General features: G+C 33.1%; 8 protein-coding genes and 1 long non-coding RNA gene across 9 annotated transcripts; 3 read left to right on the top strand and 6 right to left on the bottom strand.

Moving 5' to 3' along the window:
- Positions 1-4,477: 4,477 nt before the first annotated feature.
- Positions 4,478-6,537, bottom strand: LOC18015946 (rac-like GTP-binding protein ARAC2). The gene is made up of 7 exons (XM_006398218.2): positions 6,367-6,537; positions 5,841-5,928; positions 5,642-5,751; positions 5,438-5,501; positions 4,888-4,952; positions 4,702-4,767; positions 4,478-4,591 (listed from the first exon to the last, which is right to left on the bottom strand). Exons 1-7 carry the CDS (start codon positions 6,463-6,465, stop codon positions 4,478-4,480), a joined length of 606 nt encoding a protein of 201 aa, XP_006398281.1. The 5' UTR covers positions 6,466-6,537.
- Positions 6,538-10,962: 4,425 nt separating this feature from the next.
- LOC112086396 lies at positions 10,963-12,140 on the bottom strand. Its single transcript, XR_002899520.1, has 2 exons — positions 11,507-12,140; positions 10,963-11,219 (listed from the first exon to the last, which is right to left on the bottom strand). It is a non-coding gene; the product is annotated as an uncharacterized LOC112086396 (long non-coding RNA).
- LOC18015945 (GDSL esterase/lipase At5g45960) lies at positions 11,106-15,129 on the top strand. Its single transcript, XM_006398217.2, has 5 exons — positions 11,106-11,420; positions 11,499-11,629; positions 12,340-12,573; positions 14,382-14,652; positions 14,900-15,129. Exons 1-5 carry the CDS (start codon positions 11,123-11,125, stop codon positions 15,094-15,096), a joined length of 1,131 nt encoding a protein of 376 aa, XP_006398280.1. The 5' UTR covers positions 11,106-11,122; the 3' UTR covers positions 15,097-15,129.
- Positions 15,130-15,530: 401 nt separating this feature from the next.
- Positions 15,531-18,194, bottom strand: LOC18015944 (GDSL esterase/lipase At5g45950). Its single transcript, XM_006398216.2, has 5 exons — positions 17,853-18,194; positions 17,587-17,714; positions 17,237-17,470; positions 15,980-16,226; positions 15,531-15,845 (listed from the first exon to the last, which is right to left on the bottom strand). Exons 1-5 carry the CDS (start codon positions 18,124-18,126, stop codon positions 15,655-15,657), a joined length of 1,074 nt encoding a protein of 357 aa, XP_006398279.1. The 5' UTR covers positions 18,127-18,194; the 3' UTR covers positions 15,531-15,654.
- A 12,914-nt stretch (positions 18,195-31,108) lies between these two features.
- LOC18015943 (nudix hydrolase 11) lies at positions 31,109-32,175 on the top strand. Its single transcript, XM_006398215.2, has 4 exons — positions 31,109-31,391; positions 31,481-31,623; positions 31,712-31,831; positions 31,969-32,175. The coding sequence occupies exons 1-4, from the start codon at positions 31,190-31,192 to the stop codon at positions 32,173-32,175; spliced, it is 672 nt and encodes a 223-aa protein (XP_006398278.1). The 5' UTR covers positions 31,109-31,189.
- Positions 32,176-32,197: 22 nt separating this feature from the next.
- Positions 32,198-34,316, bottom strand: LOC18016044 (magnesium-chelatase subunit ChlI-2, chloroplastic). Its single transcript, XM_024155220.1, has 3 exons — positions 34,120-34,316; positions 33,876-33,994; positions 32,198-33,325 (listed from the first exon to the last, which is right to left on the bottom strand). Exons 1-3 carry the CDS (start codon positions 34,220-34,222, stop codon positions 32,273-32,275), a joined length of 1,275 nt encoding a protein of 424 aa, XP_024010988.1. The 5' UTR covers positions 34,223-34,316; the 3' UTR covers positions 32,198-32,272.
- Positions 34,317-46,608: 12,292 nt separating this feature from the next.
- Positions 46,609-49,568, top strand: LOC112086434 (GDSL esterase/lipase At5g45910). The gene is made up of 5 exons (XM_024155353.1): positions 46,609-46,855; positions 47,607-47,837; positions 48,676-48,824; positions 48,936-49,212; positions 49,339-49,568. Exons 1-5 carry the CDS (start codon positions 46,609-46,611, stop codon positions 49,566-49,568), a joined length of 1,134 nt encoding a protein of 377 aa, XP_024011121.1.
- Positions 49,569-49,989: 421 nt separating this feature from the next.
- Positions 49,990-53,413, bottom strand: LOC18016043 (ubiquitin-like modifier-activating enzyme atg7). Its single transcript, XM_006398212.2, has 11 exons — positions 53,134-53,413; positions 52,592-52,806; positions 52,262-52,508; positions 52,086-52,180; positions 51,726-52,009; positions 51,503-51,647; positions 51,063-51,410; positions 50,804-50,968; positions 50,610-50,725; positions 50,364-50,526; positions 49,990-50,275 (listed from the first exon to the last, which is right to left on the bottom strand). Exons 1-11 carry the CDS (start codon positions 53,270-53,272, stop codon positions 50,099-50,101), a joined length of 2,094 nt encoding a protein of 697 aa, XP_006398275.1. The 5' UTR covers positions 53,273-53,413; the 3' UTR covers positions 49,990-50,098.
- A 2,378-nt stretch (positions 53,414-55,791) lies between these two features.
- Positions 55,792-58,229, bottom strand: LOC18016042 (senescence-specific cysteine protease SAG12). The gene is made up of 3 exons (XM_006398211.2): positions 57,740-58,229; positions 56,804-57,064; positions 55,792-56,297 (listed from the first exon to the last, which is right to left on the bottom strand). The coding sequence occupies exons 1-3, from the start codon at positions 58,194-58,196 to the stop codon at positions 55,972-55,974; spliced, it is 1,044 nt and encodes a 347-aa protein (XP_006398274.1). The 5' UTR covers positions 58,197-58,229; the 3' UTR covers positions 55,792-55,971.
- Between the last annotated feature and the right edge of the window lie 3,013 nt (positions 58,230-61,242).

Raw genomic sequence — 61,242 nt, 5'->3', positions numbered from 1 at the left:
CAAGCTTTGCAATGACCTGAGTGCCTGCTGCTCCGGAGCTAGAACGGTGACCAACCCAATCCGCAACAGCGTGAAGACCCTGCGGAGACCCATTCCACAATCTGCGCGAGAAGAACAACCATATCTCCGAGGAAAAAGGACAATGGAAAAATAGGTGATCATGATTTTCCAAAGCTGAGTTACAGAGGATGCAAGATCCGTCCACATTTACGCCCCACCGAAGTAAGCGATCCTTGGTAGGCAAGCGATGCAGCATTGCCAGCCAGGAGTTGAACGAGCATCGAGGAATTTGTTCCTTGAACCAGACGGTTTTATGCCAAGAAACCGTTGGAGAAGTGATCCTTATGTGATTCCAGGTAGCTCTCGATGAGAAATGGTTCACATAAGAGCCAGAAGCGCCACGCCAAAGATAAAAATCGGGTCCGTTATCAGGATTAGGCGGCGTGACGGTACTGAGAACAATCTGAAGAGTCTGGGCATCCTGGGATCTAGCATTTGGCAAATGCCAACCATCATTGCGGGTTGCACAAGCGACAGAGGCAGAGATGCGAAGGCGGAGCTGACGAGTACCAGTGGCTCCGAATATAGTGTGAAGCGGTCCCAAATCCGTCCAATAGTCAAACCAGAACGATGCAGTTTTTCCATCACGAACCACACACTTTAGAAAATCAACTAGCATAGTCTTGTGTTGAAGCATACTCCGAATAGTAGGAGAGAATCTATTAGCGTCCTCCACCTGCCAGAAACTCTTTCGGTGGAAAATGTAGTTTTTTAACCACGCCACCCACAGCGATCCGGAAGAAGAAAAGAAGTTCCATATCTGCTTAAGCCTGAAAACAAGCTCAAACTCCTCTAGAAGACGAATCCCAAGACCACCTTCCTCCTTTGGTTTACAAACATCTGACCAAGCGACTCTAGCGCCCACAGCAGAGGATGTTTTATTTTTCCATAAAAAAGCCGAGCATGTAGAAACTCTTAGGCAAGACGAAGACAGAACTCCAAAAGTTTATCATTCCGTATATAACTGAAGAGATTAGGCGGATTTTACCAGCAAAGGAGAGAAGTTTAACTGTCCAAGAGTGCAGTTTCCGGGTAATGCGTTCCAAAAACGCCTGCAGGGTAGCCAGGGAGATCCTAGAGGGGTTCAGCGGAAGCCCCAAGTACCGAGTGGGAAAAGATCCAAGCTTGAAACCAGAAAGGTTACTAAGCATATCCATAGTCGTATCATCGAATCCACCAAAGAAGATTTCCGTTTTTGAGACATTCATGTCCAGCCCGCATAATGATTTAAACTCAGCCATAACCTCTTTGATCCCAAGCAGCGACTGAATCGACCCATCAGAGAAAACAAGAAGGTCGTCGGCGAAAAGCAAATGAGTAATCCTAGGATTCTTACATTTAGGGTGCAACCTAATCTTATCATTATCCACAGAATTCTCAAAGAGTCTGGATAGGGCTTCCATTACCATAATGAAAAGATAAGGAGAAATGGAGTCACCTTGCCTTAAACTTTCCAGCGAAAAACCAGCGAGATCACCATTCACACATATAGAGAAGCGCGGCGAGGTGATGTATTCTCTGATCCATGTCGTGAAAATGGGGGGAAAATCCTGAGCCTGGAGGATTTTAAGTACGAAATCCCAACACACCGTATCGAAGGCCTTTCTGATGTCGACTTTAAGCATGCAGCTCTTCTGACAGGACACTTTATTGTAGTCCCGAATTAGTTCAGAGGATAAAAGCACATTCTCACCTAAGCTCCTCCCTTTGAGGAAAGCGGCCTGGTTAGGGCTGATACACTGCTGGAGCACTGGTTTTAGTCTGTTCGCTATCAGCTTAGAGATGATTTTGTAGACGATGTTACAACAGCTAATAGGTCGATAGTCACCTAGCTTGCATGCTTCAGGCGACTTTGGAATGAGAGTAATCGCGGTGTTGTTAAGATCTTTCAGCAACCGACCATTCCTAAAGAACTCCATTACAGCACCAGTGACATCTTTACCGACTATGTCCCAAGAAGCACGGATGAACTCAACAGAATAGCCATCCGGTCCTGGGCTTTTGCTTAGGGGCATGGAGAAGACAACAACTTTTACCTCCTCCAGAGCAACAGCCTTTTGAAGGGACTCTTTCTGCTCATCGGAACATCTGAAAGGTAAAAGAGCTTGGAGTTGACTAACTGAGCAAGGGGAGATAGGCAGATCTGTTTGCTCGATAATCCCTTTGAAGTATTCTGCAGAGTAGGTTTTGATCTCAGCGATCGATCCAATCACACGGTCATCAATGTCTTTTAGGAAATGGATGTGGTTTCTAGTGACCCTCTCAGCCACCATACGGTGAAAGAAGGATGTGTTTCTGTCCCCCGAGTGCAGCTATTGTACTCTTGATTTTTGCCTGTAAAACTTCTCCTCAGCCGTTTTCAATTTATTCCATATTTCCCTCGCCTCCTTCTCCTGAGCGGCAACCAGAGGGTCAGGAGCCATAAGAAGAGATCGCTGGAGGTCGGATAAGATAGATTCCTGCTCTTTGACTCTATTCGAGATACCACTATAGTGCTTTTTGTTCAAACTCTTCAGATTCCTCTTTAAGCACTTCATAACTCGCACAAGCTTGAACTGCGACGAACCAGTAACATTGTCACAGTCCCAGGCATCCTTGACAATATTAGCAAAAGATGGGTGGTCAATAACATGATGAAAGAACCTGAAAGGTTTACAAGAACGCTGCTGATGGGAGGGAATACGAAACAGGCAAACCGCATGATCAGACAACGACGGGTCCAAGGCACGTTTTGCGACATCTTATCTCTTGTAATTAATGACGATTACCACTAATTCATTCGTCTCCACCTTTTTTTTTCCACCGTCACTGTTCATCACTTATGAAAGAAAAGAAATGAACACATACTACGAGACATTATGCAGAGAAGAAAGGCCTTGAAGTTCATTTGGTTTTCTATCTCCTCTGTTTTTTTTGTTTGCATATCTTCCATTCAAAATGTATCAGGGAGCTTCCAGCTTTACATTGTTTTTAATTTTCTCTTTAAACCTTTGTAAATAATTTCGATACAATAAATCTAACATTGCAACAAAAAATACTCAAAAAAAAAATATAAATAACGGATTTGATTATACATCAACGAATAAAATTTATCAATAGAAAATATCGTATAATTTCAGTTTTTTTTTTCCGTTTTTACTGTCCTAGTAAACATATTCAACTGATTAAATTTCCTCTATTGGTTCCTCATTGCTATTCTTTTTTTTATATACAAGAGCTCCACCAATATCATCTGATGGGCTTTTATACAAGAGTTCCTTTTGTTTTTTTGGCTTTTAGGTTTAATATCTTCGGAGAGTGGATCAAGCTTGTTAATTGAATCTATTTTGTTAACCGTGACACTTTAACTCTTGATTTTTAGGCGCACGCCAATTATAGAAGTTTCCCTACTGCAAACCTTGAATTAGTGGTAGTCCATTTTTTATTTGATGTATTTTATTTGAACTTGCACAAAACTATACTCATTATGTGAAGAGGTTACATGCACTTGAATTACATTAGTAATCATATCAACTTTTGGGCTAATACGTCTAGAATTAAAAACTAGCTAGCTCCCTAGCTTCCTTCTCCAACTCTGTCCTCGTATACCATTCCCTTCACTTCCAAGCTGAATGGCATCTCCTTCTCTTAGGTTCAAAACTTCGAGTATTTTTATTTTTAATGTAATGTTTATCTTTCGTTTTGAGCTCTACTGTAAAAAACAAATATTATCGTATTCTTTTAAGGCATACGCGCAAAGTCACTCCATCTGTCTCCGGGATAGATTTGGTCGCTTTGGAAACATTAATCGGATAAATTTTTTTTTCATAAAAACCGTGTCCATCTGAAAACAGAAAATGACAAGATTAACACATCTGAAAAAAAAGAAAAGAAAAATAAGACCATTATAAAGTTGCTTTAACGAAAAAAAGACCATTATAAAGTTAAGAATTATATAGACATGAGTGTAAATGGTGTACTAGAGTAGGCTACTGGGCATTATACATAGGGAGACAAATATATTTATTTACTTATGACTTTGGCTTTCTAATTTTGTCAAATTTACCATTCCTACACGCTAGCTTCCTATCTTTTTCCCCAAGTCTTCTTCTTTCATGATCATAAAAATTGACACATTTTATTTTATTTATAAAGGTTTTTTTTGTTTTAACTATTTATAAAGTTTTAATCAATCATATCATCTTAGTCTCTTATTAACTCTTATACTTACAACTAAAAAGGTTAAACGATGGATTGTCGTTCTTACGGATCAATTGGCGATTAACTCTTTATTATTACTAAAATATCATCAACAACAAAAATCATTAGTCTCTCCGCTTCGGTCAAGACTAAGAGATCCTCTTTTGCCATTACAAATATATATATAAAAAAAAAACACATGTATATGTAAATGTTTTTTTATTCAAATGTTGAAATATTAGAGAAGAAGGCATGTTCTTGATCTCCTGGTCTTTAATGGCTTTATCTTCTTCTTTGCCTTTGGTGGCCTCAAAGCGACCCTGATCGCGGTATCAAACACTGCCTTCACATTCTGTTAAATATTGAGAAAGAAAAAACAAACTTATTTCAGCTTACTCAATTTATTATATTTTATTACAACTCAATGTGGATTATATAATTTCCTTATAAACAATTAAATACCTGTTGGGTTTTGGAGCTGCATTCTAAGTACCTAACGGCTCCAATCATCTTCCTTAGTTCTTCTCCCTGTTACTCAAATTCATCCATAATATTTCACTCACAGTTATGATTTTTTGTGTTTAACATATAGAAATCGATATATGTATGCATTTTAAATATTAAACATATTTTTCTTTATAACGGTACCTGCACAGTTGTTATAGAAGCTGCTCCTGGATGATCTTTTAAGAATTCCTTGTCATCCCTCAAATCTGTAATTTTTTTTTTTCGGGTAACATTATTTCACTAATGAAAATATAGTTTATTGATTAATAATTAATTGATAAAAGGAAAATGTAAGCTAAACTTGGCTACTGCTTGTAAGCCCATTAACGATCCAACCGGACTATATTTTGCTACATTTTTAGCCATTTTGCTACAATATCATCGGATTCAATTGTTTTAATATTGTTCTCTACTATAGAAACAAGAAAATGTCAGAAAATAAAGAATATGCAGAAAAATATATATACGAAAAACCGAACAAGTAAGTTAGATAACTTTAATTAAGTGCAAAATTATCAAATGATTAAATTTTTAAACGTACATTTCACTAAAATGTATAAAAATAAATAGATATAAAAATAAATCACAATTTCACAAATCAAAAAATAAATATTATGATATTGCAAAATATCAAATGTTTTCATTAACAGAATTCTATTTTACATATCCAATAAGAAAAAAAAATTCTTACCTAATTTGGTTCCGACGAGTACAATGGGAATACTAAGTGCAAAATGTTTCAGCTCCGGAAGCCACTATAAATCAAGAAATTAATTTAATTTTCTCAACAAAAATATTTTATTTTTTTCTAAATATTTTTTAACAAATTTAGACAACAAGTCTTTCAAAAAATGTTTCACCATTTTGAAAACAGATGTAAGTTGAAAAAAGTTACCTTTTTGTAAATATTCTCGTAACTGGCCTTGCTAATTAGGGAAAATGCCAATAAAAACACATCTGCCCCTCTGTAACTCAAAGGCCTTAGCCTGTTATAGTCTTCCTGCCCTGATAATTCCACATTAATTCTAATTATTAAAACTAATAGTTATATTGATCCATTTATCTGTTTATTGTTTTAGTAAAAAAAAAATTACCGGCAGTATCCCAGAGGCCGAGGTTGACAGTACTTCCATCGACCACCACATTTGCACTGAAATTGTCGAAAACTGTCGGAACATAATCCTGTAATTGCATTTTATATCATTTATATTCCAAACGTATAGAAAACAAAAAAGGTGGATAATGTCTCAAGTGAGCAAAGATAGAAATGTACAGTAGTTTAGCTTTGGTTTCGGATTTAGGTCCATAAGTATTAAATGAGATATTTTCGTTTCAAGTTCACGTAACAATTTTAAAATATTACTATACTATAAAACTTGAAGCTATATATCTATATTTTTTTCCGATATGAAACGTGAAAAAAACCCCCTAAATTAGTATGAGAGTAATTTCCATCAATATGTATCAATACTACACCAGGCCTTGTCGAAACGAATCCTAAAACCTAAACAACTTGAAATTATATAGAAGCCAACAAAATCTCCAAGTAACTAACATAGAAGGCTTAAAACATCAATTTGAAACATTTCAAAAAACAGAAAGATATGTTAAATATATTACCGTAGGAAAAGTGTTGCTGGTATATGAAATGAGCATACAAGTCTTCCCCACTGCTCCATCTCCGACAGTCACACACTTGATGAATCTTGCTGTGCTCATAATTTGCTTTTCTTCTATCTTCAGTTCCTTTTTCTGTTTATGAACAATTTGTGTATATGTGTTTGGGTTATATGTTCAGAAGAGAATAAAATTGGTGGAGGGTTCTTAAGAGACTTTTGTGATGATGATAATTGTTTATTGGTGAAGAGGATGATTCTGATGACACCTATTATTGTTAATTATTATTTGCTTAGTGGTAGGGGAAGCCATTTGCAACAATAAGTACCAGAGTAACGGTTAATCATTAACCGAACAAATACCGAATCAATGAACTTTATAGATAACTATGGTATTATGTATCCTCAGATGGAATAAACAAGCAAACCGAACAAACTCATTGAAACGGTGGAAATATTTTGAGCCAAATCGAGCAAAACTGAATCACAATGTTTTTTAATCGAATCAAACCGTATCAAACCGAAAAGTAAAACTATTCACCTTTTGCCTCTCTTATAGTCGTATTTATTGGTTAATGTTTATTTAATTTAATGAATTAAAATGATGAGGAATTGAGTATTTCTTTTACTTCAAGTGCAAGATCTTGTGGTCGGCGAAAGTGATCTTGTGGTTGTGAGTGGATTTATGAAGTGTTGGAGAAGGAACTCTCATCGTACTTCCTTTATTTTGTATTATTAAAATATTTTGTATCTATTGTCTTACTTGCTCACATACTAACAACCTTGGACATTGATAGGATCGACTAATATATTTCGATTTTTATTTTGTTTGAAATCGTGAGCTAATAACTTTATATTTTAACAAGATCTCGTGTGCTAATAATTACATTTTAACAAGATCTTGAGTGCTAATAATTTTACGTTCTTTTTTTTCTCCCTTACCTCGCAGATATAGTAAAAACTCTATAAATTAATAATGTTAGGTTTTTATCAAAAAAAAAAATTAATAATGTTAAAATTTGATAATTTATTAATTTATAGAGTTCTTAATTTATAAATTTTAAATAAAAATTATTTTTATTTTTCATTAATTTTGAAAGATTTTTTTAAATATTAGAATTAAAAATTATTTCTAAAATTAAAGATAAGTTCCAAAAAAACTTCAATTTAAAATAAATAAAAATTATTCAACTCATATTTTAGTAGATTATATCACTTATATATTTATACCAGAAATTTTTATGGTAATTATTAATTTATGATATTAATGGGACCATATATTTATATAAGAGTTTTGTTAAAATTGTTATCTTATTATCTTATCGAATTATATCATATTTTAAACTAATTCAATTTGGGACCATGAAAAATTATTAATTTATAGTGTTTATTAAATTATCAAATATTAATTTATAAAGTTTCTACTGTATATTTCATGAAAATTATAATTATTGGCATATATCCAAATATATTATTTATCTATGTCCTCATAGACATTAATTTTTGTTAAATCATTTTTTTCTCGACAGATATTTCTTATGTAACTTTCATGCAAATTTATGATGATCCAGATGACCCTTTTTGATATATGAATGATGAAACAATAAGGTTCATGCATCTAGGTACAACACTTCCGCCTGGGGTTATTAGCAGGAAGATTTTGCAGATCCTTAAAGACAAAGCAATGGCGCTAAAGAATCTAGACCACACGATGGGCCCTGAACTTGTTCGGATTTGGTTTCCAAGCTGAACCCAGTTGACTCTGGTCGAATCCAATCTCTCTCGTTCAGTGGCGAAGCTAGAAGTATTTTTATCGGGGCAAAAACAATTATGCTAAAACATTATCAAATGATGGGGGCAAATATATTTTGTGGTGTGGGGGCAATAATCATTTTCTTAACAATTTACACTAATTAAATTTTTTTTATTGGGGGCATCTGCCCCATCTTACTTCACCTGCCTCCTTCCTCTTCAGGTTTAGTCATTTAATTTGTGCTGTGCAAATGTACTCTCCCCTCCCTTTCTCTGGTTCGTTTTATCTTTAATGGTTGTAATGGTTCAGTTTGTTTCCTTGTAAGCTACTTTTTAGTTAATGAAGGCCTTTTAACCAAAAAAAAAACCTTCTCTGATACATTTTTGTCATATTTTCGTGTTTTGTTTTTACTTTATAGAAGTAGCTAGCACTACAAGAATTAAATGCCATTCCGACGGCCGTAATCGTTGGCGAGTCATCGCAAACATGTTACTTTGGCGACTTTCCTATGGACAGAAATCTGTAAGAACATGAGCCTCGAAACGTTTATATATATAAATCATACATCTTCCAACTCCATAGTAAGTATAGAATTCCAAAAGTTTTCGGACAATATTCATGGGAGACGTCAGAATCTGGTCAGAAATGGTCAGTTTCCGATGATATTCCACCACAAATGTGTTGGAAAAACCCTTGGAATCATTATTTGGTAACTATAATTTTTTATGTATTCAACGGATTTTTCAATGAATTACCTAGAAACATACTCTGTTAGTAATTTCTTACCCACTTTCGAATGATGTTTATAAGAAAATATCGTAAAATAACTTGGATGAAAATTTCCTATGAGTTTCTAAAAAAAACTATTTTCATCGGACGAGTTTTGCTCCTTCTTGGAGTTTTTCCGACGATTAGAGTGGTTAGACTACTTTGGTTGTATTACCAACTTTAGTGTCTTACTTAAATCACTTCAAACCATTCGAGGTATACTACGTAGAGGACATGTTTTTTTTTTCTTCTACCAGTAGAGTTATAGAGTAAACGATTTCTGTCTCTATCAAGTAAACAAAATTTTGAACAATATGTCAGACAGATTATGGTTTTACATTGAAAACATGGAGAAAAATTTTCTTTAAAAAAAACTTTGTTAACGGAGGTTGTAAACGCTGGCTAGTCAAGTGGATTTGTCGTTATTATTCTCTAACTTTGTCAATTTTCTTATAACTCTGTCAAGTGATTATCTGAAATGAAATGGAGACTTTTTCATACAGTAATATGCATTACATCGTCCTATATTCTAACATTATTCTCCGGCTAAGCATTAACCAACCGTCGTTGCATTGACGGTATTTCTACCGTGTCCATAAACTTTAAATTCTTTTTAAGAAAAGGAAATGAGCCTCATGAAAATTAGTCTAACCCATCTTGCGTGTAAGATCTTTCCTGGAGGTATGTAACCCCATCTATGGACCATTCATGAGCCATGCATATAATATCTATATTTAAATCAATACAATGCATATAATATATGTTTGAGTGGAATTACGGATTCTCTAGAACATTAAATTTGTTCTACGAAAGGCATTCCGCTTGCTTGGAATAACCGGTGAGCATAGGGTGAAAGACTCGTCCAGTGTAGAGGGACCTTGTGCTACGACTCAGAGAAGTACGCCTTCTGGTCCTTGTTTGGTGAGCTACATGTTATAAGATATGATTTGCAACACGAAAAATATTAAGACAATCTTCGGGGGAAACGAAAAGGGTCATAAGAAGTAACAAAAATCAATATATTTTGCCTTACAAACTGTAGTCATCATATAAAAATCAAAATATTTTGCATTACAAATTTTTTTTTGTAATGACCATTTCTAACCTTGTTTTTTTCTAAATCTTTCTTCAATTTTATACAAATATGATAGAGCAAATTAAGAAAAAGAGAGTTATAACTTATAACTACAAACAAAATTGAAAACATTTAACTTTAAAAAAAACATCTAACATTAGAAAATGCGAGAGTAATAATTAATTGAACAAACAAGTGCATATTTAGTTAGGAGTTAACTATCTGAAGAATTAAACAAATAAGGAGTAATGACTTTTATTTGTGTCACCAAATAATGGAGATATTTAATAATCAGCTCCGTAACTAATTATGAGCTATCTCATTAATGTGATGTACTTATACCAATAAGCTTGTTTGTCTTATTTACTTAAGAAATCGACTGGCTTGATCGATGTTTGGGTACTCATCATACTATTACTATTAGTAGCAATGCTATTACTAAAAAATAAACTATTTTAAAGCAAGTTCAGTATATAGCATAAGTTAATGAATACGTACAATTTATAGCACTCCAATATTTAAAGCTTCACCTAAATAATCCAGATGCAAGTTGTTGCATTAACTTGTCGGTCCACGTGATTATTCATCAAAAATAGATAGTTGCTAACTATTATCAGCAAATAAAACTTCCGTTTGTGGAATTTCTCGGTCGAATAAAAGAAAATAACTTGGAAGATGTATTCTTCGAACTTTACTTTATTTCCGATCGGTTACTGATTTTGTTTTACCTCCTTTCCTTTTGAAATACAGAAATCTTAAAAACGCATTTTGTGTTTGGTTTGGTTTGGCAGAGCTTCGGTTCAGAATTAGTTCATGATTTAAAGGATCTTAAATTTTAGTATATTTCATGATTGTTAGAAAGCATAAAATGGAGTATTTAACATGATGGAAGTTATGTTTTCTTTTATATCTATAAAAATCAATAAATTAATAAATGTACCGAGTTGCGGTCGAACTTGGTTAATCGACAAATTTATCAATATAATTTTCTTTATTGAACAAATTTTGAGATTTTTTTTATATAGAACTTTGATTTGGGTTGGTTGTTTAAACCAAAAATAGACACCTCTAATAAATATGATTGGATATTATATTATATTATGTGATTACATTAGAAGGTATCAACCAAGCTTCTCATTTGTCTCCACTCCAATCGTTCACAACATGAGAGGTCATTCTTTTTCTTTTTCCTTCATCTTCTTCATCTTCCTATTCTTCATACCCTTCTCTTTCTCTACACCAAAACCGGAACTTGTGAAACCTAAACCAATCGGATCATACCATCAAAGAAAACAACCAGTCTCAGCTATTCTAGTTTTTGGAGATTCAACAGTGGATCCAGGCAATAATAACTATGTCGACACAATATTCAAATGTAATTTTCCCCCTTATGGACTTGATTTCAAAAACAGCATTCCCACCGGTAGATTTTGCAACGGTCGACTTGTGACAGATTTCATCGGTTAGTACATTTTTATAAATGATTTTATTAAAAAAAATTCTAAATTTTATTAGTGAATCTCTATCATCATAAGTATAGGTTCATACATTGGAGTGAAGGAGAATGTGCCAGCATATTTGGACCCAAATCTTGGAATAACTGAGTTAATGAGTGGAGTTAGCTTTGCTTCAGCTGGTTCTGGATTTGATCCTCTCACTCCAACCATTGGTGTTAGTAAACCAGTCTTCTTCTCATCTCTCTCTTTTTGATTCGAGAAAAATATTAAAAACTTACAAAAAAAGAAGAAGAAGAAGATCGCTTATTACAGTAATTAAAGTTGAAAAAATTAATAAAATAAAAAACACTATCTCAAATCAATCATTACTTGACGACAAAAAGATAATGAGTTTTTATAACTTTATGTAAGGTGCGCATGTCTTTTTATTGCAAAGGGATTATCCAAAATTATCGCCGAGTTGACGACAAAATGAAGCGAGTTTTAATTTGGCATTTGGCCCTTTTGCTTTTTTTTTGGTTACCTTTTAGTCTTTTCATCTTCACATAGGAATACTATTATATCTATAGCTAAGGCCAGCTTGAGTTGTTATTTTGACTCACTAACCATTAGGGTAATAACTTGGGTAATCAAATTACAACTCATAAATTATATTGTTGTGCTGTTATCAAAAGAACAATTATATATGTTGTGGTCAATATTACTCAATCTGTTTCAAATTAACATTATGGTCATAATAATATATATATATATATATTTTTGTTACTTTTCTAAGTATTTTTACTCCATCTGTTTAAAAATAATGTTGTTGGATTTTTTTATTTTCACAAATATATATATATATATATGTTTATCTGTCAAGTTTTTGAGTGAATTTTATTAATTGTATTGTATGTTGTGTTGCTTTCATTGGTGGGAAGGTAGAACGTAATAGACATTCCGACTCAGCTAGAGTATTTCAGACAGTACAAGAGACAATTGGAGGATAAAATAGGAAAACAAAAAATGGAAAAACACATAGAAGAGGCTGTGTTCTGTGTAAGTGCAGGAACCAACGATTTCGTCATAAATTATTTCACAATTCCCACACGACGAGAGACCTTCTCTATCGAAGCTTACCAGCAGTTCGTTATTTCTAATCTCAAACAATTTATCCAGGTAAACTAGTATTTTCTTATTTTTAATAAAATGTTATTGATCGATTACAAATATACATATATATATATATACATAACTATATCTTCTTAGATTTTTAATCAAATTGACGTTCAATGTCGATTTGAGTTCAGTTTCAATAATGATTTTGTAGATTTTTGGTTAAACCAAAAAAATTGAGCCTAATTTTGTTTGGTGGGTTTGATATTTGTTGCAAAGTCAGATTTATAATAAAATGTAATATACCATTGATCTTAAAAAAAAAATCCACCACATTTATTTCATTATTTTCTCAGTTTTTTTTTTAGGATTTTTTTTTGTATAGTACCTTAAATTTATAAAACAAATTATACATTATATATAATAGATATATTCTCTAATACCACAAAAAAAAAATCCAGTTTTAGTTCCAAGAATAACACAATCTTGATAAAATTCTAAAATACTACATACATTTTATGAGAGATTCATTAAGATTTTGTAGGGTTCTTAAACAATTAGTATCCATTCCTAATTTTTCTGTTATGATTTTTTCCTAAACCTGAAATTTATGACACTCATTTGGTTTTGGCGGGGTTTAGGAAGAATATTACCATTTGGGACACTTTTTCAAAGTGTAATTGTCAAAATAACACTTTTTGGAGGTGAGACACTTATCTTATTTTGCTTATGTTTTTTTACTTTTTATCTTTTTTTTTCTTTTACTTTCTATTTACCTACAGAAAAATATTAAAACGTACGAGACTCATTTAAATTCATTTGTCAGCTTCCACACACTAAATCGCATGAGATCCATCTTAATTTATCAACTTCCACACACTAAATCACACAAAACTCACCTATATATATGCAATTATATAGATACACATGTAAATATGTATATATATGTATTTATATAGTTATATTCATCTATAATATATGCACGTGAATATGCATATAAATATACATGTATATTTATATAGTTATATCCATCTATACTTTATGTACATAGATATACATATATATATATATCTATATATTTTTGTTCACGTATACGCTACTATATGGATACGTATGTAGATACATATATATATTTTTATAATTGTATAGATATCCATATATTTGTGTCCACGTGGACGCTACTATATGGATACGTATGTGTTTATCACTAAACGGCAAAAGAATTTAAGTTAAAGATTACAAATGGGTATCAAAGTATTATGAAAAAATTATATAATTAGTGCACAAATAGTAAAAAAGTGTGATAATTAATAATAGATAAATATTAATATAATATTAAATAAAAAAGAATATAGATAAGTAATAGTGTGTTAATGAAATAAGTTTTTAAATCATTTTTAGTGCACAAATAGTAAAAAAGTGTGATAATTAAAATTTAAAAGTGTCTATTTTAGATATTATAAACTTAAAAATGTCTTACATGATAACACTCGGATTTAGAAGATAAGACAAAAAATTCGTTACCTTAAAAGTTGTTCTTTCTTATATGTGTTTTCTTTTTTTTTTTCTTAATTTTGCTCGAATTTACTTAACCACATACATATATTTATAGTTGAATGAGTAGATTGAATCTGACTATGGAATATTAAATTTGTAAAAAAGTTGGCTCCAACTTCGATCTTCTTGAGTCAGATTCTTGAAATCGATTTGTCTCCTCTAGCTCATATTCAAAATAGGCTGGTTTCAGTGATTCAATTTGGATTTGATCGGCTCCGTATTTATTTTGTTGTTTTAACATCAACCCGGTTTAGTTGTTTTAATATACTTTTTTATTTTATTTTTTCAATTAATATGGTTATATAAATGGTCAGGGTTTATGGAATGAAGGAGCGAGGAAAATAACGGTGGCAGGTTTGCCACCAATTGGGTGTTTACCAATTGTTATAACTTTATTCTCCAGCGAAACATTGACCAACCGTCGTTGCATTGACCGTTTCTCCACTGTGGCCGTAAACTACAACTTCTACTTACAAAAAGAATTGGACCTCATGCAAATGAATTTGGCCCATATTGGGTCCAAAATCTTTTACCTCGACGCGTATAATCCATTCTATGAGATCATTCATGACCATCAAAAATACGGTAAATACAAAAATTATTTGGATACAATATTGGGATAATTATAAGAAAATTCTATAGTAGAAAATATGCTTTTTAAAAAAAAATTAGAAAAATAGACTATATTGTTTACGTTTTAGGGTTAAGAGTTTTTTTTAACTACTTAAGGGTTAAGAGTTTTATGTTTTTGGACTTACATTCTGGTTTTTTGAATAGTCTCACAGTGAGTCCTAACTTTTTACTAAAATTTATATATACATGTATGTTATAGGGTTTGAAGAAGTAAGCAGTGGATGTTGTGGAAGTGGATACTTAGAGGCTTCGGTCTTGTGCAATCCGAAGTCATACGTGTGTCCTAATACATCTGCTTATGTGTTTTTTGATTCTATCCATCCAAGTGAGAAGGCTTACTTTATTCTCTTTGAAACTCTCCGACCAACTATTGATTCCATCCTCAGTTATTTCTGAGATCTTATTTAATTTAAGTAATATATCCGATTATCACTGTTAGCTAATCGATAAGTTAAATCTGATATATTGATAGATTTTCTTCGTCCATGATTGGTGATGAAATGTTGTGATGTTTTTTATAAAACAAAAATTATTGAACGTCTTCAAATGTAATGATGGTCTTTGTTTAATATTTCTAATAGAATTAATATTATCCTACATATGATGTTTCTTTTGTTTCTATTAGTCACAGACACTTATTTGAAAGAACCAAATCAAAAGTAACTAAAACAAAACTATACCATATCGATAAACAGATTGTTAGATACTCTTCTTTAGCAAAAGGTTTTGCTGTTATATAGTTAAAATTTTATAAAGGTTTATTAGTTCAAAGATACTTATATAAAACTATAAAACAACAGTTAATGTTTAAAAGCGAGATATTTCTCAAATTTTGCTCAATTATAATGTATTCTTCGTTTTGAAATATTAGATATAACATCTTTCGATTTTTTCAATTACATCCTCACGTTTTTCAGACATATATCATGATAGTATACGAACATATAACATATCCTAAACGAGAAAATCTTCACTAATAGATGCAATGGCCTTCTTGACAATGATTTGATACATTCTTTGTGTTGGATGGACCGCATCCCAAAATACGTATTTGGTAGGATCTTTGCATACTTCCATATCTTTGCATGTCTCTCCATATTCGTAAGTACCTGTTCCACAACATCCTTTCGAAGCCTCGATGAATCCTACAATTTAAAACCAAAAGGAACATAAATTAGATCCATATTGATCCCCTTAAAGTACTAAGTTTATGTTTTAAGTAATTAGATCCATTGGCCAAAAACCAAAAAAAAAAAAGTAATTAGATCCATGTTCTTACCAAATTTTCTTGGGGTTTTAATAGCTTCTTGGATGGTAGAATAGGCATCGACGTAGATAGTTTTTAAACCAATTTCAGATTGCAGAAGCTCGAGATTCTTGACGATTCTGGAGTTGAAGGAAAAAGCGATTTGGTTTAATTGATTAACGCAAGTCTTTTGGCCTCTTAGGTATTTTATTAGGGGCATGCAGCCCATGGGAGGAACTCCTACGACCACCAGTCTTCTAGCTCCAAGTCTATGCAACATCTATAAAATAACAAGAAGAAAACCAAAAAGATGATTCGAATCTTCTTTATATAAGAGTTAAAGTGCAATTCATATCCTTTAGTTTAATATGTACATGTTTTTATTAGAGTTATCTATTCCGGTTTGGTTTATCCAAATCAAACCAAGTAGATTTTAAAAAAAAATCATCAATATGAATTAAAATAATACAATTTTGAAAATTTAAATATATTTTTTCTTTGGCAAAATATAGAAACTGAACTAAATCTAAGTTAAATTTTTTTGTTTCATAAACTTTTTTTTTCAGTGAAACAATCTACTGGTCACTCTGACAAAAAATTCAATTGGACATTTCAAGTGGCTATATATTTATGTTTCCCAATAAATGGGAATTAAAAGTTACTGAGCTTAGTAGTTCAAGAAAGTAAATGCTAAAATCAATATATTTTCTTGCTGACAACTGCTAAAATCAATTTTACAAAAACAAAAAAAAAAGACAAAAACAAAAACAAAAACGAATTATATACGTGTGGATATGGTTTGTCCGTCGACATGTGTCAGACACCGGACATGAAAAATCAAAAATTCACGTCATTTTCTTTGAAATTAATTCTGTCAACAACCAGATACGATTCGTATTATTTTCTTTGTACTTGGTCTCTTTTCTTTCCCTATTTTCTCTTTTTGTTGTTGCTGTAATTTATGACTTTTTTTGGCTCGTATTTAATTATCAGGACCCTCATACATACACAAGGTATATGTCAAAGTTTTTAATTTCAATATAAACACATACGCATTTATTTCAGCAGCAAATAATTATTTCACACACAGAGACACGTTCTTCTTTTTTTTTAATAGTCGATTAGTTCAAGCCGTAGTGAAAACGTAATTGGTTTTCTTCACAAAAAGAAATATTTTTTTTTTTAATTCTTGCTACACGAACCCAATGAATAAAGTATACCTTATATGATTATTATCTAAGCATATATATAGAGCTATCGTATACGAGGTTTGTGGAGACGAATACATACCTTGATGTCGTAAATCATACGGGAGGAGAGAAAGTCGATGTATTGTTCAACTGTGAATTGCTTTTGTCGAGTAAAATCGACTAAGTAATTTTGAAGGAAGTCATTTGATCCCATACTTAGAAGAAATATCGCATTATTTATCATTTTCGAGCTCTCTAATGGACCGACCAATTTACTGAGGTGAATCTTGTAATGCAAAAAGTATCTGGCTTGCGTCGAGAAACTCCACACGTTCTGTTTCATCCCGAGAAAAAAAATCAATTTCAGTTCGATTTAATATGGAAAGAGAGTTTTCAACTTTAATTATGTTTTTTACTAGAAGTAGAAAAGGGAAACATGTTTAGGCTTACGGATATATTAGCTGTGAGATCGTCATAGCCAGAACCAGCTGAGGCAAAACTTGCACCACGAGGTAGATCGGCTTGGGTTAGGGTTGGATCAAGAAAAGCCGGTATGGGCGGGTGACCCATGGCTTCCGCTGAGAAAAACAAAAAAAAATTCAATGAAAAATATATATAAGTTTTACGTGAACATAATTTCATAAATTTAAAGTAAAACATTCAGTTAAGATACATAAGTATTAATACTAATATGAATACTATAATGTAAAGCTTACCGATAAAATCGGGTGCAAGTAATCCGTCACATAATCTTCCGGTAGATTTATGGTTCACGAAATTTCCACCATAAGGTGGGAAATTTCCTTTCAAATCAGTATTGAGGAAATTGTTGTTTCCTGGATCAACACTAGAATCTCCAAACACAATAACTGTTGTGACATTGTGCTTTGCGGCTAGCTGAGGAAGGAGGTGGACGTCCAGAGCCACAACCGAAGGCAACTGATGCAACGCCACAGTCGCAAAAAGAGTCACAATCATAACAATCAACATTTTTATAGATAGAGAGAATGCAAGACTTTTCTCTTAGTTAGAAATGTCCTTTCGAGATAATGTGAATATATCATATGGTTTGTGATAAGAGTTGTTATATATATATTGAGAGAGGGTTTTTTTTTGGGACAGCTTGGCGTTCAGTTGTTGGTTGAACAGAGATAATTCAATTTTGGTTCTTGAGTAAATTTTTTTTTGTTGAAGTATATCTTTATGATTTTGTTGTCTCTCACACCTATTTTTGGTATAATGGGCTCCATCATATTTAATTTATATTCGTTAAATAATACATTTTGGTGTTTTATATCCGTACTTCTCTTCAGATTTGAATCCGAACATAACAACTATCTCAAATTTAACTAAAACTAGATTTTAACCCCGTGCATCCGCACGTGAATATTTTTTTTTTCTAATATAAGTTGCATTTATCTTTTTGTTTAGATATAATTTATTTTTGTTATTTATTTTTTTAAAATCAAAAAATTGTAATCATATTTTAATTTTAAACAGTAAAATTTATATATTAGTAGAATAAGAGTATACGTTAATTAAGTATACATTGATCTAATGTTAATTATAAACTTTGTTATTATGTGAATTTAGATTTACACATAAACACTCTATATATCTATGAATTTGCTAATCCATCCGTTTAGTTGTCTTAAATTATTTTTAATATCTTACATATTTTGACAAACTAACACGTATAAGACTATAATTATAATTGTATAACCCTATAAATATTTATTAATATGGAATATTTGGACCAATTGATTATGAAAATATATAATAAGATATTTATTTACTATTTATGCTATTAAAAAAAAAATATTATATATATAAACGGGCTAACCTGTTAGTTTAACTGTCTCAAATCATCTTAATATCTTATATCTTTTAATAAATTAACTCATGGACCTTAAATATATATATACAGTAAAACCTCTATAAATTAATAATGTTGGGATCATGATAATTTATTAATTTATCGTGATATTAATTTAACTATAAATTAATAATTATTAATTTATAGAGAAAATTTACTTTTCGCATATAATTTTCTAAAACTTTCTTTGTATTAATGTTATATTTTGAAATTTTAACAAATCTCATTATATAAATTATGATTAAGAATCATAACTATCACAATAAAATAGTTTTTAACACCATATTGGATTGTCCATGTAAAAATATACATGTTCATAAGTTTAAAATTTATAAAAAAATCATGGCTGCTATCAATATTACTGATGATAAAATTGAAGATACACTACAATACATTTAAAAACATTTAAAGGTAAGAAAATCAATTATCACGTCAAAAAATCATCATAAATATTGAATATATATAGTAAAAGAGCAATAAAAGCTACTGATATAATAATTAGAGAGATAAGAACCAATGAGATTTCAAATTTAAGTAAAAATAAACACATTAGTCATATTTTAGAATATTGTATCAATATATAATTGCATAAATTTATATCATTATTAATTTATGTTTTTGTTGGGACCATAAGTTTATATAAGGGTTTCAAAAAAAATTATTATCTTATTATCTTATCGAATTTGATGGATTTTTACATTGGCCCGACTTGGGACCAGCAAAATTTATTAATTTATAGTGAATATTAATTTATCGAGTATTAATTTATAGAGGTTTTACTGTATATATATATAACTCTAATCAGCTCGATCATATTATTGTATAATATAAATATTTATTAATCTCAAATATTTGATATTTTAGACCGATAGTTTATGATAAAATACGATAAAATATTTATTTACTATGCATTTTTATAAAAAATATTATTTAAATTTAAAATTTTAAATTAAATCTTTCCTGTATTTAAGAAATTTTAAAGTATTAAAATTATTATCTAAATTTTCGTAATAAAATTTAATTATAATTTTTTTGAATGTTTTGAATTTAAATTAAATTGAATTCAAATTTTTGTAACTAAATTTAATTAAATTTCTAATAATTTGAAATTTAAATTAAAGATGACCTAGATTTTAGGAAATCTAAAAATATCTAAATTAATAACTAATTTTCAGAAATTAAATATAAAAATAAAATAAAATATTATAAAAAAAACTTTGGGAGTGTTTGGATACAACCACTAAATGTGTTTCTGTTTTAATAGAATAGATATACGGTAAATGAAATCATATCTTTAATTATTAGTTTGGCAAAATCACAATCATGTTGTAACACATATCATATATGGACTCTTATACCGGCTCATTAGGTCCATCAGGACATTGTACTTAACCTAGATTCTCTATGTATTCTATATATACATTCCAGTGATTAATAAAGTTTCTAAGTTTTCACAACACGTTATCAGCACGATAAGACTCTCTGAGCGAAAAACCCTAATAAATCCGGCCACCACCAAAACCCTAAAAGCAAGTCGAAACTTAAAAGACGCATATCTTCCAAACCGTGAGGAACCAGAAGACGATCTACATATCAAATCGAAGCCCTCGACGAGACGAATCTACTGGTGAAAACCGTTTGTCGATCCAACGTCGGACGCGCCCCCACGCACACTTACAGTACACGACGATCAACCGAAAAAAAAAAAAAAAAAAAAACCAGATCCGAGTTTTTCCTTCTTCAACCAGCAGCTTCTCCAGTTTGGTGATCAATCGGTCTATTAGCTCCCAGTTTCATTAGCCTGTCAGAAATCCAAAGGTGGAAAAGGTATCTTCTAAAACTGAGAGCCATAGAACCTGTTGTTTAAACACTTCAAAACCCTATAATAAAAAAAAAAAAAAAAAAAAAAAAAATCGATCTCTAATTGATTGAAAGTGTTTGATACTCTGATGATTGATTGATAACTTATTGATTGATTGTTTAAATTACAAGTTTATGCATGTTCAAAGGTTTTAAACTCGTTTTATAAAACCCTAATCTACAAAAACCTAACAACCGTTTTTGGCCATGTTTATGGCATAAACCTATTCGATTTTCTTCATGTTTAATAAGCTTGTTGCAGCTTATTTGATTGTTGATTCTCTTGCTTGAAACACTTGATTGAATAAACTAAGAAAATCAACCCTAAATCCTAAGCTTGATTCACGATTTTGTAATCTTCAAAATCGTAAGTCATAATGCTTAAACCCTAGTCCTTTTCACGTGATTTCTTTGTTGTCCTTGTGAAATTATTAAAACCATCGACCACAGATCCTATAGATCTCGAAATCACATACAAAATATGTTTTCCAAACCGTTAAAACCCTAGATAAAACCCTAATCATATTCGGCTCCCCTAGGGTTCCTCCTAAACCGCCTAAAACCGGCTAAACCTGGTTCTCATTAACCGAAATTATATTCGGCTTTAACCGATTAAATCACAGCTATTAAACCGACATCATGTTCGGGGTAACTAAAACCATAACCTTTAAAATTTACTATTTCCGAGAAAGTTCCCTCTAATAGAAAGTTTCCTCATATAAAAACTTTCCTCATATAGAAATTTTCCCGACATAGAAACTTTCCTCATTTAGAAAATTACCCAAATTAAAAACTTTCCAAATTTAGAAACTTTCCTAAAATAGAAATATTCTCAAAATAGAAAGTTTCATCATCAGCATTCAAAATTTTCTCAAAACAATCCCTAACAAAATCAATCTCATGTTTCAGATGTCAAACATTCAGAAATGTGAATTCGAGGCCCTTCACGTCTCCGGGGATAACTACCTCGAGTGGGCCCTAGACATGCGCTTGTTCCTTGCATCGAAAGAACTCGATGCATGTATTACCGACGGTAACACCGCATCCCGTAAGGGACAGTCTCAGGCGATATGTCACATACGCCATCATCTGGCCCCGAGCCTTAAGCAGCAATATCTCACTCTTGAGAATCCACTTGAATTGTGGCAAGCGCTGAAAAAACGATATGACCATCAGAAAATGGTCCAGTTGCCTCAGGCAGATTTCGACTGGAAGAACCTTCGGTTCCAGGACTACAAATCCGTAGATGATTACAACAACGAACTCTTTCGTATTGTTGCCATCCGGAAACTCTGTGGCGAGGATGTGACAGATAATGATCTCCTCGAGAAAACATTATCCACATTCAGCACAGAGAATGTTGTGCTCCAACAACAATACCGTGCAATGAAACACACATTGTACGAAGACTTGTTGTCCTGTCTTCTCCTCGCTGAGAAGAATAACCAGCTGTTTATGAGGAACAGCGCTATGAGGCCCCCGGGATCGGCTCCTGTCCCAGCTTCTCGTCAAGAGTCCTACCATGTTCAACCCGATAGATCCTCAGATCACCGCCGTGGACGTGGTAATGGACGTGGTAATGGCCGAGGACATGGACGTGGAAGACGTGGATGCGGACATGGTCGTGGCAACCGACCTAACCTCAGTTATGGTCCTGGTCGTGGTCGAGGCATCACCAAGCCGACCCGCCACACCAACCCCGATCACTCTGCTTGTACCAGATGTGGGATGTTCAACCACCCAACAAAGCAATATCGCACCCCCAAGATCCACTGCGATCTATACCAGAAGTACGGAAAAGCTTCTGCTGAAGCCAACATGACTCAGCCAGTCGATGCTGCTAACCTGGAAGGTGACGACCTCCTTGATGATGAGAACACCACAAACGAGCAGACCGACCCCATGGACTATGAAACAGCTGATCTCCTCGATTAATTCAATCATCTGAAACTCTGATACAATTTGATTTTGTTCTTTATTTTTTTTCATTTTGGGATTTGTTTCATTTTTTTTCCATTTGCCTTTATTCTCAGACACTGCTTTACTTTATGATTTATCACATTTTCTGAATTCCTCAATACTGAATTCTATCTTCTATTCATAATGAAGCACACCAGCAAATGGAAACCATAGTCGTAGATAGTGGATCCAGCCACACTATCTTAAGAAACAAAAGTTACTTCATAAACCTAACCTATCAAACCGCAAATATTAGCACCATCGCGGGCCCCTCAAACCTTATCGAAGGATATGGCCATGCCTATGTGTTGCTATCAAATGACACACAACTTGAAATACCAGATGCTCTATATTCTCCTAGTTCGAAGAGAAATCTTCTGAGCTTCAAGGATATAAGACAGAATGGTTTCCACATAGAAACCCAAGGTCAAGGGAACAAAGAATCCCTCCTAGTCACTAAAACCGTAGACGGCCATAAACAAATCCTCGAAACCATACCCGCGCTCTCTACTGGACTTTACCATGCTAAAGTCAGTATGATTGAAGCTAATACCACTCTCAAAGCCCGGTTTACTGATTATACTATTTGGCACAACCGGCTCGGTCATCCCGGTGCAAATATGATGCGTAAACTAATTCAAAACTCTCAAGGGCATACCCTCAAAGAAAACCGAGCTTATCCTCAACACCTCATGTGCACAGCTTGTTCTCAAGGCAAATTGATCACTCGGCCTTCACCAGTTAAAATCTCTAAACAAACACTTCATTTCCTAGAAAGAATCCAGGGCGATATCTGTGGACCTATACATCCATCTTCCGGACCATTCCGGTACTTCATGGTCCTTATAGACGCATCGACCCGTTGGTCATATGTTTGTCTCTTGTCCTCTCGGAACCAAGCCTTCGCTAGATTCTTGGCCCAAATCATCAAATTGCAGGCCCATTTCCCTGACTTCCCACTAAAGACTATCCGCCTTGACAATGCTGGTGAATTTACCTCACAAGCGTTTAATGACTACTGTATGGCCATGGGGGTAACCGTGGAACATCCTGTAGCACATGTCCATACTCAAAATGGATTGGCTGAATCATTCATTAAACGCATTCAATGGATAGCCCGACCATTACTCATGAGATCAAAGCTCCCGGCCTCAGCATGGGGACATGCAGTATTACATGCTGCTGAACTCATACGCATCCGGCCATCTAGTGAACACAAATATTCCCCATCCCAACTACTCTCGGGTCATGAGCCAGACATCTCCCATCTCAAAACATTTGGGTGTTCAGTATATGTACCCATTGCTCCACCACATCGAACCAAAATGGGACCTCAAAGAAGGATGGGAATATATGTTGGTTTTGACTCTCCCACCATCATAAGATATCTCGAGCCAACCACTGGAGATCTCTTCAAGGCCAGATATGCGGATTGCCAATTCGATGAATCGGTATATCCCTCTTTAGGTGGTGAGACAAACAAGCTGGTCAAAGATCTTTCATGGAATCAAACATCATTAAATTGGCAAGATCCTCGGACTCTAGAATGTGATTCAGAGATCCAAAAGATTATTCATTATCAAAAGCTAGCTAATCAATTGCCAGATTCCTTTGCTGACCCGACCAAAGTAACCAAATCGTACATCCCAGCTTGTAATGCACCAGTACGAATAGCTGTCCCAACGGGACAGACCCAAGTTGCTACAGAGTCTGCACCACGTCTCAAACTGGGCAGACCTCTCGGTTCTAAAGATAAGAATCCCCGGAAATCAAAGAAAGGTGCAATAACCGAAACCGGGATTCCTGCAATATCAGACATAGCCGCGGCTGAGACTCAATCTAATGAACCCTCAATAGAAGTTCGGGACGCCGAATCTCCAGGTTCAGAAGATAACAATGAGATCTCCATCAATTACAATATGTCCGGAATACAATGGAATCGAAAAGAAGTCGACTTAAATGCACTCTTTGCATACAAAGTAGCACTTGATGTTGCGCTCACGCAAGAGGATCTAGAACCCACGTCAATAACACAGTGTACACATCGAACAGATTGGCTAAAATGGAAAGAAGCCATAAACGTGGAGTTAAAGAGTCTCAAACTCAGAAGCGTGTTCGGTCCGATCATCCGGACCTCATCACACATCAAGCCAGTGGGCCACAAATGGGTCTTTGTGCGCAAAAGGAACGAACTCGGTGAAGTCGTTCGATACAAAGCACGGCTTGTAGCACAAGGATTCTCACAGAGACCCGGAATCGATTATGAGGAGACTTATTCTCCAGTGGTGGATGCAACAACATTCCGATTCCTCATAAGTCTGGCCATAAGAGAAAATCTTGATCTGCGGTTAATGGATGTTGTAACCGCATATCTCTATGGGCCCCTGGACAACGAAATATATATGAGACTCCCAGATGGCATTGAACTAAAAGACAAAAATGCATCTCGAGATCAATACTGCATCAGGCTGAACAAATCCTTGTATGGACTGAAACAAAGTGGGCGTATGTGGTACAACCGCCTCAGCGATTACCTCATCAAAGAAGGCTACAAAAATGACCCCATCAGTCCATGCATCTTCATCAAGAAGTACTCAAACAAAGGATTTGTAATCATAGCAGTATACGTGGATGATCTAAACATCCTCGGAACATCTGGTGAGATCTCCCAAACAGTCGACTGCTTAAAAGCAGAATTCGAAATGAAAGACCTAGGCAAAACAAAGTACTGTTTGGGATTACAACTTGAGTACATCAAAGGAGGAATCCTTGTGCATCAATCGGCTTATATCGAAAAGGTACTCAAGCGATTTAATATGGACCAAGCTCACCCATTGACCAGCCCAATGGTAGTTAGAAGCTTAAGTGATGACCCTCTTGGTCCCAAAAAGGATGATGAAGAAATCCTTGGTCCTGAAAAGCCATACCTCAGTGCTGTAGGGCGTTAATGTACCTGGCTAGTCACACTAGACCAGACATATGTTTCGCCGTGAACCTCCTCGCTCGATATAGTTCATCTCCAACTCAGAGGCACTGGAACGGTATAAAACATCTCCTAAGATACCTTCGAGGTACTCAAGACTTAGGACTCTTCTATACTAACCAAAATAAAGATGGGTTAGTCGGCTTCGCCGATGCAGGATATCTATCAGATCCGCACACTGCCAAGTCTCAAACTGGCTACGTTTTTACGCATGGAGGAACAGCCATCTCTTGGAGATCAATGAAGCAGACACTCACTGCCACTTCATCAAACCATGCTGAAATCCTAGCCATTCATGAGGCTAGTAGGGAATGCGTCTGGCTGCGCTCCATGACTCAGCACATCCGCAGAGATTGTGGTATGGACGAAGACACACAGCTCACGGTAATGTATGAAGACAACGCGGCATGCATAGCTCAGCTCAAGGAAGGATATATCAAAGGAGATCGGACGAAGCACATTCTACCGAAGTTCTTCTCAACCTCAGACTGGCAGAAGGACGGCACTCTCAGCGTTCAGCAGGTCCGATCCAGTGAGAATTCAGCTGACCTCTTCACCAAATCATTGCCTACTTCAACACACCGGAAGCTCGTCAAACAGATAGGAATGTATAGACTTAGAGATCTGCAGTGATGCTACAATCAGGGGGAGTAATGCGTGTTGTACTCTTTTTCCTTCACCATGATTTTGTCCCACTGGGTTTTTCCTGGTAAGGTTTTAATGAGGCAACATTCCCCAGCGCATTATCGAGATCCCGATTGAGTAGCTAGCCCGGTTCACTCGTCCAAGGGGGAGTGTTGTAACACATATCATATATGGATTCTTATACCGGCCCATTAGGCCCATCAGGGCATTGTACTTAACCTAGATTCCCTATGTATTCTATATATACATTCCAATGATTAATAAAGTTTCTAAGTTTTCACAACAAATCAAATTTTATTAAATTCTTGAAGAATTATTTGTCACCGAAAAAGCGAATAGTACATTCTCAACCAAACTTCATATTAATCATACAAACTTATAATCATCATTTAAGTTCCACAAACCGAAACATAAACCGGTCACCGCCTTTTCTAATACTAATACAGTGAAATGAAATCAGCGAGACTGTTTTATCATCAAAAAATAATTCTGACTACAACGTGAAGCATTCAGTTATTCTTAATTTGTTCCAAATTCGTTTTATCTATTTGGGTTGTATACAACGTATCCCATCATTTAAGTATTAGGTCTAAGTGTCGTTTATATGCGGTGGAGCAATTAACGCAGCCACTATTTGTCCTTTTTGTGGAATTTTATTAATTATAATATAGACCGATTCATTTATAGCTGATTGTTTTTGAGTTGATTACCAATTATTTTTGGGTTGAAAGTGTAAAAGTACTTAACAGAGTTACCAATTATTTTTGGAGTAATTGAGTATACTTAATGCATCCTAAAATACCAGTAGACTGAAATGCTCTTAATTACAATTGGATTTGTTTCTGTTTAGCCTGCAATCGTTTTGTTCACAAGAGAAAGAATTGATCAATGTTCTAAAAGTAGGTCTGGCAGCGGTTTAGGTGCCAAAGGATCGTTAAAGTATGATGAACTGTGACGATTTACTTTATATGGTGAAAAAATCAGTTCAAATGAGAGGAATTTCAAACTTCAGTTTTTTTTTTTAAAAAAATATATAAATAAATGGTGGATTTGTGTTATTCTGATTAATATCTGTGATAACTGACGGAAAAAGAAATTATTAAAAATTAAAATTAAAAACATAAAGATCTGACGGTGGTCGAGGTAAAAAAAAATGAATATGAGAGCATCTGAATTGTGGCCTTGGATTTCATTTCTTACTTAGAAGTTAAAAATCTGATATTTTAAATTTTAAATAATAATTAAAACATTTATGAGTTTTGGAACTTATTTCATGTCTTTACTACTGCCAAATTCCTCTTTGATTCATCAGTCAGAATTTCAATCGGATTTTAATGGCAAAATTTAAAACCGAGTTTTGAATTCACTAGGATTATACGAGTTTGTAAGTGAAAGAAGTAACTGTGGTCATGACTATGACTTCAAGAGGTGGTGATTGCTATCTTCAGATATTGGAGAAGATTTGAGAAGAATAAAAAGATATTGGAGAAGGAAGGTCACACGAAAATTCAGTTAGGAGTTTATGAAGGATTAAATGGCTTGATATTATTGGTAGAAAGTGGGTTTGCGTATCTAAATAACCTGAAACATTTTAACGAATTGTGTTCTCTCTAAAATGAGAAAATATAAAAAATGGTAAAGGCGAATGTTGATATCACTATGCATGTTTGTTGCCATTATGATGAATTAATGGTATGGTTTAACCTCTTTTTTTTTATTGCTTGGGTTACAACTTACAAATGTTATGGGGGAGACGTAATAAAGACAACAAAGAGGAGGTTATAGAGAAAGCAGAGAAGAATTTAGAAGGAGTGAGGGGACAAAAAGTTTTCTCGGGAAAGAATATCAAAAGAGTAATTTTTTAAAACTGTGATGACCATAAATGATCGATAAATTTGTTATGATCGGATGATTTCCCAGTCTGCATAATTTGTAATTGTTTTATCATCTTATATTCCTCATGAGTGTTAATTGGAGGTTGTTCAGCCGCTCTCATGGGAGACAAGACTTAGGAGTTAGGATCACAATATGATCACATTTTGTATTCATTATCTAAGTATTTTGTTATAACATAATTTAGGCAGTGTGTTATTAAACGATTTCATATTTAGACAGAAATAGAATGTAGTTCCCATAAAGCAATAATTCTTTTTACGCTCGATTCTTGGGGTGCAAAGTTTATGAAAGAATAATTGGTAAGACTAGATCCTTACGTAATTTTAGAAGTTATAGAAAAGTATTTGTACTTTCCTAAATGTGATATGGCGATGTGTAGCTTGCATGGATGTAAGTGTTTTTTTTGTGTGTGCTAACTGTTAACATATAAAAAAAGTCAAAAAGTTTCCTGCAATTTAAGCTGATAATCTAAATTTCATGTGCATAATATAAAACTTCCAATTAAGTGATCATATAACTTAAACTAGAAAACATTGATTATTTTGTTTTTAGTTTTTAATATGTGGTTGATTACAACCGAAACTAACTGGAAATTTAGAGTAAAAACTACAAAAATTTAAAAATGTGTTTATATTATAATAAAAATAAATACGAACAAATAATTTCAACATATATCAATTCATACATTTTATCAAATGATCGCTTCTATATCGAATTAGGTTGTATTTATACAAGTAAAATATTCCTAAAGTTTAAATAAAAAACCTATCATATTATACAACACAAATTATAAATTTATAAAGTATACAAGCCTGTGTGTACACACGGGTATTCACCTAATATTGATAAAAATAGAGAATTTCATAGAATACCTCTATTCATCCATTAGTCTCTACTCAAACTGTTTAGGTATTAGGCGTTTGTTCTGACAATTTCATAGCCGTTTTAGAATATTAAAATTAATATAACAATGTCTATTTTTTGCCAGTAATATAAATTAAACATTTTATACTTGTTAGGAGGAGACCAAGAATTAATAAATAGAGGTCTAAGATATAATTATATACTAATTTGTTAATCGGTGTTTAACACATAATCCATGGCTAATTTGTTCAACATGAATCTCAGAAGTCAGATGTATTTTCTTTTTAAGGTCAATTAGGCAGATAGCCATATTACGAGAGAAATAACATTCATTTTTGTGTTTTTTGCATATAAAAGTTCCATAATTAATCATTTATCTAATTGGAAAAAAATGATCATGCATGGTCACTTACTATAAGAATTTGTTGTCTATTTCAGATTATAAACAAGTTTCTTTGCGCTTCATTTATAAGTGTCTTAACTTTTTAGCTTTATTCTCTCCCTTTTTTTACCTGACATTTCATAGAAATTTTTTTTCTAGTCTTGAAAAGTTTAAACAACACGTTGTAAAATGATTCAAAAACTGACTCCTCAGGAAGGCAATATTTAATGAATGACTCAATCAAGAAGTACAAAAATGCTTGATAAAAATGATACGAAAATAAATATTATGGTTATTGATATTGATGCCTTTGTTAGTGACATGATAGTTTCCAAATAGTTTTAGGTCACCTAAATGTGTGGAACATAACAGTTAGAGAATGCCATCCTTTGCTGTAGTATTAATTATCATTGTCCTCTTTTTCTTGCCAGAAATTAATTACCACTGCTTATGTTATGTGTGTATAATACACAAATATATCATATATAATTATATATATACTTATTCAAAATATATCTATTTATTTTTACATACATACAAGTATACAGGAAAATAATCAAAATATACACTAGGTCGGGTCAATATATTTAATGCAGTTCGGGGACAGGACTGAATCTTATACTACTTGTTTAAAGACTCGGGATAAAGCAAAACAATCATTCTCTAAAAATGGAATCAAATAATAAAGCTGTGTTATAACTTCTAATTGAACAAATCCAGTCCTAATTCTGCATTAATCTAGAATTCAGTCCATTATAACTCATAATCTCATTCTTCTATAGAATTTTCTTATGAATGAAGAATCAATAATTCTAAAAGTTTTTTTGGTATGGTATTATAAATGAAAAGAAGATAAGTAATTTTATAAGGAGGAAATGTAGGTGACATTAACTGCTGTATAGATTTCAATAAAGAGAGTAGAATGATACGTAAGATTAGGTGGTTGTGTGACTTATATTTATTAGACACGTCACCTACTTTTTGTACCACTCATGCTTTCTCAATGATTGTAAGTTGTAAGTTGTAACACTACCGAATTGAATTTTTTGTAGAAATGAAAATAAATCTGCGGAATGTACAGAATTCTTGTTTCATTTGAAATACTAAATCCATTGTCCATTGATAGGATTACAGACTTTTTTTAATCATAGATATAACAGAAGTTCGTATTATAAATTGCGAGTCCGTATAATTATACTATTAATTCCAAAGTATAATGTTGTTAAACTAAGTAAAAAATTTAGATGCATCAAGAGAGTTTTGCCTAACAAAAACAATTTAAAAAAAAACATTCATGTGTCAATATATAAACTAAGATAATTACTTAGTTAGGCTTTCTAACCAATTTCTATTTTTCTGTTTGGATTAAACCGATTCACTTTAATCAGACTAAACACTCCTAAATCCAAAATATTCATAATGGATCTTACTAAATATTTGTTGTCTACCCCTAACAAATCTGATTTCTTTATAGGACCGATAAATCAAGATTTGACAACTTAGGAATCAGATTCTTCTATCAGAAACAAAATCCCTTTATTCAGATCTGAAGAACAAAAGAAGAAGAAGAAACATTGTTTTAGCCAATATGTCTTCAACAAAAACAACAGAATCTACCGGATTGCAATTTCTAATCCAACGTTTTCAAAATTACAAACCTCATCTTCGTCAACATTTTCCTGCAAAATCTTCAGCAGTCTTAGTTTGTCTATACCAAGAACAAAGACAAGAAGAAAACGAGCTACGCGTAATATTAACCAAACGCTCCATTACTCTCTCTTCTCATCCTGGTAAAATCAAAATCTCTCTCTCTCTTAAGACATTTTTTCAATGAAAAGAGATTCCATCTTTTTGAATGATAATGGTCACAGCCTCACAGGGGAAGTAGCATTGCCTGGAGGAAAAAGAGACGAAGAAGATTCAGATGATATAGCTACCGCGTTGAGAGAAGCTCGTGAAGAAATTGGTTTAGATCCTTCTCTTGTTACAATCATTTCTGTTCTTGAACCATTTGTTAACAAGGTAAAAATCGTATCAAAGCTTCTAAAATTCAAGCTGATTTGCTTAATTAGTTTATATATCCTGTCTTATCGAGTTTTTGGAATTGCAGAAGGGAATGACGGTAGTACCAGTTATCGGTTTTTTACTCGACAAGAAAGCATTCAAACAGTCACCAAATCCAGCTGAAGTAGAAGAAATATTTGATGTTCCATTAGAGATGTTTCTCAAGGTTCTAAAACCGATAAAAAGATACTCTGTTTTTGGATAAACAAAATACTCTGTTTTTGGATAAACAAAATACTCTGTTTTTGGATAAACTCAAGTTCTAATCATCTTTAATGCGTTTCTCTCTCGGGTTTTACGCAGGACAAGAACAGGCGAGCAGAGGAACGAGAGTATGAAGGACAGAGATATCTTCTTCACTACTTCGATTACTATTCCGAAGATAAAGAGAGAAACTTTATGATATGGGCACTCACTGCTGGTATTCTGATCAGAGTTGCCTCCATTGTTTATCAGAGATCTCCAGAGTTTCAAGAACTCAAGCCTAGCTTCTGGAATCAACCCAACTGATTCTAAACATGAATAAAGAAAGAGACTTTAATATTTTTCATAAAAATCGATCTTTTCAAGCATATGTTAAATGTCTTTCAAGAATCTGTCTTTACACTTAGCTGAAAACCTCGTAAAACTTCTCTGTAACGAGAATCCCCGAATCCATAGATTCAAGCGGATCTTTCCTTAGACGGTGTCTTAAGCAATTCGGTATAACGATACCAACATCTTCTGCTGTCACTTGATCTCTTCCTTTGAGTGCAGCGAGTGCTCTTGCCGCTCTGTTCGTCACAATGTCTCCTCTTAACCCATCAACGTCAAGCTCAGCACAGACCCTTGAGATCTTCACTTTCAAATCTTGATCGATCTGAACTTGGGAAAGGTTGCTTCTTGCGTTTGTAATCTGCTCCTGAAGCTTCATCTGTTCCGCTAGATAAGACTCTCGAAACTCCTTTGGGTTACTATCGAAACGAGCTCTCTCTTCAACAATCTTGACTCTTAGCTCGGCGTCTCTAACCGTGCCTACTTGCGCGTGCATACCAAACCGGTCAAGAAGCTGTGGTCTAAGCTCTCCTTCTTCTGGATTCCCTGAACCAATGAGGATAAACCGAGCCGGATGAGAAATCGAAATGCCTTCTCTTTCAACTGTGTTCCAACCAGATGCAGCAGAATCAAGAAGAACATCGACCAAATGGTCATCCAAGAGGTTAACTTCGTCTACATAGAGAATCCCTCTATTGGCTTTAGCCAACAAACCAGGCTCAAAGGCTTTTACACCTTCTGTTAAAGCCTTTTCGATATCGATTGTTCCACAAACTCTGTCTTCAGTAGCACCTAAAGGAAGATCAACCATATTGATCTTGGTTTCAATCACAGGAAGTTTCTCTCCCTTTTCGACCTTCTCTCTTACTTCCTTCCCCATAAACTCAGGATCTCTCGGGTCTGAGTTATAGGGGTCACCAGCAACCACCGTGATCTCGGGAAGCAGATCAACCAACGATCTAACGGTTGTTGATTTCCCGGTTCCTCTATCTCCCATTATCATCACACCGCCTATCTTTGGGTCAATAACGTTTAACAAAAGACATAGCTTCATCTCATCTTGTCCAACAATAGCAGCAAAAGGATAAACCGGCCTTGCACTTTCTTTTGAATCAATCTTCTTTGCCTAAACCAAAAACTAAACACCTTAGCCAAAACATTTCCAACAATCAACTAAGATATGATTTTAGGTCACAAAACAATCCAAGATTGATGCTTTTGTATCACTTTCAAAGGAAACATAAGACTCTAGGTCACTTCCTTTGATTCAATCTTCTTTGCCTAAACATCTTAGCCAAACATTTCTAACAATCAACAAAGATATGATTCTAGGTCACAAATCATTCCAAGATTGATGCTTTTGTATCACTTTCAAAGGAAACATAAGACTCTAGGTCACTTCCTTTGATTCAATCTTCTTTGCCTAAACATCTTAGCCAAACATTTCTAACAATCAACAAAGATATGATTCTAGGTCACAAATCATTCCAAGATTGATGCTTTTGTATCACTTTCAAAGGAAATATATGATTCTAGTTCACTTTCCTTTGAATCAATCTTCTTTGCCCTAAATGTCTTAGCCAAACATTTCTTCTAACAATCAACAAAGATTTGATTTTCTAGGTCACAAATCATTTCAAAGATTGATGCTTTTGTGTTTGTTAAGAAACACATACTTGTTCTATAGAGTTGATCTCAGTGGCAACATTCATAACCACCGAAACACGATAACGAGATCTGTTCTTCTTTGGCTCTAATTGTATTCTTCCACATAACTTTTTTCCACAAATTTTACCTGCAAAACAAATACACTCCAATTAATAACATATCCACCACAATTTTTCTCAATCAAGCTTCTAAAAATTTACGGACTTGAACAGTGTAGATGAAAGAACGGAGATTTTAAGGGAAAATTCGAACCTGGTCCGAAGCAGACAGGGGAGACTGAAGTTGTTGAGGAAGGAGAAGAAAAACGAGGGCAAGTCAAGATAGTGGAAGCAGATGTTCCTAGAAGAGATGCCATTGTTAGTGAGCTCTCTAAAAGCTTTTCTAGTTTCGAGAATTCGTCTCTGTAATTAGATAAGGAGATACAAGATTGAAGATTTTCCTTCACTCTCTTTGTACATACAGAGAAAGGATTTAGTCCAAATACGTATCTTAATATATTGTATTATATTCACTCAGTTATTTATTTTTTTACGATTTTCCTCCAAGAGGCTTTAGATTAATTTTTAATAACCCATCTTCGGCCCAACTCCCTGTCTAGGGTTCATATAGTCGTCAATTCGAACGTTGTTTGGTTTCACGTCTCGATGAACCAACCACGATTTCTTCTCATACCTCGTGGAAGTACAACAAAAACGAGCTTTTGCTAGCTCCTAGCTCGTAACTATATTTTACTAGAGATTAATATCCCACATCAAAAAATAAAAAGGATTTTTAAGTAATACATAAATAACATAAACCAATCAATTCAAAACCAATTGACAATTCATTTATGCTAACAACCCAATTTGAAACCATATTATAATCACTAGACTACTTAGAGCATGTACATCAGGGGATTAAGAGGCGTTCATATCACAATTTTTGAGATAAAAGAGCTTAATCTTAAAGAGACAGAATCATCCTGACAAACCTGAAGAGACGGTATCATCTCGAAATGGAGCATTCTGATTGGTCGAAAATTATAATTTTCGAACTAAATAAAAAAAATTAAAACAAAAAAAAATATATTATTATATTCTGGTGAAACCCTTTCTTAGGGGTTCACTGATGTAGATGCTCTTACTCATGTTCTTGTTATTATATTTACATTATGTCTTACTGCAAAAAAATTCAGCATTATAAATTTTCAACATGTTGTTGATAAGTTTTAACATCTTTTTCTTGAAATTTTGAAAAACACCACCAGTTTGTATATGAATATTATAGTAGCCTAAAACGATTTAAAAAAAAAATGGTCCTCTAAAAAAATTGTGATTTTGTATGATCCTGTTTGGATTAGGTGTTGGGTTACCATTCACCATCCGACTGAGGATACTTTATTAAAGATCAAATGCTTTGAAAGTTGAGTATTTTTTTTTTACGGCGAAGTTCGAGTATTCTATAATACAAAAACACTATAAAAAAACGTTTATGCTTATTTCAAAGATACTTATAAGTTAAAAAATAGTTAATACTTTACCCCTTTTTCGCTTTCAGTTGTTTGTTATGAAATTAAACTACTAATAATCAGAACTGTGCTTAGCTTGTTAGGAAAAAGGCATTTGCTTCAAGCCCCTGATTTTTATAAAATTAGAGCCCCCAAAACCTAAATTTTCAACAATGTACTGATTAAAATATTATTTCAAATTTAATGAGTATAAGATTTTTTTCTGAATAATAATTGGTATGAGATATTTTATATTCCCACTATTTCAAATAAATAGATATTTAAGAAAAAAATGTTTCAAAAAGATAGATTTTTAAATTTTTTATCTATTTTTTATTGTTTAATGGTGATAAATTGTAAACTTAAAAAAAATAGTTTATTGAATTACTATTGGTTTAGAGTTATATATAATACATGCTAATTATAAAAAAATGTGATCAAATTATAATATATATTTTTAATATTTTTGAAAAGTTTAAAAAATCTATTATTTAAACACTAATAGAATAATAATAGTTTTGATGTTTTTAATTTTTTTTGGTTTTACTAGACCAAATTTCTAATAATCGACTTAAGCTCTTATAACTCTGAGTATGGCACTGCTAATAATGCTGAAACTAGATTCTAACTTCGTGCATCAGCACGAGAATATTTTTTATTGTTTAACGAATTTTGTAATATAATTTGTGTTTTTGGGTTTAGATATAATTATTTTTATAAATATATTTTTTAATAAGTGAAAATATTGATTTTTGTGTTTAGATATATTTTTATAGTATTAAAGTTAATTATGATTATAAAAAATATAATTTTAACCCGTCTGCTAATATTAATTCAAAATGAACTATTATAAAAATATAATTCTAACTTTTCCGTTCATATTACCTTATAATATAAAATTTGAGATGTATTAATAGTATTATTTAGCATTATAGTTTTCTAAAATTTAATCAACGAAGGAAGTGTACAATTGGTTTTTCAAACTACATTTTAGTGTATGCAATAATTTTTAATTTTTATGTTTTTATTTTGTATGAAAAATATATTTTCGATATACATGTATAATTCAAAATTAATGATTTTAGTTACCAAAATATTTTTAGCCAGGTTTTTATATATATTTTTAATTCTATGAATTATAAAAAATATATTTTTAATATTTAAATTATACATTTGAATTTTATCTATGATTTTATTATTAATTTGTAAATAAATCATAATTGTAAATATATTGTATAAGAAACATAAATATCATATCATTTACATTATTATAAATATTCTATATTTCAAATATGACCATTATTTTTCATATGTGAATTATTTTTTTTTTTAAATTCTACACATTTTAATTTGATAAAAATGTTTAATAGTATATAAATTATTTAAATTAGAATCTTTAAATCAAATCTAAATTAATATCTGATTTATTATTTTTAATCAAATCAAATCAAATCTAAATTACCTATATTTAAAGAACTCTAAAAATATTTAAATTATTAACTAATTTTCAAAATTAAATAGAAATAAATATTAAAATTATTTTTAAACACTTAAAAAAAATTAGGAGTGTTTGGAAGCAAGTACTAAATGTGCTTCTGTTTTAATATAATAGATATCATTTTTTTACCAATTCACGGTAAATATATATAAAAATATTACCGTATTACAATCCATTTAAAAAATCGATAACCACACAAATACAAACCATTATGCTACTAACCCAAACAAATATTTTATTATAGAATTCTTATTTATTTTGTTACAGTTGTGGCGTTTTATTTTAAATATGGCTTTGAGCAGATAAAAATTAAATTAAGGGCAATGATGATAGCATGCGCATTGCATATATCCTTTGCCTGCATCACGGCAAATACCGGCACCTTTCTTCTTGATCCTCACACACTCAGCGTCACAATGCTTGGTATTACATTTTCCATTGTTGATTATAATAGCAACACAAGTTTCTGGAATTTTCTCCTGTACATTCCCTCGTACTCCGATTACTGCAATAATTAAAACACATATCTTAGTTTTTTCTGTAATGGAAAAGTATTTTGCGTATATTGATAGAAAAATAAAAATATTTCTTTGTAGTTGATTATTAATGAAAAACATAACATTCTAACTAAAAAATACTACACAGATGTCACTTATCATTTGAAAATATTATATAAAACAAAATGTGGCTTGAAACATTTATCAATGTGGCACAAAAGAGAAAGAACGTGATGATAACAACAAGGAAATCAATGGAATGATATTTAATAAATTTATATCACAATCATATATATATTATGAATTTATATATGACCATGGAATTTATGTAAACTAACTAGGTGAAAAATTTCCAAAAATATATCTAGTATTTGATGATATAGGTTTCCTAATAAACAGTTAAACTCAATTTTCTAGGTCTGGTATGGATTTGACATAAAATAGCTAAACTCGATATCATGGAATTCTGACACACATTTTCTATAGTTGATATAGTAGTTGATAGATAGAAGACCGTCCTAGGATTGTCACACACTTGGTTCGGTGGAGGTTGATAGATCCTTGGATCCAGTCCGATTCGGTGAAAGAGATGCAAAGGCATGAGTTGAGGCTCGAAAATCCTTAGGCCCAAATTCAAAGAAGAGGTTGGAAACGAGGGGATGGACAAAACGATCAAGGGGGTTGCGATATCGGATGTTAGGGTGTGAGACAAGTCCCGAAATTCCCTAAGCCTCTATTATGACTACAACTCTCTCTCACACTTTGGATTCGAAGGCTGCGTCAAGCAGGGTGAAACTACTTGATAAACCGAAGGTCGATCAATGGCTAACCACCAAAATATCGACAAAGTTCATAAAGAACAAAAGAGAAAACTCAAAGAGAAATTTTATTAAAAAAGTTAAGTGATGAAAGATCCAAGTACATTGTCGCCTTTATATAGAGGCTAAAAGGAAGACCATAGGTCTTAACGGAAATTAAAAGACATTAATAAAAACTAAACGAGGCTAGATGCGTTGAATAACGATTGGATTTCCGGATGACCCTTCGCGTCCTCTCGCTAGACCTTTAAGCTTCCTTGACCGTTATACTTGGCCGCGAATCGAACCATGGTCGTGAGATGGGCGTGTATTAACCTCGTTAAAACCCCATTCGGAAAACCCAATGGGACAAAACCGAATGTAAGGAAAAAGAGTATTAACACAACACCCCAACCAGGTCAGTTCGGACCAGAGTACCTGAGAACGGTCATGACTTTGTTCACGGGTGTTGGGTCGTCAGCTCGGCCTTGGTTCCGTAGCTCGGTAAGGACTTGTTGAATGGCCCCCATAAGCTTCTTTGTACGCGACCTGGTCATGGGTCCAACTGGTATGGCCAGGACATCGGGCTGGTTGGTATCTTGGTCTTGTACCCTTCCCTGAACCTCGACTTCGCTCAGCTCGGTCACTTCGGCCATTTGATCTTGCGTTCCGGGCTGAACCTCTATTTGTTCCTCGTACTTAGCTCCCATCTCGGCCATGATTCTATCATCCCCCCCTCTTGAAAAGGACTTGTCCTCAAGTCGGCTTCATCTGCATGAAAAGGAATGATATCAGCAATATTAAAACTTGAGCTAACTGAATACTTACCTTGGAGATCAATCTTGTATGAATTGTCGTTGATCCGCTCCAAGATTGTGAAGGGTCCGTCCACTCTTGGCTTTAATTTAGACTTTCGCTCTTCTGGAAACCTCTCCTTCCTTAGGTAGATCCACACTTGGTCTCCGGGCTCAAACATCCTTTTAGTTTTTTCTTTGTTGGCGTACTTCTGGAATTGCTCCGTTTTTCTTTTGATGTTTTGCCTTGCCTTTTCATGCATCTTCTTCACTAGCTCGGCTTTCTTTTTCCCATCCATGTTTTCTCGCTCATTCATTGGCAAAGGGGTTAGATCCAAAGGTGTAAGAGGATTAAAACCATAAACTAGCTCAAATGGTGAAAACAAAGTTGTAGAATGAACAGCTCGGTTATAAGCGAACTCAACATGAGGTAAACATTCCTCCCAAGTCCTAAGGTTCCTTTTAATGACCGATCTCAAAAGAGCTGACAAGGTCCTATTGACCACTTCGGTTTGACCGTCGGTCTGAGGGTGACAAGTTGTGGAAAAACATAGTTTAGTTCCTAATTTAGCCCACAACGTTTTCCAAAAGTAGCTGAGAAACTTGGTATCCCGATCTGACACTATGGTTCTAGGAATCCCATGTAAACGAACGATTTCCTTAAAGAACAGATCGGCTATGTTGGAAGCATCATCGGTTTTGTGGCATGGGACAAAGTGTGCCATCTTAGAAAACCTATCGACTATGACAAAGATGGAATCCTTACCTCGGCGGGTCCTAGGTAACCCGAGGACAAAGTCCATGGAGATGTCTGTCCACGGCTCGGTGGGAATGGGTAGGGGTGTGTACATTCCTGCGTCCTGGCTGCGGTCTTTGGCTAGTTTGCACACTGTGCACCTTTGACATATTCGTTCCACATCTTTCCTGAGGTGTGGCCAATAAAAATGGTCTTGGACCACGCTTAGTGTCTTGAGAACTCCGAAATGTCCCATCAAGCCTCCTCCGTGTGCCTCCCTGACAATCAAATCACGCATAGAAGTGTTAGGTATACACAATTTATGCTCATAAAACAAGTAACCGTCACTCTGATAATATTTGCCATAGGCAAACTTAGAACTGGCGCGGTAAGCTTCTTGAAAGTCCAGGTCGGTTGCATAAGCCTCTTTGATCATCTCAAACCCAAGTATCTTGGCATCAAGCGTTGAGATCAGGGCATATCGTCGGGATAGCGCGTCAGCCACGACATTCTCCTTTCCTTGCTTATACTGAATCACATAAGGGAAGGTCTCGATGAACTCGACCCATCTCGCATGTCGCTTGTTCAGCTTCTGTTGTCCTTTGAGATGCTTCAAAGACTGATGATCGGTAGGGATGACGAACTCCTTGGGCCACAAGTAGTGTTGCCAAGTCTGGAGAGCTCGGACTAAAGCATAGAGCTCCTTGTCGTAGGTCGGATAGTTAAGCGTTGCTCCTCCAAGCTTTTCGCTAAAGTAAGCGATCGGTCGTTTCTCTTGCATGAGCACGGCTCCAATTCCCACTCCGGATGCATCACACTCGATCTCGAAAGTCTTGAGAAAGTCGGGCAGGGAGAGTAAGGGTGCATGCGTAAGCCGATGCTTGAGGGTATTGAACGCTTTCTCCTGAGCTCGTTCCCATTTGAATCCTACGTCCTTCTTGATGACCTCGGTGAGAGGGGCTGCGATCGTGCTGAAGTCTCGTACGAACCGTCGGTAGAACCCGGCCAGACCGTGGAAGCTGCGAACCTCTCCAACCGTTTTGGGACTCGGCCAGTCTCGGATGGCTTTGATCTTCTCCTCGTCCACCTGTATTCCCTGTGAACTGACAACAAAGCCTAGAAACACCACGTTATCCGTACAAAAAGAACATTTCTTAAAGTTTCCAAATAAACGTTCTTTCCTAAGGACTTCTAACACCTGTTTCAAATGATTCACATGCTCCTCTAGACTCTTACTGTATATCAGAATGTCATCGAAGTAGACCACTACAAAGACGCCTATAAACGACCTAAGCACATGATTCATTAACCGCATAAAGGTACTAGGTGCGTTTGTTAGGCCGAATGGCATGACCAGCCATTCATACAAACCATGCTTGGTTTTGAATGCGGTCTTCCACTCATCTCCCTCCTTCATTCGGATCCGATGGTATCCACTTATTAAATCTATCTTTGTGAACACACTAGACCCATAAAGTTCATCTAGCATGTCATCAAGACGCGGAATTGGGTGGCGATACTTTACCGTGATGTTGTTGATAGCTCGGCAATCAACACACATTCGCCAGGTTCCATCCTTCTTTGGCACTAGGAGCACGGGCAAGGCACATGGACTTAGACTCTCGCGGATGTAGCCCTTGGCCATCAGTTCGTCGACCTGACGTTGGAGTTCCTTGGTCTCGGTCAGATTGGTGCGGTACGCAGGTCGGTTGGGTAAAGATGCTCCAGGGACGAGGTCAATCTGGTGCTCAATACCTCGGATTGGTGGTAGACCGCCTGGGTTGTCTTCGGGAAAAACGTCCGCATAATCCTATAAAACCCAAGAAATCCTGCTCGGAAGTTCCGGCTCGGAATCAGACGTGCTAGCCAAAGCGGATTTAAATATAAACAAGATAAAAGGTTGCCTCCCAAGCACAGCCTGTTTTATTTCTCTCGGCCTCACAAAAAAAGTCTCTCTTCTCACGGGTTGAATGCTTAAGGCTTTTTGTGGTGGCTCACTCGGTGTATCGCTCTCATTTTTAGTGGAGGTGTTTTGGGGGTCGCTCACGGTAGCTTTGCCTTTGCTACTTCTTTCCAATTGAACTTGATCCAGATATACCTCGTGTGGGGACAAAGGCGCCAGCACGACCTTACGTCCTTGGTGTTCAAACGAATGCTTGTTAGTGAAACCGTCGTGAATGGCTTTCCGGTCAAACTGCCACGGCCGTCCTAACAGAATGTGTCCGGCCTCCATGGGTAAGACATCGCACAATACTTCATCTTCATACCGTCCGATTTTGAATGGCACGGTGACTTGCTTGGTGACTTTGAGCTGCCTTTGGTTATTAAGCCATCTGAGATTGTATGGATGCGGATGCTTGATGGTTTGCATCCCGAGCTTCTCCACCATATTATGGCTCGCCACATTCGTGCAACTTCCACCATCTATGACCATGTGATAGAAGACCGTCCTAGGATTGTCACACACTTGGTTCGGTGGAGGTTGATAGATCCTTGGATCCAGACCGATTCGGTGAAAGAGATGCTAAGGCGTGAGTTGTGGCTCGAAAATCCTTAGGCCCAAATTCAAAGAAGAGGTTGGAAACGAGGGGATGGACAAAACGATCAAGGGGGTTGCGATATCGGATGTTAGGGTGTGAGACAAGTCTCGAAATTCCCTAAGCTCCTAATACGACTACAACTCTCTCTCACACTTTGGATTCGAAGGCTGCGTCAAGCAGGGTGAAACTACTTGATAAACCGAAGGTCGATCAATGGCTAACCACCAAAATATCGACAAAGTTCATAAAGAACAAAAGAGAAAACTCAAAGAGAAATTTTATTTAAAAGATAAGTGATGAAAGATCCAAGTACATTGTCGCCTTTATATAGAGGCTAAAAGGAAGACCATAGGTCTTAACGGAAATTAAAAGACATTAATGAAAACTAAACGAGGCTAGATGCGTTGAATAACGATTGGATTTCCGGATGACCCTTCGCGTCCTCTCGCTAGACCTTTAAGCTTCCTTGACCATTATACTTGGCCGCGAATCGAACCATGGTCGTGAGATGGGCGTGTATTAACCTCGTTAAAACCCCATTCGGAAAACCTAGTGGGACAAAACCGAATGTAAGGAAAAAGAATATTAACACAACACCCCAACCAGGTCAGTTCGGACCAGAGTACCTGAGAACGGTCATGACTTTGTTCACGGGTGTTGGGTCGTCAGCTCGGCCTTGGTTCCGTAGCTCGGTAAGGACTTGTTGGATGGCCCCCATAAGCTTCTTTGTACGCGACCTGGTCATGGGTCCAACTGGTATGGCCAGGACATCGGGCTGGTCGGTATCTTGGTCTTGTACCCTTCCCTGAACCTCGACTTCGCTCAGCTCGGTCACCTCAGCTATTTGATCTTGTGTTCCGAGCTGAACCTCTATTTGTTCCTCGTACTTAACTCCCATCTTGGCCATGATTTTATCAGTAGTAAAATAATATGGTATTCAAAATCACTTTATATTAGAATGATTAAATGTAATATATTAAGACAATTCAAAATATAAATACAAACCTAACAGAAGAATGGCGAAGATTGTTAGACCAATAAACGAGGTTTGAAAAGGTTTCTTCATAGTAGATGATATAAATTTGATGATGTTTTAAAATTTAAAAAGAGAGAGAGAGAGAGAGGAAGAAGTGTACTTATATACAAAGAAGTTAGATGAATACATATCTAATATAAGCAATTTACCTCTTTTGATTCCTATATAAAGGGATCTGAGTTTACACAATTCCAGATCTTTTGCTCATTTGATAGGTAAAACCTTTAGATTCGGTCATTCTTCTCTCCTTTATTTAAATATTTTCCAATGTACATAAGAACGATGAAATTTCATTAAAAACACATATCTAATTTATAATATATATATATATATATATATGTATATATATATAGTACATAACATATCAATCATCAAATACACAAGAAATATCAATTTGGTTTAAATAGCAGAAATGCAATCTAGAATTAGGGTATTAAAATAGAGTTTTGCGTTTAGTAAATGAGTAAGTTTGTTATGAAGTGGAATTAGCTGAGAAAGAGAGATTGGGGTTTCACATATTGAGAATGGTACTTTTGTAACATAGTTATGAACTTTCGATCGATGTAATCGATACTTCAACAAATTATTTTTAGCAAATTATGTTTCAATTAATATGCCTAATCATATAAATATCATAATGAGATTTATATGCATTGTTAAATCAATATTAGTTTCAAAGTTATTTGATTTCTAAAAAAATATTCACTTTCGAGTTTTATTTATTTCTAAATTATTTTGCTTTGTTTCATAGGGTTATAAATTTTAGAGAAATTGCATTATATAACCATCAAAAAAATATAATTCACAAACTAACCAAAAAAGCATCTGAACACAATATTCTCTGTATATTATATATTAATACACTTTTACCCTTTCTTTATTTTATTTTATTTCTTTATTTTTTCTTTTTCTTTTTCCTTTTTTTCTTTTTCCTTCATTCTCTTACGCATACTCCTCTCTTGTATCTGTCGCTCCAACCACCATCTTCTCCTCAATTTTCCGATTCTTTTTCCCTTGTCGGCTTGTATCTGCAATTCTAATCTCATGTACTAATTTTGATTTGCTTTCACATAACTTGCATAAGTTTTAAAAATTTAATTTATCTCAATAGATTTGATTAATTTACATATCTTCTCTTTTGATTTAGAATTTTAATTGATTTTTTCTATCTAAATTTCAATTTGAATTAATTATCAAAAGTTATATCATGTTCCACTTTTTTCACCATTGCTACATCTGTTGTTGTCGATAACCTGATCACGCGATCTTCTTCTCCACCACAACGTCTTTCTCGACTCAATACCATTGGTCGGTTATAGTTTCTCTCGCACATGAATTCTCACCATAAATTAGCCAATGAGAGCTTTCTGCCCATCAGAGGTCATATCATTAAATACCCAAATTTGTATATAAAGTTTATTAGTATAGATTATCTATTTATATAGAATGTCTATTTTTTTGGTTTTCAGCTACTTATTTGATATAAATAAGTTTGGATAAACATCGCGAACTTCGCAAATAAAGATATAGATTTCATGTTAAAGCAAAGAAGAGTAAAATGGTACCAAAAAATGTATATGTGTTGTGTTATTGCTAGATTAACTATGTATCTGATTTTTAAAAATAGACATACTATGTTATATAACAAAAATAGACTTTCTATTTTATTTGTACTACTATTGACATTTGAAATTTAAATCATATTAGGCGTGAAAAAATATCAGTGTTTTCTTAAATCCTAAAACAAACTTTAATTAATTAATAGTTTACAAATAATACCAAAAAATAAATTTTCTGGAATAACTATATGTGCAGTAAATAGAACATGAATAAAAAATGTAGTCTAACTATTTTTTTCTTTTGCAGAGATATAAAAATGATGACGTTACTATTCTTTTTATGAATCCAGGCTGACGTGGTTGTTGGAAGGGTTTTTCGTCATTTTTGTTGGTAAAAAACCAAAAAACTAAATATTCACTTATCATAGCCATATTCTTAATAGTTTTTGTTTTTTTGGTTATACACTAAATTAACCCTAATTTTATGGGTCAAAATATTTAAAAAAAAAACAATTGTGACAAATATTATTCTTAAAAGTTTCATGTTGACCTGCTCAATTTAATTGGTTTTTGGCAAAATCTTAAGTTATATTTTATTTCATACCAATTTTTGCATATTCAAATTCTAATTCAAATTCTAATTCTAATTCTGATTCTAATTCTAATTCTAATTCGAATTCTAATTCTAATTCTAATTCTAATTCTAATTCTAATATAAACTTATGTATTAAATCCATATTACTAGGTCGTTTATTAGAAAAAGCAACCCCAAATATTTGTGACCAGATCCAAAAGTCATTCAATGATATCAACACAGTTAAAAATATATACTTAAAACAAATTTATTTGATCTACATAATTATATTTGACGCATAATTAGCTCCTAAATTAGTTGATCTAATAATCTAGATTTAATATGATTCTTCATGTAGTAAAAATATAGTGTGTTTTAATTTCATGTTTGAATACAGATAGATTATATTAAATTAAAATCATATTAAATTGCATATTCAAATTCCAATAACCAAAAGTTACAAAGAAGGTTTATAAAGTCATCAAACAATATAAAAATACAAATACACATCACTTTCCTTCTATTTTAACTAACAAACATTATAAACTTTTTCTATAATTTAAAAATGTATTACACTATTTTATATTAATACTCAGTATAATTACGTGGTTTACACCTAAAACCAGTTCAATTATTTTTATCTTATATTATCTAATTTTTTTTAAATAGTTTGTAAATATTTCATGACTACCTAATATTGTTGTTATGAATGGTGTTTTAAAAGGATATGTTCTTAAGCTCGCCCACTGAGTAATTTCTCCAATTTCAAACTTCCTCCTTTTTCTGAATAAGGTTAGACGTTTCTTATAAAAGAATATTATTCGCAACGCTTCTGTTAATCAAAATATTTGTAAGTATATCCAAGTATTAAATGAGGAATTGCTTTAATCTATATAATGTTTTTTCCTTTCATTTATATACAGTTCTTTATTATGGCACATAACGTAATTCTTGTATCAACCGTAGGTTGCCTTTAATTCTTGTATCAACCGTAGGGTGCCTTTTTCCGCTTCATCATTAAGGCTATTTTATTAATGAACAAGAAAATAACAACGTTACAAAACAAAACAAAAATGTGGCGTACGTATATGTAACATTAATCACTACAGTTATTAAATATTAATGATCCCATTCTCATAAGTTTCAGTATAAAATCTAACTCTGAATGTTCATGCATAAAATAATTCATTTAAAAATTAAAATAAATAGATAAAATACCATAAAATGAAGATCAATATATTGGTCATTGTTGCATTCTCCTATTTAGTTGTCCTGCGATCATTAATGGTGAAACAAACACTCAACTACGAGTCAATATTTAATTTTGGAGATTCTTTAAGCGATACCGGAAATTTTCTTATCTCTGATAATGTAAATTTTCCGGCCATCAGAAAACCACCATATGGTGAAACATTTTTCAATCGTTCAACCGGTCGGTTCTGTGATGGACGTCTCATCATTGATTTTATCGGTTTATTTCTCATCTCTCTAACATTATTTTTACTTGCATAAAATATATATAGGCAGAATATACACTAAATTTGTTTCAGCTTATTATCTCTTTTCATTTTATTCCAAAAAATTTTAAAAATATAATTCTTTATATACTTACTAGAACTGAGTAAATCAAATGGATAATTTTATTTCATTTAAAATACAGTGACAAAACTTGAGAAAAAAAACAGTGTACATCTATTATTTATTTATCTATATATATAATTTATAAATATTATGTCTATATGTAACTTTATAAATTTTTATTATTCATCATATGAATCATGAAAATACTGAACTTTTCCAAACTAAGAAATCAAAAATTAACTTACCTTTCTACAACACTGCAACTTTTTTCGTTAAATTTTTTATTTTTCTATATTTAAAAATTTTACAAAGCAGAGCTGATATTTTTGGGACTACCCGAATTTTGACAGATATTCAAAACATCATCTATCTACTAGTTAAAAAGAAGGAAAGGATAAAATAAATAAAATGTTGATCTAGACATAATGAAACAGATCACATATACCATAGAAATTCAAAATATCGGTTCGAGTCCACCATATACATTAACATTTTTTTGTTTGCCAACGATATATATTAACAATTCAAAACCTTTGTTCTTTCAGTTTAAAAAAACAATTAAAAACAAAAAATGTGCAAATTAAACTTACATGCACGAAATAAAATCATTAAATTAATTTTGAATATGTGACTAATTGCAGCTGAGGCCAACGGATTACCATACGTTACACCATATCTCCAAAGTGTACAAACAAACTTTTCGGTGGATTTTAGGAAAGGAGCAAATTTTGCGGTGGCAGGAGCGACGGCGAACGAATTTAACTTCTTTAAAGAAAGAGGTCTTTCGGTAACATTGTTGACGAATAAGACATTGGATATTCAACTTGATTGGTTCAAGAAGTTGAAACCTTCTCTTTGTAAAACCAAGCCAGGTAAAAAAAAATGCATCATTTTAGTTTGATAGTTGACGAATAGTCAATTTTCATTTTCATTACTTTGATAGAAAAAAAAAGGAGAAACATAGTTTTAAGAATTATTTGAGAATTTGTTTTTTAAAAAACTGATATTTATAATGGTATCGGTAAAATATTCAGAAACAGTAAATTTCAACCAACAGAAATTATGATGATAGGTTGTGAGATTTGGTTTAATAGTTTTTTTTCTTAAATAAAGTCTATCTCATATTTTCAAAACTTTGAAAAATATAATTTTATTAAATTATAAGATCATATATATTACTGTAATAAAATTTAAGAATTTTAAAATTATTAAATAAATCAGCGATTATTACTAGTTCAAAAGCCCCACCCCCCCTCCCCCCCCCCCAAGTTAGCACATTACACATACTGTATTTCTCTTGCCTTGGTTTCAAGTAGTTACAAAAAAAAAAAAAAAAACAAATTTTCAGTCTAATTTAAAAAAAGGCACTCTAAGAAAATTTTATAAAAGGGTAGTAGTATCTTATAATTGATCACGTGAAATGATATCATTTTTTCCTTAATTTTTCATAGAGACAATTATTCCATGATAATACAATTTGGTTTAATTCTATGCTTAAACATGAGTTCGTTTCAATATGAAGTTTTTGAAATATTTTCTTACAAATTCCTCTAGTTTTTATTTATTTTGAATATATTTTTAAAATTTGAAGAAATAATGTAAGAATTTTTAAAAATACAAGTAGTTCTGATTTGCAACATAACTTAGAAAATGTAGTACTCCATATGATAGTGTTTTCTTGGCATAATCTAATTTATATATTTATTGCAGAATGTGAACAATATTTTAAGAAATCTCTATTTTTCGTGGGAGAAATCGGTGGAAACGATTACAATTACCCTCTATTAGCATTCCGAAGTTATAAACATGCGATGGATTTTGTACCATTCGTCATTAACAAAATCATCAATGTCACAAGTGTAAGTAGGAAACGTTTAGATAAACTTTATTGTCTTTAAAACGTAAATTAGTACAGATATCCATTCATTAATTAATTAATTAATTAACACTTGGTTTTGTTTAATTTCAAGGCCTTGATAGAGGAAGGTGCGGTGACGCTGGTGGTTCCGGGAAACCTTCCAATTGGTTGTTCGGCGATTCTATTAGAGCGGTTCAGTGATGATAATAGATGGCTCTATGACTCGACAAACCAATGTTTTAAGCCATTGAACTATATTGCTAAGCTTCACAATGATAAGCTAAAGAAAGGCCTAGAGACTCTAAGACAAAAGTATCCTCATGCCAAGATCATCTATGCTGATTATTACGGTTCTGCCATGCAATTCTTCAACTCACCTGTCAAATACGGTAATAATACGATTTTGATATTATCCCTATAACTAGTTAGACATGTTTAGCAGATATGATTGACCCAAAAAGATTATTAATTTTTGATATTAGTTCGATATGTTTTTTGTTGTTGTTGCATTATAGGTTTTACTGGAAGTGTCCTAAAAGCATGTTGTGGAGGAAAAGATGGAAGATACAATGCAAAACCAAGTGTACGGTGCGGTGGAAAGGGTTCAACGACTTGTGAAAACCCCTCAACTTATGCAAATTGGGATGGAATCCACCTAACCGAGGCGGCGAACCGCCACATTGCGACTGGTCTCATCTCCGGCCGGTTCACCAAACCTTCTCTTAATAGTTTACAAGTTCAATAGTTTACAAGTTATAATATCAAACACACACAATATCAAACACACGCAAAACATATATGGTCTCATTTTATAACATATATAAATTCGATCGTATTCATCTACACATGTTAGTAAAAGTCATGAGATGGAACTTTTTGTAACAAATAAGGAAACAAATAATAATTGATATCTTTATTTATAATCACATATTGTGTATATAAAAGTGCATAATACTAAATATTAGACGTGTGCATACACACAAGGTCATGTTTCATTATTTTTAATCCTCACTCAAACTAATCACTTAATGTACAAGACGATTTCGTGTCATGTTCAATGTCAAAGCCAAAAACCAGACACATCAACAGAATAATAAGATTGTCTCTCGATCTTGAAGCAACTTGGGAACAAATTCTTCTTGTGATTTAGAATTTGGTTTCTTCTCTTTTTTTTACTGAAGTATAAAAATGATTATCAAGATCCATAAGTGAGCCATCTTGTGAATATAGTCTATTTTATTTGGTTCATTAAAATATGTAATTAAAAAATTACTTTTACATATCTACAGCTACATCGTCATCATCATCAGTGTCATCGTCTTCCCAATCGAGGTTAAACGAATTAGCAGCTTTCTTAAGCTCAGTTAAACCAGTAAGATCCTCCAGGTATGTAGGATGGTTAATAGCTTCAAGTATGAAACTGTTTCCTCTCTCTCTATACTCCGATATCACCTGAAGATACAAAGTTAAATAACATCATAAAAATTCTCAAGCTCTCTGTTTTGACTAGAGAAAAACTGTCGACAAGTGGGAAACTTACGGTTTCAGAACAAGCGGTACAGCTATTTGAAGCTTGCCCTAGCAACGTGATCTGTGAGAACTGAGAAACTGAGCCTCGAATCTGATGAGGTAAGATCCCGAGAGGCGAGTCATCAATGTTTCCTCCATTACTCGAGCTAGAGTTGTCTCCTTTTGCATAGATACTGTTAAGAACATATATGTAAGAAGATAATCAGGCTTATGTGACTGAGTATACTAAATGGAGAGTAGAGTTTGAAAGACTAACCCAAATGGGTGTTGTAGGACTCCGACTAAGAGTTCAACGGCGAGAGCTCCTGCTATAGGAGCTAGACCCGGTCGTGTAACAGTGCACTGTTGGTCCAGAGTTCGATCAGTCATTGACTGTCCAAAACAAACAAAAAAAGCTGGTCAAGACGAGAGGTAACGTAAAACAAAAGTCTCACAATCCAAAAGGCTCACATCTTGAGGTGCAACCACGTCATTGCAGAAGTAACAACCAAGTCTCTGTGTCTTTGTCTTGTTCATGTCAAGATTCTGCATATCATCAGATAACGAGGTGGTTGGGCCAGCGCCATGACGCATTACCATGTAGCTATCGAAACCTAAAGCCGCGTTTATAGCAATCTGAAATTTTTGAAATCAAAACACCAACCAGATTTGTTATACTTAAACCTAAGAAAGAAAGAAAGAAAGAAAGAGAAGAAGACTTTGATTTTACCTTGTTGGCGTTAGCACATAGCAGAGAAGGTAGCCACCGGCTTTCTCTTGTATCGGTTAACAAGAACACAGCATCATGAGATTCAATCAAATCACTAAGGCGTTTACAGTCACCGAGAACAGATTCTTCTTCTTGGCTAGAAATCGGATGTCCTGGCATTGGTATAGCCATAACAACTCCAGTAGATTCCATCGCTGGGAATATCTGTTTGAGGCTTTTCACAGCAGCAACAGCTTTGAACTCACCACGACCTACACAATCTTCAAACGTGTATAGAGATTGCCTGACTGGATTAGACATAGCTACTTTGCCATAGTCAACAAAAGTGATATTGCGGATTCCCCAACCCTGAAAAAAAAAACATATGTAAAACAAGTTCTTGATTTAATCAGTGAGTTTGTAAGATTGTTTTTAATCGAGATAATCTGATTGATACGTACCATAAGAGTACGAGCAACTTGGCAACCCAATGTACCAGCTCCAAGAAGAAGGCATTTGACAGAGGACAAAACATTCAAGTTCAGAGATGGTAATGCACGCCATCTCATTAACTTTAAGTTTAAATCACAAGCAGAAACAGCCAACCTGCGAAAGGAAGTGAGTGAATCCCTTTCTGAGTACTCAATTAGTTGACAAAATCTTTGACACAGAGCAAAGACGTACCTAGTTGGATCCATGGAATTAGCTAGGCTAATGGATCGGGGAACTCGTTTGCCTTTGTTAAGCTCCCATCCCACTGAGTTAGGTGCAGTCTCAGCTGATGAAAGTGTGACTAAGGCTTGACCAACAAGGGAAAGGTTCAGGTCAGCGAAACCGCGACTCTCTCTGTAGCAAAAGAACCAAACTGTCTCGAGGTTCCATCTTGAGCGAATAAGTGCCAAGTAATTTCGAAGTGGCCAACCAGGATTACTCGAAAGGTGACATGGGTCATAGAAACCGAAAAGCAACTGCAGAAAGAGAGTAGGATAAAGTTGAATACTTTTATCGGTTTCTAACGTATTTGAAAGAGATAGTTGCACATACCTTTTGATGATCACCTTGGCAAGATTCCCAGTCTTTAAGATGTCTGATAGTAGCTTTTGAATCAGACGAAACCGAAACCAAAAAGAACGGAACATCTATAGCAAAACACGGACAAGTAACAAACGTTTTCAGCTACCACCTTTGCATAACAATAAGAATAATTGATTGCTGAGTACCTGTAGTTAAATTTGAGTCGCGCCAATCATTACAAGCAGCGGATACTGATTCTGCTTCTTCTACACTAAAATACTCAGAAGCTGGCTTTAACTCTACCAAACTTGCGGGAGGATCAAGTACAAGTGCAGGGAACGCAAACCAGTAACGAAAACTCCATTTTTTAAGGTCTGCGAACGAGATAACAAGGAATCTTGATAACAGAGAACAGTCCTCAACAGCTTTTCCTGATTGAATATCTTCCCAAATCTGAAACTCACCAAACAAAATTGTGGTTAGATCTATCTTCAACAAGAACCGTCTAAACCAAGTCAGAGAATAAGCTGTAGTACCTTCTTTGCTTCTGCCTTTAGCAAGCTTTGCTTGTCAAGTTTATTAAAGCTTTCGACGGTATTGGTGTTATACAGAATCCCAGGAACAGGACACTTATTCCTATTTCCATGACTAGTACTCTCCATCGATGATTGTTCATCATCTGAAGGTAATGACTCTGAAAGAAGAGTCAAATGATTCGAGACTTGTGGATGAGAACATGGTGCATAGAAACCTGCAATATCAATCCCCAAAAAAAAAAGAAAAAAAAAACTCATTACATTGATCTCCAATAGTAAAGATTATGAATTGTTGATGATGATAGCAAACCCACATGAGTTCTAACTTCTTAATGTGGGATTCGATCTAAAAGTTACCATTTTAAAATATTTACAGATCAAATTCTGAACAGGGGAATTAAAAGTTCTCAACTTTTTTCTGTTCTCTTACCTAATTGGATCATAAGATATATCCCTCAATACAGAAATCAATGTGAATGCATGATTCATATGTTAAAATCTACGTTTTGGGTAGTTTCTTAATTCATCGTTTGTGTGTTTACCGGTGATGGGAATCGGAGAATCGTCGATTCCGAGTTTGTCGAGTTTCAAAGAGGAGAAGCTATGCCAGAAACCTTCGTCGACGGAACTGTTGAATGGAGCGAATTGAAGTATCGTTTGTGGAGTTTCTACCTCATCCATGGCCGAATCTAATCTCCGAGTGATTGCAATTTCTCGAGAGTCAATTACTGTAAGAAAGAAGAAGAAAAGCAGAAGACGATGACGGAGAGAGGAGAGAAAGAGGAATCGTGCAAGGAACAAAGTCAATCCGGCCCGTGTCGAGTCGGGTCGGATTAAGATTGATGCAAACCAAAATCTGGTTTATTTTTTAAACTACACTGCGTTGCGCATATTTCATCTTTAAACAAATATTATGTTGAACTAGGTGAATACCTGCACATAACGTGCGGGGTTTTTTTTTCAACTATTTCAAATTTATATTTTTTTTTCTAAAAAAAATATAATCATCAATTGATATATTATTATAAATCAATCAATTTTAAATGCAATATCATTAAAAATTTTAAATTTTTATACCAAAAAACCATCAGTATTTTTAATTAATTATAACATAAATTCTTGTTCAATATTTACATAAATGTTATTTAAGAATCAATTAATAAAAAAACTTTTCATATTATTAACAAATCAAAAGTTTTTATAAAAAAATCATCAATATTTTTAATTAATTATAACATAAATTCTTGTTTAATATTTACATAAATGTTAATTAAGAATCAATTAATAAAAAAACTTTTCATTTTCTTTGAGTGGTTAAGAACTTAATATTAAAATTTATATTTTAATTTTATTTAAAATTATAACTTTAAATTAAAAATTAACACATGTCATCTCCATATTAACTCTAAAATGCTGAGGTGGCACTCATATAGAGAGAGTTAGCCATCTTTTATATATAAGATACCTGCACATAACGTGCGGGTTTTTTTCTTCAACTATTTCAAATTTATATATTTTTATTTTTCTAAAAAAAACATAATCATCAATTGATATATTTTTATAAATCAATCAATTTTAAATGCAATATCATTAAAAAAATAAAATTTTTATACCAAAAAACTATCAATATTTTTAATTAATTATAACATAAATTCTTGTTCAATATTTACATAAATGTTATTTAAGAATCAATTAATTAAAAAACTTTTCATATTATTAACAAATCAAAAGTTTTTATACAAAAAATCATCAATATTTTTAATTAATTATAACATAAATTCTTGTTTAATATTTACATAAATGTTAATTAAGAATCAATTAATAAAAAAACTTTTCATTTTCTTTGAGTGGTTAAAAACTTAATATTAAAATTTATTAATTAATTTTATTTAAAAATTATAACTTTAAATTAAAAATTGACACATGTCATCTCCATATTAACTCTAAAATGCTGAGGTGGCACTTATATGGAGAGAGTTGGCCATCTTTTATATATAAGATATTTGAACAATTAACTCATCGTGTTTATCTTCTTTTTTGTTCTTAAATTTTTTTATTTTATTAGATTTATTTCTCATTTTTATATTTTTATATTTTTATCATTTTCATCTTCGGGTCTTCTTTTTCATCTTCAACGTGTTTGTCTTCATATTTTTCAAATTCTTCTTCATGAGCTTTGTGTTCTTTTTATTTCTATTATTTATCTTTTTTTTTCATTTTTCTCTTTATCATCTCCGATTTCTGCTTATTATTCTTCATCTTTTTTGTTTTTTTATTTTATTTAATTTCTGATTTTGTTTCATCTCTTATTTTTATTTATCTGGTGTATATATTCTTTTTTTTCTCTTTGTCTTCATCTATATTGTCTTAGTTTTTAATTTTTTCATCATCTTTGGATTTTTGTTTATCATAATAATTTTCTCTAATTTATTCTTCTTCTTTTTTCTATTTTACTATTAATTTTTTTTAAATAATAATAATAAATTATGTGTGAATAATTGAATCATTAATTTTAATATTAGTATTAGTGTTTTTTTTAATAAAAATAATAGTTACTTAAAGTGAAAATTGATTGACTCATTAAATTTAGTTTTGATTTTTTTGCTGATGTGGACGAGAAAACTTTTCTATTATATAATAGATTGAGATCGAGAATTGGGCGGATCAGCTTCTTCCATAAATTGATAAGAAACCAAAACCGATTTATTTTCTATCTACGTAATAATGGTGAGATCCGGTTTTCTGTATGTGCCAAAAGTGCAAAAACACAGATCCAGGAATACTATTTCATATTTTCTTTTTCGTTTTTCAATTATATTGTAAAGCACAAATTGCATTGGACACAAGTGTTTTTTTTTATTTTAATATTTCTTAAAATGAATTGATAATCATATAATATGCATAAAAAAGTAGGTTCATTTATGTATGATAAACATGGTCTATAGTATATTTTTGAATCGGATTTTATTGTTAAACAAAACTTGTGAACGGTGAACAAAAAAACGTTTTTCACTGCGAACAGAATAATCCCCTCCATCAATTTTCACATTATATATATTGCCTTAGGCATTTCATGCATTCTTGATATATCAGTTTTATTTGGTGCAACTCGATTGTGTACGTGTTAAAACTTATCCCTAGCTATGTATTATCGTCAAGATTTATTGATAATTTTGAATATTCGGACATACGTGGCTAAATTTGAAAGAAACAATTTGAACTTGTCAAATCTTTTGCATCACATAAGCTTACAATTTTACAAATTGCATACAACAAAGACTTATAAATATAACCACAAACTATTCAATCATCACTTTTAGACATAGAACCCACACATACATATACACATTTAAATGCTGAACCGGGTAATAAACCCTTTTTCATATAGTTGGGTAAGAAGCTTTCATGGCAAGACCACATAGTCCTTTTTTATCCTTCACATCTTTTTTAATCCTCATGTAACCACTTTCTCCCCATTTTGTCCCCCAAGAATTCTTGATGATCCAATACTTTGATCCGTTGCTAGATTGGCCGTATCCAACCGCAGTCACCGCATGATCAAGATACGTCGTGCACTCTCCGGTGAACACACCGGAGCCATAGAATTGAAAATCAAAACCACCTCCTTCAATTCCAATGCTAACAGGTTGGTGTGCCACTGCCTTCATTAGGGCTTTCTCGTCGTTAACCGGGACATCCTCATAACCTTTTATGTGTGTACAAGAAAATTCAAATTCAACACATGAATAATCTATTTTAGGAGTAGAAATGCACATTTGCTTATATGGTTTGTTTTGGTTTGGGACTTTGGGTTGGTTTGGTTTTGTCGCTTTATGATCGAATACAAATAAATTGGTTTGATGTGGCTATTTTGGTATACTCAGTTGTGAAAATTATGATCGAGTTTTTTTCTCAAAAAAAAAAAAAAATCGGTTTGGTTGCAAAATTTGTTATGTTCGGTTAGGTTGTGGATTAACCATGATTTTATACAAAAATTTGTTTGGTTCGATTCCACTAAGCTCGGTTCGTTTTTATTTCAGTTCAGATATAAAAAGTAATGAATTTATCAGATTATTTACAAAAAAAACTTTATTTGGTTTCGGTATAATTTTTTTTGGTTTGGATTGAATATTTCGGTTTATTATATACCATCGATATATTCCTATGCATTTCCACTTTTTTTATGTCTTTTTCAGGGAATTAAAGTGAAACCTGTGATAGAAGTTGCTGTCGGTTTAGTGTTCTTGATCTTGCAAGTAGCGTCTTTGCCTTTGTAAGGATAATTTGACTCAGTGGTTAAACCGCCAGTCGCCATTATGTGCTCAAACGCAGTATCCATTAAGCCACCGCTGCAGCCAAAATCGTTTGTGTCGCAGTCAACAAGCTGTTGTTCGGACAAGGAGATAAGCTTTCCTTTCTTTATCTTTGTTGCTCCTTCAATAGCCGCAACCGCTGAAAACGCCCAACAACATCCTACACAAACACTCACAATTATCAATAATTATATCTTCATGTATATGCCTATCTCAATAAATAAAAGCATAGCAAAATTATTATATGAAGAAAATTTGAGCATTCGATTTGGTTGGGATTATATTGTAATAAACAACTTTTTTCTATGACCAAAAACATGAATGTTGTATATAATAAAAAAAAAACATGAATTTTCAATCAATACTGCTTTATTCAGTTCGGTTTAATTGTACTTAATTTGTTTTTTTAGTTTGTTTAGTGTAAAAACTAAAGAGTCAGTTAACCAAAAAAACATACTAAATTAAAGAGTCCAAATCGTTGGCTAAGAAACTAATTTGACTTCAATTAAAAAATACCGGTTCGGTTTAGTTTAACTAAACTTGGTTTTTGTTCAGCTTGTTTAGTGTAAAAATAAGAGATCAAATCAGTTAGGTTCAAAGAACCAACTTCTGTTCGGTTTCGAATTGAAAAAAAAAAAAATTCAGTTCAACTCGGTTCGGTTAGTTATACTAAATTTGTTTTTTCTTTCAGTTTTATTCAGTATGAAAATTAGATCAAATCGTTTGGATTAATGAAACCAACTTCTTCTCAGTATCGATTTAAACATTTCGGTTCGGTTCAGCTCAGCTCGGTTTAGTTTATGTATACTCATGAGTAAGGATTTTGAATTATTACCGCAAGTGCCTTGATTCTTGATAGGAGTCACAGCTCCTTTCTTTCTCCAATCAACAGAAACCGGCAAGGCACCGGAAGAAACGTTTTGGTACCTAAACGACGACGTTTTTGTTCCACTTTGGCTAGACAACACCGAGCCTCCTTTGTAACCAGTGTACATAGAACGGAATTCGTCGTTGGTTAGATCAGCAAACTGATTCACCGCTAGTTTAAACGTTCTTCCCGCAGGAACGTTGTTTAAGCGTTCAATGCGTTCCACGTTGCGTTTGAACACGACGTAGCGATTGTTTTTCTCTTTCATATCTGCGTAAACACGTCCGTGTTTAGCCATCCACTCGTCGTGCCTCTTTTGCATGATGAGTTCATTGTCGTCGAGAGGACGAGAAAGAGTGATTGATAAACAGAATGATGAAATGAGAGAGACTATGAGAAAGATTTGGATTTGTTTAGAAGCCATTATTTAGAAAAGTAGAAAGATTTTGATACTAATTTGATTACTCTAAAAGGGTCTTGAAGTGGGGTTTTATAGTGAAAAAAGTTTGATGTTATTGGTAATGTTCCCATGAAGAGTATTTTTAGTTTACAAGTAACGATCTTAATTATACATTCAGATACATAACTAAATGATCGATCATAGTTTTGGAGTTTTTCTTGTTTAAGTATTATTTGATATATTAAAGCGAAATACAATTTTGTTCACTTCATTTTGGCAGGATTTTCGTTGCAGATGCGGTTAAGTTTTGTACACAAATCTATTTGGTAATTATAAAGTTCGAACCTATTAAGGCTTTAATATTGACTGGTGTTTAGCACAACTGATGATCAATCGATGGTTATGATAAACAACTCTACGAAAAAAGACTCCACGACGTAACTTTCTGTTGTAACACACACTGTTCTACAACTTCTACATGCATCACATCTATGGCAGAAAGCTTAGTATTCATTAAGTTGCATAAAATGCATTTTCTTAAGCATTTTAAAATAAGATATGAAAAAAAATATATAAATAATTTGGATAAACAAGTAAATTTTACATAGTTATAGACCTTCTGTACTATCGATCTCAGTTTTGCTAACGGCTTTGTTTTTTCAATATACAAGACGTGTAATAGTATTAGATTTTCAAATGTAACCTTAGTTTTTATTTAATTTTACACCGCAACTCGCATACTTATCCGGTTCGGATTACTAACAAACCGGTGTAGGAAAAAACCGTAAAACCATATTGAAAACCGGCTAAAATCGGTGATATTAACATATATATGCATGTATTCAAACCAAAATTATTATATAAATCTGATTAAACCAGTTGAATCGGCCGGGTTAACCCGTGACCAATATGTCTTTTTCGTTCATTATCCGGTCCAGATTTAAAAACATTGCTTTAATGCATCAAAATCACTAATCTCATCAAAACCTGGAATCTTCTTTTGTCTTTTAATTAATTAATTATTTTGAATTCAAAGATTCCGTTCATTCACAAGAGAACCATTCGTGCAAGTTAAAAGAAGGCAAAGAAAGAAAAAACGATTCGACAAAATTAACTAATCCGATTAAATCATCGAATCATAGTCACTCACAACAAGTGAACTTCATTACGCAAAGCATTCTTTTGTAGATAAATCTAAATGCTTTACTAAAAATTTCCTGTTCAATGATGTTTCCCACCAATTTCATCTATTCGAATTTCTATGGAGTTTTCTATTTTGTGCTGAAAATACATTATAATTGCTTAGAAGCTATACTTAGGGATAATAGGAGAAAAATGAATAATCATTGGAGTATAATAAGGATGCGTACGGAATTGTATTTTGGACATAATTCCAAATCATTTTTTCTGTTAAAATTTGAATCCAAATCATATTTGGCTGAAGTGAGAACAACGTCTAAACGACTAAATTCACTTTTACAAATAGATACATATTTTTAAATATAATGATTAGAAAACTATTTTACTATAGTGATATATGTTTTATAACGCAAAGTAACTATCATTATATTTCTGAATACATATATAAACGATATCATATTATATATACATATAAATTCTCTCCATCTAGATGGCCATCATCATCAGCTTGAAAAAAAAGGTTAATATTAATTTTACATGAATAAAAGAAATGTAATTAAATTAGTGTTCTCAAAACAGAATTTAATTGTTTTGATGTCATGAAGTGTATCAAATTTTCAACTAATACTACGGATTAATCCGTGCGGTAGTGCATTTTCAGTTAAGTAAAATAATTATATAAAAACAGTTATTTTGTAAAAACAGTTATTGTTATAAACTTTACGATAATATACTGCATATTTTTTGGGCTGAATTTTAAAAAATGAGTTGGGCCATATGAAGTTTTTTTTATTTTTTTTGGGAATATTATTATATTATATAATTTTATTCTTATATATGCATTCTTTCGTAAATTAGAATTTATTTTTTCATATTCACATCATTACACTGTCTCGTAAATTTTTTTTCTCATATATGCATTCTCTTGTAAATCTCGTAGATTATCCCGTACAATTGTCTATAATTTAGTCTTTTTTCGAAACGTTATTATATTGTATGATTCTTTTTTTCATTTATGCATCTCTTGTAGTCTAGATTTTTTTTTTTCATATTCACATAATGATAATTACATTGTCTCGTATATTTTTTATCATTATTATCTTGTATATTAAAACTACTTGGGCTCTAGGCTCTGCATACTCAAATAATAATAGAGATATGAATCTGACTAACTCAGTAGAAAAGTTTGAACAACATGCCAGCAAAAATAATAATAAATAAAATTATTGAAAATAATCAATTTTTTTAATTGTTTAGAAGAATTTAAAAATCAAATTGACTGGTGAACTATTGTTGATGGCCACTGTTAACGGCTGACTCTACTCATGGCAGAAGTAATATATGCCATGGAGTAGGATTAGAAACCAAAATAGAAACAAGGATAGACTTTTCTTTCTTGAAGTTTAGAGGTCTTCCACTTTTTGACCCCTAAAATTCATAATCTTATAAAAGGCCCCAAGTCATTTTATTGGCTAAGCTTCTACTCAAGACCGGCTGCCCCTGATTTGTTTAGAGAATGTAACTCACTCAAATTTCTGAATTTGGCGATAATAATTTTCTCTTCTTTCACCATCTATATTCTATATATTGTCATTTAACGAATCATCAGTGCTAAATTTCATAACTATGAAAACAAAACGGACATGGAATTCTATATAGTTCATTAAGCCCACAATACTTTACATTTTCTTACGTCCAGCGATTTGACCTTATATTAATAGCTAAAGTTTCTTCTGCCAAAGAGAGAGAAAAAAAGGGTGGTCAAAAAACAAATTTAGAAACGAATGCTATAATTAAGCTTCAATAAACTAAACATTCTTATATTCAAGACCTATCAAAACTAATTTTGAATTAACAAATCAACGATTACCTTTTAGTTACAATCTAAAAATAACAGTCGGGTTTCTAATATAAAATCAAACTCGGTGCT

This window comes from Eutrema salsugineum, unplaced genomic scaffold (genome assembly GCF_000478725.1).
Source record: "Eutrema salsugineum unplaced genomic scaffold, Eutsalg1_0 scaffold_20, whole genome shotgun sequence".
Lineage (NCBI taxonomy): Eukaryota > Viridiplantae > Streptophyta > Magnoliopsida > Brassicales > Brassicaceae > Eutrema > Eutrema salsugineum.
This window is presented reverse-complemented; position numbering and strand designations above follow the sequence as displayed.

Excerpts from the sequence above, each read along its gene's own strand:
- LOC18015946 (XM_006398218.2), bottom strand. The coding sequence starts at position 6,465 with ATGAGCACAGCAAGATTCATCAAGTGTGTGACTGTCGGAGATGGAGCA. Across the intron at positions 5,929-6,366 it reads CCAGCAACACTTTTCCTACG|GATTATGTTCCGACAGTTTT; the intron begins GTAATATATTTA and ends ATGCAATTACAG. Across the intron at positions 4,953-5,437 it reads ACTCGTCGGAACCAAATTAG|ATTTGAGGGATGACAAGGAA; the intron begins GTAAGAATTTTT and ends AAAAAATTACAG.
- LOC18015945 (XM_006398217.2), top strand. The coding sequence starts at position 11,123 with ATGAGAGGTCATTCTTTTTCTTTTTCCTTCATCTTCTTCATCTTCCTA. Across the intron at positions 11,421-11,498 it reads ACTTGTGACAGATTTCATCG|GTTCATACATTGGAGTGAAG; the intron begins GTTAGTACATTT and ends TCATAAGTATAG. Across the intron at positions 11,630-12,339 it reads CTCTCACTCCAACCATTGGT|AACGTAATAGACATTCCGAC; the intron begins GTTAGTAAACCA and ends GTGGGAAGGTAG.
- LOC18015944 (XM_006398216.2), bottom strand. The coding sequence starts at position 18,126 with ATGTTGATTGTTATGATTGTGACTCTTTTTGCGACTGTGGCGTTGCAT. Across the intron at positions 17,715-17,852 it reads ACTTGCACCCGATTTTATCG|CGGAAGCCATGGGTCACCCG; the intron begins GTAAGCTTTACA and ends TGTTTTTCTCAG. Across the intron at positions 15,846-15,979 it reads TAAAACCCCAAGAAAATTTG|GATTCATCGAGGCTTCGAAA; the intron begins GTAAGAACATGG and ends TTTAAATTGTAG.
- LOC18015943 (XM_006398215.2), top strand. The coding sequence starts at position 31,190 with ATGTCTTCAACAAAAACAACAGAATCTACCGGATTGCAATTTCTAATC. Across the intron at positions 31,392-31,480 it reads TACTCTCTCTTCTCATCCTG|GGGAAGTAGCATTGCCTGGA; the intron begins GTAAAATCAAAA and ends ACAGCCTCACAG. Across the intron at positions 31,624-31,711 it reads TTGAACCATTTGTTAACAAG|AAGGGAATGACGGTAGTACC; the intron begins GTAAAAATCGTA and ends TTGGAATTGCAG.
- LOC18016044 (XM_024155220.1), bottom strand. The coding sequence starts at position 34,222 with ATGGCATCTCTTCTAGGAACATCTGCTTCCACTATCTTGACTTGCCCT. Across the intron at positions 33,995-34,119 it reads CCCTGTCTGCTTCGGACCAG|GTAAAATTTGTGGAAAAAAG; the intron begins GTTCGAATTTTC and ends TTTGTTTTGCAG. Across the intron at positions 33,326-33,875 it reads AGATCAACTCTATAGAACAA|GCAAAGAAGATTGATTCAAA; the intron begins GTATGTGTTTCT and ends TTTTTGGTTTAG.
- LOC112086434 (XM_024155353.1), top strand. The coding sequence starts at position 46,609 with ATGAAGATCAATATATTGGTCATTGTTGCATTCTCCTATTTAGTTGTC. Across the intron at positions 47,838-48,675 it reads TCTTTGTAAAACCAAGCCAG|AATGTGAACAATATTTTAAG; the intron begins GTAAAAAAAAAT and ends TATTTATTGCAG. Across the intron at positions 49,213-49,338 it reads CAACTCACCTGTCAAATACG|GTTTTACTGGAAGTGTCCTA; the intron begins GTAATAATACGA and ends GTTGCATTATAG.
- LOC18016043 (XM_006398212.2), bottom strand. The coding sequence starts at position 53,272 with ATGGATGAGGTAGAAACTCCACAAACGATACTTCAATTCGCTCCATTC. Across the intron at positions 52,509-52,591 it reads TAAAGGCAGAAGCAAAGAAG|ATTTGGGAAGATATTCAATC; the intron begins GTACTACAGCTT and ends GGTGAGTTTCAG. Across the intron at positions 50,726-50,803 it reads ACGTGGTTGCACCTCAAGAT|TCAATGACTGATCGAACTCT; the intron begins GTGAGCCTTTTG and ends TGTTTTGGACAG.
- LOC18016042 (XM_006398211.2), bottom strand. The coding sequence starts at position 58,196 with ATGGCTTCTAAACAAATCCAAATCTTTCTCATAGTCTCTCTCATTTCA. Across the intron at positions 57,065-57,739 it reads CAAGAATCAAGGCACTTGCG|GATGTTGTTGGGCGTTTTCA; the intron begins GTAATAATTCAA and ends GTGTTTGTGTAG. Across the intron at positions 56,298-56,803 it reads GACAGCAACTTCTATCACAG|GTTATGAGGATGTCCCGGTT; the intron begins GTTTCACTTTAA and ends CACACATAAAAG.